This window comes from Trichosurus vulpecula, chromosome 6 (assembly GCF_011100635.1).
Source record: "Trichosurus vulpecula isolate mTriVul1 chromosome 6, mTriVul1.pri, whole genome shotgun sequence".
Taxonomy (NCBI): Eukaryota; Metazoa; Chordata; class Mammalia; order Diprotodontia; family Phalangeridae; genus Trichosurus; species Trichosurus vulpecula.
This window is the reverse complement of record NC_050578.1, coordinates 130,267,146-130,337,999: the sequence shown is the minus strand read 5'-3', so window position 1 is coordinate 130,337,999 and position 70,854 is coordinate 130,267,146. Positions and strand designations below refer to the sequence as shown.

General features: G+C 37.4%; 1 protein-coding gene across 1 annotated transcript; it reads right to left on the bottom strand.

The window, feature by feature from the left end:
• Positions 1–20,564: 20,564 nt before the first annotated feature.
• On the bottom strand, positions 20,565–63,118 carry TMPRSS11F (transmembrane serine protease 11F). Its single transcript, XM_036765018.1, has 10 exons — positions 63,040–63,118; positions 60,414–60,563; positions 51,006–51,124; positions 36,254–36,321; positions 35,033–35,196; positions 32,780–32,818; positions 30,933–31,134; positions 25,088–25,347; positions 21,201–21,343; positions 20,565–20,726 (listed from the first exon to the last, which is right to left on the bottom strand). Exons 1-10 carry the CDS (start codon positions 63,116–63,118, stop codon positions 20,565–20,567), a joined length of 1,386 nt encoding a protein of 461 aa, XP_036620913.1.
• Between the last annotated feature and the right edge of the window lie 7,736 nt (positions 63,119–70,854).

Here is a 70,854-nt window from a genome sequence, read left to right as displayed (position 1 = left end):
CACATTAATAATACTTGCAAGAACAGAAGTATGTGTGTATGTGTGTATATATACACACATACACATATATATATATACATATATACATACCCACATACATGGAAAGGAGAGGATCCCTTTGATCCTTTCTAGTTTTCTGATTCTGTGATTCTGGAATTGTATGACTTCAGTCCTTATAAAAGTTATGTCACTAACCAACTGTGTAAAACCCTAGGCAAGTCAGTTCAACTCCCTGGGACTAAATGATTTTCTTTCTTTCTCTCCTCACACCTCTTCAAATTTCAGTATTGAAGGGATCTCAATAGCCATCTTTTTCAAACCATGCCTGAAAAAGAATTCTTTCTACATCATACACAGTAAATGATTATCCAGACTTTGTTTTAAGACTTCCAATGAGAGGAAACTCCCTACTTCCTGAGGCAGCCCATTCTACTTTGAGACAGGTATAATTATTAGAAAGTCAACATTTTTCTCTTGGCAGCTCTTACCCATTGCTCTTCTTTTTCCCTCTGGCACCAAAGAGAACAAGTCTCATCCATCATCTAGGCGCCAACTCTTCCAATATTTGTCCCCTGCCCCCAATATATCATTCTTTTCAGTCTAGCAGACTTCTTTTCTCAAGGTTCCTTCAATCAGTTCTCATAAGGTATGAATTCAAAGCCGTATTCTTGTTGTTATCTTTTAGATGCTATCCAAAGTCCTTTCAACTGTAAAATTACATCATTCTGTGAAGAACATGATTGTATTATGTTTACGTTGGGATTATGATCCTTCCAAGATATTTCTGGCTCTTATTCCATCGAGGAAGAAGGCATTTAACTTCTTACCCCCTACCTCCTTATACTTTCATTCATCTTCAATTCCCCTCTCATGATATCATGATGACTGCTTAGAGTCAAATTATTTGCAGGAATTTGCAGTTCAAAGGTTATATCTGGACTTTGAACTAATTTAATTTGGCTCCAACAAATTTTCTCAAGCTAAATGTGAGCCATTGACCATATTTTTCCCTGCAGACAAAACTCATTTATGCCCGTCACTGTAAGAAATACAATATGGCTTTAACTCTTTGTAGTCAAAGATCTAAAAATCCACGAAATGAGATGTCATTTAATAGAAAGAGTGCAAAACTTGAGGTCAAGAAGAAACTGGGCTGGGGGGAGGGGCAGAGCCAAGATGGTGGAGTAAAGGCAGGGACTTGCTTGCACTTTCCCCCAAACCCCACCAAATATCCATAAAAAATGACCCTAAACAAATTCTAGAGCAGAAAAACCCACAAAATGACAGAGTGAAACAAATTTCTACCCCAAGACAACCTGGAAGGTCAACAGGAAAAGTCTGTTGCACCAGGCTGAGAGAAGAGCACAGTCCAGCATGGGTGTGCCAGTACAGACTGGGCCCCAGTGAACCCAGAGCAAGCCTCAGGGGACTGAATCACTGGCAGCTGTGGTGGTTTCCAGACTTCTCAAGACACAAATGCCAAAGACAACTTAGAAGGTCAGTAGGAAAGGTCTGTTGGACCTGAGTGAGAGAGGAGCACAGTCTAGCCCTAGCCCCAGAACCAGGATGGTGGTGGTGGCAGCGGTGGCTGCTTCCAGGACTCTCAGCCCACAGATGGTGGGGGGATAGAGTGGCTGATCAGAGGGGGGTTGTACAGATCTTTTTGCTGGCACTGAGGCAAGATTCTCTTGCTTTGCCCATGTTTTGATCTGGGTCAGAATCCCGGGTGGCAGTCCTGGGGCAAGGAGTGCTAGCACGGTTGAGATTGTGGTGGCAGTGGAGAGGGAATCCTCCTCACAGTTCCAAGGCAGAAAAGAGTGCTTGTGGTCACTCAAAGACCAGAGCACAGGCCAGAAGAGGAATAAACACCTCTCTTTTGATCATATCACCCTGGAAAAACTGAAAATTTACAGGTGCCTAGGAATATATCTGAAAGCAGCTGCACAAAGGCCCTGAAGCTTAGGACAGTACACCCTCCATGCTGGAAGCAGAGACCTACCTTAACAAAGAGCTAAAAAGTCGAGTAATTGGCAAAACAGTGGGGAAAAAAATCAGACTATAGAATCTTACTTTGATGACAAGGAAGATCAAAACATACAACCAGAAGAAGACAGCAAAGTCAAAGCTCCTACATTCAAAGCCTCCAAGAAAAATATGAATTGATCTCAAGCCATGCACAAGAACTCAAAAAAGGATTTTGAAAATCAAGTAAGAGAAGTAGAGGAAAAATTGGGAAGAGAAATAAAAATGATGCAAGAAAATAATGAAAAATGAGTCAACAGCTTGCTAAAGGAGACGCCCAAAATGCTGAAGAAAATAACACCTTAAAAAATATACTAACCTAAGTGGCAAAAGTGGTCTAAAAAGCCAATGAGGAGAAGAATGCCTTAAACAGCAGAATTGACCAAATGGCAAAGAAGCTCCAAAAGCTCACTGAAAAAAATAATTCCTCAAAAATTAGAATGGAGCAAATGAAAGCTAATGACTTTATGAAAAATTAAGAAATTATAAAACATAAACAAAAGAATGAAAAAATAGGAGACAATGTGAAATATTGTAATGTTAATGGAACAGGAAGATCTTCGCCATTCATTAATTGGCCTATGTGACCTGCTTCGAGCTCTGGCCCAGCTCACAGCTGTAGTACATCCTGAGTCACACAGAACCCATTGAAGGAGGAACTTGCTTAAAGGGGAAGCTTGCCTAAAGGGAAAGCTTGCTTAGGGGAAGTTTGCTTGCAGGAAGGCTTTCACACCTTTTGGTACTAAGCTAATTAGGCATTGAGTCACGAGGGTTGTGATGCCTTCTGGCTCTAAGCCTACTAGCCAAAAGTGTATATATATTCTGAGATTGATAGTTTGCTTTGGGGGTTCACTTTTGAGAAGGATCTTCTGATTTCCTGGTCTAGACTCTGAATAGCAGTATGTTTAGAACCCTCCAACTGCTCAGATGTAAAGGCTCTCTCAATCAGTAATGTTTGTAAAGTGTATATCAATATTTCTTTGAGTCCTGTCTGTTGGTCTTTATGCTAATTTCTCTGCTTGTATTTTGTCTGTATTTTCTCTGCTTGTATCTTCTCTGATGTACAGGGGGCTGACTTTTCCCCTAAACTAGGGCATGTAAGTAAAGAAGATTGTTGGGGCAGCTAGGTGGTGCAGTAATAGAGCATCAGCCCTGGAGTCAGGAGGACCTGAGTTGGAATCTGGCCCCAGGCACTTGGCACTTACTAGCTGTGTGACCTTGGGCAAGTCACTTAATCCTAATTGCCTTGCCTTCCCCCCTCCAAAAAAAAGACCCCTTTAAAGTTGCTTTCATTTAAAAGCAAATTAAAGAACTTATACTAGCAGGCCATCTGGGGTATGCTAGGATGCTTGCTGCTACAAATATCTCACTGGAAAAACAACTGAGCTGGAAAATAGATCCATGAGAGATAATTTAAACATTATTAGACTTCCTGAAAGCCATGATAAATAAAAAAGAGCCTAGACATCATTTTTCAAGAAATTTTCAAGGGAAACTGCCCTGATATTTTGGAACCGGAGGGTGAAATAGAAATTGAAAGAATCCACCAATCTCCTCCTGAAAGAGATCCCAAAAGGAAAACTCCTAAGAATATTGTAGCCAACTTCCAGAGTTCCCAGGTCAAGGAGAAAATATTGCAAGCAGCCAGAAAGAAGCAATTCAAGTATTGTGGAACCACAACCAGGATAACACAAGATTTAGCAGCTTCCCCATCAAGGGACTGGAGGGCTTGGAATATGATATTCCAGAGGTCAAAGGAGCCAGGAGTCATCTACCGAGGAAAAAATGGATATTTAATGAAATAGAGGATTTTCAAATATTCTTGATGAAAAGACCAGAGCTGAGTAGAAAAATTGTTTTTCAAATACAAGAATCAAGTGAGGTTCCCCCTACCCAAAAAAAATAAAGCTGATGAAAGGATGGGATTGCAGGGGGAGGACCCTGTGCAGTGGAATGATGGAGAAACCCTGAGGAGTGTAACTGGATGAGGAGACATAGTAAAGAGATGAAAGAAATGAAGAGAAGGCATGGGTTCCTCCATAAAGGGAGGCTCTAAGAGGAATTCAGATTAAGTCAGAGCAAAGATGATGACCTGGGATAGTACCCTGGGGAGGAGAAAATGGAGTTCAGAATAAGAACAAAGAATAGTTCTGGGAGAATTGAGACAGAGAGATAGAATATGGTGAGATTATGGTTGGATAAAGCAATTATAGAATTCTGGGTCACGAAAACAGAACAATGGTGGGAGAGAACACTTGTGGGTGCTGGTAAGGAAGAATACAAAAGAGGGACAAATCCTATAAAGAGAGTGTCAGGAATAATAAAGATGAGACCAGGCGAGGCTGAATGATGAAAGCTAAGGACAAGAATGTTTGGTTTTTTAAAACTATGTGGATGGCAAGTAGAAGATCAAATAAGGAAAAAAATTAGATGATTAGGGTGAATTAGAGAGTAATAGTGAAGGAGAAGACAGAGCTACTCAGCCTATTTAATTTCTCTTTTCACTAAAAAGGGGAAAAAAATCTTTGGATTAGGAATGACAGAACGAAAATAGTTAGCAAGAAGTTGAAACCCAAGATAAAGATGGGTCTGATAAGTGCCCACCCACCTACCTTCAATTAACGTGTCAACAAATTTTTATTCTGGACCTATTATGTGCCAGGCATTGTGCTACAAAAGCAGAGAATGACATAAAACAATTGCTATTCTGAAAAAAAAAAAGAATCAAGTGAGGCATGAAAAGGTAAACAGGAAAGAGAAATCATAAGGGACTCATTAAAGTTGAATTGTTTATATTCCTACGTGGAAAGATGATATCTGTAACTCATGAGACCTTTCTCAGTATTAGTGTAGTTGGAGGGTATATATATATATATATTATATATATATATATATTATATATATATATATATTATATATATATATATATATATACATACACAGAGAGCACAGGGTGAGCTGAATATGAAGGGATGATATCTAAAAATAAAGCTTTTACAATGGAGGAGAAGGTGGGAGAGATGAGAGGGAATGAGTGAACTTTTACTCTCATCAGATTAGCCTTAAAGAGGTAATAACATACACTCTTAATAGGGTATGAAAATCTATCTTACCCTATGGGAAAGTAGGGGGGAAGGGGATAAGGGAGAGGCATGATAGAAGGGAGGGCAAAAGGGAGGAGAAGATAATCAGAAGAAAACACTTTTGAGGACAGACAGGGTCAAAGGAGAGAATAGAATGAATGGGAGGTGGGATAGGATGGAGGGAAATAAAATTAGTCTTTCACAACATGACTGTTATGGAAGTGTTTTGCATGACTACATATGTATAACCTACATTGAACTGCTTGCCTTCTCAATGAGGGTGAGTGGAGAGGGAGGAAGGGAGAGAATGTGGAATGCAAAGTTTTAAAATCAAAAGTTAAAAATCATTTTTACATGCAACTGGGAAATAAGATACACAGGCAATGGGGTATAGAAATCTATCTTGCCTTATAGGAAAATAGAAGGGGAAGGGGATAAGAGAAGGGGAGGGGGGATGATAGAAGGGAAGGCAGATTAGGGGAAGGAGTAATCAGAATGCATGTCATCTTGGTATGGGGGAGGGGAGAGATAGGGAGAAAATTTGGAACTCAAAATCTTGTGGAAGTGAATACTGAAAACTAGAAATGAATTAATTAATAAAAAGAGAAAAAAAGAAGAACCTGGGTTCAAATCTTAACTCCTTTAACATTCATAACTCTATCCGGCTGGACAACTAAGACAATTTTTCTTATCTCTAAAAAATATTTGTACAACCTACCTTTTAGAAAAGTTCTAAGGAAGAGGTAAAAGGCTTTGTAAACTTCAAAGTACAATATAAATATAAACTATTATAATTGCATGAAAAAGGATACTTTTCCCTGTGAACAAGGCACAGGGAAAAGCATTATTAATCTCAACATTAATTAATCTCAATGTCTTTTCTCACAGGATGTTACCTGTAAGCAGGCTTCCAAACCATTACCTGGCCATCTCCATGCTGTGTAGCACCCTCTTTGAGCCCCCTTTTATGTCTTGTTATCCCCCATTAGAATATAAATTACATGAGAACAGAGACTATAATTGCTTGGTTGTGTTTGTATCTATAGTAATCACTTAAAAATGCTCTATCTTGGAGAAGGAATTTTTTTTTAAAAATCCATCCCATAATTATTCCACTTTGAGAAAAAAGAAAAATAGAAAGGAAAATTAAAAATAGAATTTTACAATTCCACAAAACCTTGAGACTATCTACAAGCTCCTTATTGGAAGTCAAGATAAATGTCCGAAGGATCACATATACCAGGAGCTTGAAACATTCCTTAGAATGGCTAACTAGCAAAGTGAAAGATTGATCACTGTAGGAGGGATATAGCACCTGTTAAAAATAGGAAAGTAGTTCAAGTAATAAGAGTGGAGAAGTCCCTATGAAAGATCATGTGTAAATTAAACATTAAGCAGGTCAAATATAACTTGTGTGGCATCTTAAAAATGACACAGGAAGGAGGAGCCAAGATGGTGCCTGGAAAGCAGGGACTTGCTTAAGCTCTCCCTCAAATCCCTCCAAACACCTGTAAAAAGTGGCTCTGAACAAATTTTAGAGCTGCAGAACCCAAGAAATAGCAGAGGGAAACAGGTCTTCAGCCCAAAAGAGCCTGGATGGTCACTGGGAAGGGTCTACCGCACAGTGCTGCAAGCAAACCACAGCCCAGAGTGGGCTGTGCCAGCACAGCCTGGGAATCAGCTGGGCAGAAAAGGTCTTAGAGCCATGAATCATTGAGCTGTGGCAGTTAAGAGATTTCTCAACCCACACATGCCAAAGAGCACGTTAGGGGGAAACAGCAGGATCGAGGTGAGAGTGGTCCAGTCCCATCCTTGGGGGTGGCAGAAGTGATGCAGCAGTGGTGGCGGCAGCAGCAGGAAGCTACTGAGGCTGCTTCCAGAGCTCCAGCGTCAGCTGCTGCCTGAGTCCCTGGCTCACATGGTGGGAGGAATGTAGCAGCAGATCAGAGAGAGAGTGAAAGGAGTGCTTTGTGGGCACAGAACCAGGTTCTCTTGCTGTGCCCTACTTGGATCTGGATTGCGGTCCTGGTTGGTGGTTCTTGGGGGAGGAGGAGTGCTGCTGTGACAGAGCCTGCAGTGAAGGTGGAGTAGAAATAGCTCTGAAAACAGCAGTGCTTGGACCCCAAAGCTTGGGACAACGTACTCTCTACTCTACAAGCAGTCATACCCTGACAAAAAGCTCAAAGGTCAAGTAGTTGACTGGGAACACGAACAGGGAGCAAAAACAAACTTACACTCAAATTCAAACTCTAGATTCCCTTTTTGGTGACAAAGAAGATCAAAACATACAGACAGAAGAAGTCATACAAAGTCAAAGAGCCTACATCAAAAGCCTCCAAGAAAAATATGAATTGGTCTCAGGCCATGGAAGAGCTCAAAAAAGATTTGGAAAAGCGAGTAAGAGAAGTAGGGGAAAAATTGGGAAGAGAACTGAGAGTGATGCAAGAAAACCATGAAAACCAAATCAATGACTTGCTAAAGGAGACCCAAAACATGCTGAAGAAAATAATACCTTAAAGAATAGACTAACCCAAATGGCAAAAGAGTTCCAAAAAGCCAACAAGGAGAAGAATGCCTTGAAAGGCAGAATTAGCCAAATGGTAAAGGGGGTCCAAAAGACCACTGAAGAAAATACTACCTTAAAAATTAGATTGGAGCAAGTGGAAGCTAGTGACTTTATGAGAAATCAAGATATTATAAAACAGAAACAAAGGAATAAAAAAATGGAAGACAATGTGAAATATCTCAGTTGGAAAAACCACTGACCTGGAAAATAGATCCAGGAGAGATAATTTAAAAATTAGTGGACTACCTGAAAACCATGATATAAAAAGAGCCTAGACATCATCTTTCAAGAAATTATCAAGGAGAACTGCCATGATATTCTAGAGCCACAGGGCAAAATAGAAATTGAAAGAATCCACCGATTGCCTCTTGAAAAAGATCCCAAAAAGAAAACTCCTAGGAATATTGTCACCAAATTCCAGAGTTTCCAGCTCAAGGAGAACATACTGCAAGCAGATAGAAAGAAACAATTTGAATACTGTGGAAACACAATCATGATAACACAAGATCTAGCAGCATCTACATTAAGGGATCAAAAGGGCTTGGAATATGATATTCTGAAGGTCAAAGGAGCTAGAATTAAAACCATGAATTACCTCCCCAGAAAAACTGAGTATCATGCTCCAAGGTAAAATATGGATTTTCAATAAAATAGAGGACTTTCAAGCTTTCTCAGTGAAAAGACCAGAGGACTCACTGAAGTTGAACTGTTTTATTTACACTCCTACACGGAAAGATGATGTGTGTAATTCATGAGACCTTTCTCAGTATTAGGGTAGTTGAAGGAAATATATATATATATGTATGTATGTATGTATGTATGTATGTATGTATTTATAGACAGAGGGCACAGGATGAGTTGAGTATGAAGAAATGATATCTAAAATAGTAAAATCAAATTAAGGGATGAGAGAGGAATATATCGAGAGAGGGAGAAAGGGAGAGATAGAATGGGGTAAATTATCTCACATAAAAGTGGCAAGAAAAAGCAGTTCTGTTGGAAGGGAAGAGGGGGCAGGTGAGGGGGAATGAGTCAATCTTGCTCTCATCAGATTTGACCTGAAAAGGGAATAACATACACACTCAAATGGGTATCTTGCTCCACAGGAAAGTAAGGGGAAGGGGATAAAAAGGGGGGATGATAGAAGAGAGAGAAGATAGGGGGAGGAGGTAATCAAAAGCAAATACTTTTGAAAACAGACAGGGTCAAGGGAGAAAATTCAATAAAGGGAGGCAGGATAGGATGGAAGGAAATATAGTTAGCCTTTCACAACATGAGTACTGTGGAAGTGTTTTACATAATGATACATGTGTGACCTATGTTGAGTTGCTTGCCTTCCTAGGGAGGGTGGGTGGGAGGGGAACAGGGGAGAGAATTTGGAACTCAAAGTTTTAAAAGCAGATGCTCAAAAAAAGTTGTTTTTGCATGCAGCTGGTAAACAAGATATATAGGGAATGGGGCATAGAAATCTCTCCTGCCCTACAAGAAAGTAAGGGGAAAGGAGATGGGGGGGGGGAGTGGGGTGACAGAAGGGAGGGCTGACTGGGGAACGAAACAATCAGAATATATGCCATCTTGGAATGGGTGGGAGGGTAGAAATGGGGAGAAAATATGTAACTCAAAATCTTGTGGAAATCAATGTTGAAAACTAAAATATTAAATAAAAATGATAAAATTTTTAAAATGACACAGAAGCCAATAATTAGAGAGAGTTGAGGCACCTTCATCTGAGTTAGTGTCTCAGTTGAAGGTTTTTCAAGGAGTTTGGAGCTATAGAAGGACATGTTAGGTAAGCTTTTGAATAAGTGTGTAATGAAAAAGATTGCCTTTTGTGAACTTTGGGGATGAGCTGTATGTTGGGTTGAATTATTCCTCCTAGCATGACTCAAAGTCTCCCTTGGATAAAGATGGGTGAAGGATATCTATTTATGTGTCCCTTCAAGCAAATCTAGAAAGACCCATTAATATAAACATAAGCTACAAAGGCAACACCAGACACACCCTTTACATGTATATACTCTTTTTCTTTATGAATGAACCATAGTGGGTGTACTCTTGAGGTTTGGAGTAGGAGGCCAGTAGGGGTAAGAAGGGGGAAAAGGAATGCATATTAGGCAGCGTGCCAGTAGCAAAAGAAGGAAATAAGATCATTTTGGATTGTTTGCAGCACATCTGTGAACCCGAGGAACCAAGTAAGCCCAAGGATCAAGAAAGTAAGGAGGTTCTGCCTCAAGTAAGGTAGTGAGGATAGAAATGGGTAAAGGCCTTGGGGCTTGGGGCACATTCTTATAAAATGCTAGTGGTCTAGGGAAGCTGATGTGGTTCAGTAAAGTCAAGGGCCAGATCTTTTACATCATCCTTTCCCAATGACTTCTCAAAGGATATGAAATGTAAACTCTGACATATTCAAGCTAAAACAGATATAGGCCTAGGAATAGACCTTTTTCAAAGGCCAGCCTAAATCTACAGCAGCTGGCCATCAGGTGATGTTTTTTGGAAAAAGAATATCATGAAACCATTTCTTGAGTCATGGAGATTTTTCAATAAACATCAGTAGAGGGAGTATTATTCACGCTGATGAAATAATGAATCTCTTTATGTACTGAAATGTAAATAGGAAGATAGACCAAACCAGATAGAGGGAAGCAGAGGCCTGAGTCCATAGGAGCAGAGAAGACTTAATGGGCAATAAGTGTTGGCCTTTTCCAATCCCTCAATCTCTCTTATTTCTTTCCCCATTCTATCTCAATTTCCCCCCTCCTTCTGTGACCCCAATGCTGCTCTCTTTCTGGATCCTTCTCTTTCTCTTAGATATTTTTCACATTTAATTGTTTATAATATGGAGCCAAAATATACTTTTTAAAAGTTCTTTTTTATTTAATAAAGACTGGGGTTTCCATTATAACTTGAAATGCATACAAAGCACAACTTTTTTAAAATCTCATATCTGTCTTTCAAAAAAATAATCTCACTTTTAATTTATCTTGATTAATTTTTTGTCTTTAAATAGCAAAAATAAATCCCTGAAGTTTAGTTCTGTATTCATTGTTAGTCCTGGCATGTTTAAAATCTAGATTTAGAATTTTAAGAGAAGGTAGAGAGAGCATTTGTGTCTTAATACCTAGAAGCAGAGGTACCAAGGCAGGAAAACGGTAAGGGAGAGACATTGGGTCAAACTCTAATAGGCAAAGAGACAGATTAGCAAAGTTACAAAAGGATGATTATGTGTCAGCACCTTAAAGATGCTTAAATAAGTTTCAAAAGAAAGTCACTCAGTTATTTGCCTCTCCACAGTAAATGTTAGTTAAGCAGTAAGATTGAGATGATGTGATAATTCTGTTCATTCATCATTGTCATAATGATGAATGAGAAATTCATTTTCTAAGAATGAGAATGACTAAACTGTATCAGTTTACTATGATGGAAAAAAGACAAAACAGGAAAGAATTAGAAATTAAAGAAATTTGTTGTAGAGAATTTCCAGTAAAATTATTTTTAAATCATGAAAATATAAACTTTAATGAATCAGCTATTTGCCTCCCATTTTTTCATTTTATTTAATATTGCTTATGAGAAAGAAAACTTTATAGTGGAATGCTATTTTTGATTGATAAATAAGATTAATAGTGCATGTGATTTCTTATGGCAAGAGTTTCTTGTAAGAAGTTTTGCCAAATTACTATCCAATGTATCATTTTACTATTTTTAAATCTCAAAATGAAGATTTAATTGTAACAACATTTAAAATAACTCTATGCCCTCCTCCCTCGAGTAAGCCATTCTTTCCTGGATTAAAAGAAAACTCAACCCAAAGCCTCATTTAACTTCTATTGTGTGCTTAAGAGGAATTTTTCCTTCTTGCTACAAATACACCCTCTTTTTTCATATCTCTCTGTCTTCTTCTCTGTGTCTATGCCATTTTTCTCTGCCCCCCTTTCTGTCTGTCTCTTTCTCTCCCACAAATACCACACTGCATTCAGTTTTCCAATTCTTAAATGCAATATCCTAAGCACCATTTATTTTCTTTAACCTAAAATACATACCAAGAAATTGTCAGAATTTTCTTACAAGAAAAGTAGGAAAAATGTTTCAGTTCTTAAGCTTAAAACTTTTATAGTCAGAAATCTATTAAGTGCTTGGAAACATATCTATCAAGAAAGAAAACAAATGAAACTTACTGATACATTCTTCCCTTTCGAGAATGGCCTTCGATCCTCCACCCTTGTGCTGCTTTTACATTCCCAACCAAGTGAGTGACATCCTGCGCATTATATGAGGCTTGTACACTGAGTAAAGTAAGGGTACAGAGGGATTTAACCTAAAACTAGTTTAACAAGTCAGGAATAGGCAACTTTAACCAACAGTGTGGTTTGAAACGAAGAATCGGATGATAAAACTTTTTGTAAGGAAGTAAAAATTTCCTGGTTCTGGCCAATTAAAAATGTTAGAAAACAATTGTGATTTCAATATCCCAGGAACACCTTCCTATGTTTTGGTAAGTGATGCATTTGTGAGTCAGGAAGTGATATTGTCTCTTCTGAGTCAGCAGAGAGCTAGCCTCCCAGAAGTGACATGTATCTATCTTTGAGAAAGGCAAAACTCATAACAAAATGTAGTTTATTTATAAAGAAATTTGTATCTGTCTTATGTCTTCATTTCATTTTAGCAGTGAAATTTTTCTTTTTGTCTGAAAATTCATTTGAGGTCAAGTTTAAAAGTGAACTAACATAAAGGATGGGAAACTGAAAGTACATTTATTATTACTACTTGTTGTTCAATCTTTCAGTCATGTCTGACTCCTCATCATCCCATTTGGGGTTTTTGTTGCAAAGATACTGGAGTGGTTTGCCATCTCTTTATCCAGATAATTTTACAGATGAGGAAACAAACAGGGTTAAGTGACTTGACCAGGGTCACACAGCTAATAAGTGTCTGAGGCCAGATTTTTTACCCAGGTCTTCCTGACTCCAGGGCACCCTATCTACTGTGAGCTGTCCTACAAATATTTAGACACTGATTTCAAAAGTTTTTGCCAGCAGATTGTTCACAACCCATATATTGTCACCTCTCACTTCTGTGTCTTCTCTCCTAGCCTGTTTTTCCTTTTTAAGACCTCTCCCCTCAATTTTTCCCAGCTTTCCACTATGCCTAGATTCAAGTTGCTCCACATCCTGGGGAAAAGCTTCCTTATTACAGCACATCCTTTACTGCCTTCAAATCATAGCTGTAATCCCTTGAAAATTTTGATGTTTTATGGTTGTAAGGACTTTAGAGTTCATAGCCATATCTTTTTCATTTTATTTGTTTATTCATTTGTTTGCATCCTCTCCTTCCCCCTCCCCACCCCCAACCAAATACACACAAAATGCTTTATCATTTGGACATGGTTTCAAACATGGGTCTGGGAGAGGGGTGTGTGTGTGTGTGTGTGTGTGTGTGTGTGTGTGTGTGCATGTCTGTATTGTGAGCTTCCCTCCCTTCCTTCCTCCCTCCCTCCCTCCCTCTCTTCCTTCCTCCCTTCCTTCCTCCCTTCCTTCCACCATCCTTCCCTCCCAATTCCCTCCCTTCCTTCCTCCCTTCCTTCCACCATCCTTCCCTCCCAATTCCCTCCCTTCCTTCCCCCTTCCTTCAAGATTCAAGAGAGCCCCAGATAAGGGAGGTGGAGCACCAGACACATTTCGGAAGAGCCTCTCACACTGATCCTGGCCCAGCCTTAGCTTCGGGAGGGTCAGGTTGCTGTTTTTTTAGTCTCTTGATGAGTAGCCTTTACAATCCTTCAGGAATTCACAGAGGTCGTGGTGCCCCTGACTGAAGCCTATGGCTTACAGCCCCACCAAAGCCTGGTTTTCTTCAGGGCCAGCACAACCTCACCAGACTTGCAGGCCACTTTGGCTCCACTCTTCTTGGACAGCTTCTACAGAATGTCTTCCCCCACTCCCTTGCCAGTCTGAAGTCTCTTTTCCTTCAGCTCTGGGAAGAAATGTAGCCACACCTAGGGAAGATATGCCACACCCAAGGTAGGGCCAGGTGTCACCAAAGAAGTAGAAGCCTAGGAACAGGTAGTGATTTCTAGAAGATATAGAAGACAATGCTCATGGCCCTGGAAGGAAGGGGCTAGAGGTTTGGGTTGATGGCAAGTGGACATGGAGGAAGGACCTTCGGGTGGTCAACTCTCTCCATGTAACAGCTGAAGAAACTGAAGCCCACAGAAATTAGGTGATATAACTTGCTCAAATTATTGAGGCAGCCCAATGGCTTTGGATAGAGCACTGGGTCAGGGGTCAGGAAGATGTGAGTTCAAATCCAACACTTACTAATTGTGTATCTCTGGGCAAATCACTTTACTTTTTTTGCTTTAATCCACTGGAGAAGGAAACGGCAAACCACTCCAGTACCTTTGCTAAGAAAACCCCACAGATAGTATAGTCCACAGGGTCATGAAGAGTCAGATACAACTAAGTGACTGAACAACAACAGAAACAAAAATCTGCTCAAGGACCCACTAGTTGGCAGCAGAGTTGGGCCTGGTTCTTAATGAATCGTATTTTATTTTACAATACTTTCCTTCCTTCTTAAAGGTTACAATTAGTTTAGAAGTGGACAAGGGCTTAGAACAAGATAAAATACTGCCTAAGGGTCAGAATCATGACCTTCTGCCACCCTGGTTAGTCTGGAACCAGTCCCAGCAAGAATAAAACTTCCTGCTACTCAAAGTTTCCAAAGATATATTTCTATTTGAATTTACCCCCATAAGGTGAAGACTAAATGCGTTTTTAGCAGCTAAGGGGTTAATGAATAAGAATTTGTTGTCTGACGCTTCCAGGGCCATTTGGACCGAACTTTGAGAGCTACATAACAACTCAGCCATGATTAATAGAACCAATAGATCCTACTTGGGAGAACAGTTAGTTTAGTCGAGGAGTTGTATAGATTTAAAGAGCAGGACTATGCTCCAGGAGCTTCCTTGAACTGTCTTTCAGGAGATGATTGCTAAATTTTCAAAGTGAGCATTTATACCTCTGAAATTGGTGGATGTTACAATGGTGGCTTGATTTCTTTTTTTGCTGATTTTTTAGACTTATGAAAATGAAAGAGAAAATGTTAATAATGTAGATTAAACTTAAAAGTGTATCATAAATACTTGCCACCCCCCCCCTGCCATGGCCCTGCTCCCCTGACATCCAGTTGTTAAATATTTATATATATTGCCCTGCTTTAAAGTCTCCAAGGTCCCTGGAATTTGGATGAGGACCGCAGTAGCCCTGGAAATCCAATAGTACCAAATATTGACTATAATGTGTAGAACAGAGTGCAGTTCTTTCAATGCTACTGGTGTACCTACTCATTTTAGTTATTTTTCCTAATATAATCCTTGAAGAACTGAGAGGCAATGATCAGTGAGTGGGGGATAATCACATGGATGAATCATAAATATTTCAAATGATCAAACTTTAATTCTACAAATGGCATTCCCCCCAAGGGTCTTTCAGGACCAGAGGATACTAAACTTTGATATAGCAGGTGAAGGACTGTGCATGAGGGGCAGCAGTCATTGGCTAATGGTACCAGGAGAGCACTGTAAGCCAGAGACACTATTTACATTAAATTCTATATGGTAAATTAAAATGAATGTCCAGTTAGACAAATTTGGATTATGGATTATCTAAATTATTTTCTCCTTATCAATGGAATCAAATGAGCCCCCCAACTTACCAACCCTTCAAAAGCAGTAACATGTGCCCCCACAAGGATAAGTAATAATCTGCCACCTGCCACACCCCGCACAGATGGGAACCTCATCAAAGCCTCTCAGGTGGAATAGAAAGAACATTTTGTTGTTGAGTTGTTTGTGTAATGTCCAACTCTTCATGACCCCTTTTGGGGTTTTCTTGTCAAAGATACCAGACTGGTTTGCCATTTCCTTCTCCACCTTATCTTATAGATGAGGAAATTGAGGCAAGTAGGGTTAAGTGACTTGTCTAGGGTCACACAGCTAGTAAGTGTCTGAGGCCAGATTTGCTCTCAGGAAGATGAGTCTTCCTGATGCCAGGCCAAGCTCTCTAACTAATGTACCACCTAACTGTCCCTGGAAGGGATATATGATCCCTATATTTTCATGTGTTCTACTAAATGGAACCAATGAGGTCCTTTCTAACTTTTGAGATTTTAGCTCTAAAGTCACTAAAAAGTGGTTAATTCTCCCCCTCCCAAACAAACTTTCTCTTCATTACTTTTTTGGGGTATTATTTTCACAGTATGAATCACAAAGCTGATGGGAGAGGGAATTTTTGGGCCACTTTCCCAACTTTGCGCCGCTGGCCAAGGGCAATGGCTACTTGTCCTGGGTTCCAGCATTTTTCAATTATGTCCCTGGTGAGCTTTACATATGTTAACTCATTGATTCCATCAGCAACACTGTGAGTTGGAGCTATTATTATCCCCATTTTACAGATGAGAATACTGAAGCACAGAGAGATTAAGTGACTTGCCCAGGGTCACACAGCTAGGAAGTATCTGAGGCAGGATTCAAACTCAGGTCCTTCTAACTTCAGGTCCTACATTCTAGCTACCTAATTGCCTCTTTCAGTGTATAGTAAGAACTTAAAATTTTTTCCTTCCTTCCTTCCTTCCTTCCTTCCTTCCTTCCGTCCTTCCTTCTTTCTTTCCTTCCTTCCAGAAGATGTAAGCAAAGAAAAAAAAGATTCATTTTATTTGCAAGGAAACGTGCAGTATCCATTGGTGAACCAGTAACCTAATGACAATACTCATTTTCCTTGCTTGCTTTGAGATTGGAGCTTTGTCCTAGTAAGGACTGCGACCAATGGTTAGGATCAGTCATTTATTCTAAATAAAGTTTCTAAAGAACATACTTTAAAATCTCAAGTTATCTATACTTTAAAATGATGTTTATCTTCCCAATTACCTGGAAATATTCCCTGAAGATGAAGGGAACAAAGGCACATCAGCAGGCACATATGTTTAAATTGTCAGTATATTGCCCAAAAAGAAGGTGGTGCACTGGATTGGATGACAGATTATCTTCTCTATACACATTATACCTGCAGCTCTTCTATTCTTTCCACAAAGAAAATACTTCACAGCAAAGTATAATTTACAGAAGGATTTCTATTGTTTTCTTTGAATTGGGCAGTATTCTACAGACAGAATTTTTCTTTAATAAAGCCTGTTTACCATCATAATTGCATCCCTTCAAAGGCTACTGTCCACTAGAGTCTTAGAGCTTTCACCATAATGCTTGTGACTTAACTACATGCCCTAGAGATTATAATTTTCTGGTCTTTAAGATGCTTATTTAAAATAATTTAATATTTAAAATAATGTTTACACAGGCAGAATATTGGGTTTTTGCAATGGGTACAGTGGTGCTAGAATCACAGATTTAGATCTTGAAGGGATCATAGAAGCTTTCTAATCCAACTTCATTTTACAGATGAGGAGACTAGGGCTCAGAAAAGTGAAAAGACTTGCCCAAGGTCACACTGGTAGGAAGTAGTAGAATCATTTGAACTAATCTTATTTTTAGTTCTTCACACAGTGAGCTCTTCCATTACCAAGAGAAATTCCATTGTAATTCCATAAGAATTATGTGCTTCATTACATACCCTAATCTCCACAAACAGTGAACTAGAAAAATTATAGCATGGCTTTCTAAAATTCCAGAATGTGAATATAATTCATCACACAGGACACAAAGCCCAGGCTTTTTGGTACCATAAATATATTTGTAAAATATACAAAGCAACACCCTACATAAATAAAAATATGGACAACTGTATAAAAACTACATTAAAATATTAATACATATGGTGACAGAAAGTCACCCTCTGCATTGCTAACAGTTTACAATAATAGAATTTGCATTGTCATAACAGCTTTTATCCAAACACTCAAAGACAAGCAGATGTTAATTCATGCAAGTTAAACCTCACAACAGCCCTGTGAGGTGGGCCATACATCATTTAACAGACAGAGGAATTGAGGTTAAAAGACTACAACAAATGAATTGTAAACTCATTCAACAAAGTAGAGACCAAACTAGTACCAGAGCATAGGAGGCCAGTGATGCACCTGTGATGTAGAACCAGCTGCGCAATGCTGAGACTTACAGCTTCAACTTCTGTGGTCATTTCCAAAATACAATTAAATTGAATTGAATTAAGGAATGGGCTCATAATAAATAAATAACCATGATGGGGAAAAATAAGCAGCTCATTTCACAGAGACTCATGAAATATCAATCTCACTAAAAGGAAAATCCTAAGTGAGACTCAGAACGATTGCAATAGTATGTACCCATAAGTCTAGTACAGAAACTGAGTAAACTGGAAATTTCCTAAAGCACCCTGTGCTCATTTTTTCTTAATGTCTGAGGAGCTGGGGGATAGCATAAACAGGTTTGTTCATTAATCAAAAACATGTCAAATACCACAGAGATTGCCCAGAAAATTTTAGAAGTATTTGTCTACAAAAGACAGGAGAATTTTGTTTTGTATTTGTCTTGCTTCCGCTAGTGGAATTTAGCTGTTCTATATGTCTTGATCCACAATTATGATTTCTTCTATATATGGATCTCCCAGTATAGAAACTCCCTCCACCAGTGCAGATCACTAATAGGTTTTTTTTTTAATGTGTGGTCTCAAATAATTGCTTCTGGACCTGAGAAATTAAGAGACTTGCCAATGTACACACAGCCAGCCAGGTGTGTGTCAAAGGCAGGTCTTACCGACTCCAAGGCTAGTGCTCCAGCCACTATAGCACACTGTTTCTCTGCTCTTCACATAAAATTCAGGAAATAACATCTCTATTAAATGAAAACATGTTAGGAGTATCTCCTCTTAAATCTAGTCAATACTTTCGGGGAAATAATAATTATTGTGGGATTTTGTTCAATTTTCTTCTCACTTATGGCCATTTTAAAACACAAAGAAACCTAATAAAAATTGGCAGCACCTGCAGGAATTGCTGACTGAGGCTTTATCAATAACCCTGGATATTTCAATTTGATTCAACTAATATTTTAAACTCTTTACTATGTACAGGGAACTGTGATATGTGTTTGTTTCTGAGACAAAAAAAAATTAAGTATTGTCTGCTCTCGAAAAGCTTACATTCTGCTGGGTGGGGGGAGGGTGATGTAAATGTACACAGATAAGAAATAAATAAAAGGTAATGTTAGGAAAGAGAGAGCACTGATAAATGGGATTGGAGGGAGATCAAGACAAGAAAAATGAAAAACAGAAATTAGATACTTCATCAGTAATTCACAGCTACAAGATATTTGTGCTTTGCACATTAGTCCCTGAGTTGAGCACAAATATATCTAGAGGCCCCTGCTGCTGTTGAAGGCAGTAGATCTTAGTATCCCTTACAATCTTGTTTGTGGGAAAAAAATTTTTCAAAAATATTAACAAGGCATACAAGTCATTATAAAAGTGCAGGAGTCCCCCCTTTTTTGCAAATGTAATGGAAAAAATAGAAGTCAATTATATGGTTTTAAGAAGGAACATGTTTAGACAAATTATTTCAAGTTGTATTAAGTGAAGCACATGAAGAAGAATTTGTACTACATGTGATCCCCAAATGTGAGCCTATTCATCCTAATGAGTCCTGGCTCTCATCTAAGGATTGCTGAATTTTTCCTTTAGATCTAGGCTGACTCTACGTATTAATAAAAATGAGAAAACCATCAATAAAAGATATAATAGAACACTGATCACCATCCTTTGGCACAGATTTTTCTAAATAAGGAATTAAATATGTTCCATGGGTGATCTGGAATGATAATCTTTTCTATCCTCAACCATACTTAAAAAACAACCCTCAAAAGGAACATTTGAAGCCAACCACTATTTAGCCCAAGGCACATCTTTTCTTCAGCATCTTTCTTTTGTTCATCCACACAGTGGTCTCCCAGATTCCTTAGATGTGTTCAACATCGAGCTATCTTTTCTCATTCTTTCACTTTTACCTCCAAGTAATGATATGCTTTTTATTACAGTATACAGAATGAGTATCAATGTAGCAATAAGATGCTCTGTGCCCCATATATAATATAAATTACATATTACTGTTTCAGATAATTATTAAATGGCAAATCCAATATCATGATGGTTAATACTCTGTCCTTTAGGTATTGGACTTAGATAACATTTCCAGTTTTTAATATATCAACCTCCATGCTCTGCAACTAGAAGATAGTGTAAATAAGTAATATAATTAAGTTACTGTGTTCCTAAAAGAAATGGCTCTACCTATCATCCCCAGCCATAAATAGAGTGGTTGTATTTATTATAAGAATCAGGAAGTGGGAAGAATTGCTACATAATGTTGAAATCTCCCAAGTATCCTAGAGAAAAATGCCTTCTTTCTTCATCATGGAGGAAAAAAGTTTATAAATGTAGTTAGGAAGTAAAATAATATCAGAGAGGTCTTAGCAGAGAGATATGGGGACTATGGGTGCAGAATGTTGAATGCATGGTCAGAGACATTAACTATATATGCTCATTTTCTGAATTGTTTTTCATTGTTGTAAGGGTAGGTCCAATGTGGGGGTACTAATGATATATTTGAAAATGACTCTGATTTAAAAACAAAATTCATTTGAAAAACTTATTTTAAAATCATATTAGAAAGGACTTTTCTTTGTTAGTAGCTTTGTTTTATCTGTCATTATAGCTTCCACTTTCCTCACGGTAGGAAGAATATAAGTGATATGTGAAGCAAGGTGGAGAGTAATGAGTCTTCTGTGATTTATGATGTCTTCAGGGCATTGACCCAAACCACATGCAGGTGAAAATACATATGATGTAGGAGTTTCAGATGAACATTAATTATATACAATTCATTCATTTTACCCAGCTGAAGACTTTACATTAGAGACCAATTTTTGAGTTAATCCAGTTCCGATACTGAGTCACTTGCGTGTAGACTCCAGGTCTTTTGGGAAGAGCACATGATTCTCCCCAACTCACTATTCCGATAAGGTACCAGATGTCATGGTTATCAGGATAAACCAGGGGTCCACCAGAATCACCCTGGGGAAAAAATAATTAAATAGATAAATATCCAGTCAAGTACTGCATTTTAATAGAATCAGAAGAATTTCAAGTACTTCTTTCCTACTGAAAGGAGGAATATTGAAATTGAACTAAAGCTGAACATAATGTTATAGAATACTTCCATAACTTACAAGTAAGCACACTTTATTAATCAGTTGGATAAATTAACTGTATACTTGGATATTATCTGTAATTTGTTAAAGAATGATGTTTGTTCATTAGTATGTAATTAATCTTAATTTGTGAGACTATAGGGGAAATCATTCCTCAAATTTTGTTTTCTTCAAAAGTTGACTTCATTTTATAAGTCTTTAAGATTGATCTCTGTTTAAAGGAGAAATTTTATCCTGAGACTAGTGAATATGGTTCATAGTTCTGTAGAGCAGTGTTTGAGAACTTTGGAATACTAGATATCTACCTAGATGTGCTTGATGTTAACATCAAACCTACCTTACAAGCATCAACTTTTCCTTCCATAAATCCAGCACATAGCATTCCTTTTTTTATAAGACCATTATAGACATCTGTTCCATTACACACATCAGTGCTAATGATTTCCACTCTGGCTTGGCGAAGAAGGTTTTGGGTTGGTCCTACGAACATGAAAAGACTTTAGTTAGTATATCATTGTGTATGTAGCCAAGACAAGCAAAGTCATCATCAAGTGTCTGAATCAATATATTAAGGTATTTTGAATATTGTTCAGTGTTCATTTTTTCATGCCATAAAAAATGTGGATAGAAGGAGCAACATACATGTATGAATAAATGTAATTTCATATCATCAATATCATCATCAGAATCATCAATATATCATAATAACAACTGACATTTGTGAGATAACCAGAATATTTTATTTTTTTGCAGGGGGGAAGGCAAGGCAATTGGGGTTAAGTGACTTGCTCAAGATCACACAGCTAGTAAGTGTGTCAAGTGTCTGAGGCTGGATTTGAACTCAGGTCCTCCTAACTCCAGGGCCGGTGTTCTAATCACTGCACCACCTAACCAGAACATTTTAGATGAGGACTAACCAGTATGTAGTATAATGGGGCTATTGGAAGGTGTATCTCTTTTAATATAATTCAAGATCGCATTAGCTTTCTTGGCAAAGATATCAAACTTCTTAGTAAGCCCACATACAGTCTACTAAAATCCGTACAGCTCTTTCTCTTGAACTTTCATCTCACTGTATCTCCTCCACTTATGAAGTTTATTTTTTTGAACCAAATGATGAAACTTTACATTTATCCCTAGAAAATGACAGGGTTGTTGTGAGGATAAAATAACATGAGTAAAACACTTTCCCAATTATAAACATGATATAAATGTTACTATTAATCAAAATAGCAAAACACTAGTAATAATAACGATGATGACAATTTCATCTTATTTAGTTTAGCACAATATTTTGGAATGTCAATAGGTTTTTGAAACTCGACTGCCATCAAGTGTGTTAGCCATCCCTCCCATCGCTGAAATTTTGATAGGTATACCATCTATATATTATATAAATCAGCAGTTAAAAAATGTTGAAAAGCAAAGATCTTTCACTGGAGACCAAGTTCTAATTTGAGATGGAGCCATTAGTGACTATTTATTGGATCAAACCATTCAATCAGGTCTGCCAAATTAATTTATTTGATTCTCTAGTCCCCTCACCCATTTCTCTATCATTTCTAAAAAGATAGCATGCCCTCTTCATCTCTCCTTGTTAGCCCTTGTTAACATTTTAATAACCATGCTCTTATCAAGCTAACTTCTTACCATCTTATCAACTATCTTCTCCTTGAGTCTCTTTTCTCTGCTTCCTGTCTTCAGTCTTTTTCGGGTTTGTCATTTTCTTTTAACTCCTATTTCTCCTCTTCAAGTCCTTCTGCTCTAGTCCTTTTTCTCCTCTAAATCCTTTTTCAGTTGAGTTTCTATCACTCAGAACATATCTTTCTCCTCCCTGGTCCTTCACTGCCTCCTGGTCTTCTTTCTTCTCCTTAGATCCCTCTGCTTGAATCTTTTTTTTCTTTTTCTAATCCTTCTTCAACTCAATTCCTTTTTCTTCCACTGAGGTCCTCTTCATTTAGTTCTAACCCTTCTCCTTCAATGAAAGTCCTTCTCTTTTTCCTTCTCCTTCAACTTTTCCATTGAGTCTTCCTTAATTCTCCCTCTTCAAATTCAACCTCTTGGCTTTTTCATATTTCCAAAACCCTCTAAATCACCTTTATAAGTTTTCCTCTATCATCACTTCTCTCCTTCTCCTCCCTCTCTCTTCTGCTACCACCACAACTAGCTGCAACATTTCCAATTTGTCTCCTTAACTATATGACATGAGTGAATGAAAAAGACTTGATTAAGTACATTACCATTCACCAAGCACTGTGCAAGGCAATGGAGATTCCCATACAAAAGGGGAGACGGCCCTTGTTTTCTTTCAAAGAGTTTACATTCTAACAAGGAGAGACAACAGACAAAACAGAGTGGTAGCTAGGAGGGGTATTTTAGTTTGGTAAAATTGACAAATCCTTTCCAAGAGTTGATTTTATTGTAGCTCTAAACTAGGAAAAAGAGGTGTGGACTATGGCACCTGATGAGTGAAATATTACTTGAAGGCAATTCTAAATGTAATGGATAACTGAGACAATCACTCGTCTGAACAGTGGGGGCCTCTGGCCAGGAGTATCAGACAAGAAATGTTTGAATCCTTCAAGGCTTGGTTTCTGATCTGCTTGACAATGGGTTAGTTGGTGAGAGGGAGTGAAGTGAAATGAAGTGTGATTGAAGTTGTTTCAATGTATAGACTACTTTTTGGACAGGGATGAAGTACCCTCTTTCTCTCGTGTACATCAAAGTACATACCAATATTTGTACACCAACAGTAATGGGACACAAAGGTAATCAAGAAGTGGTAGGTGATTTTAGTTGATGTATAAAATTCTTTTTCTTTTTCTGGAGAATAGAACAGATCTTGAGGTCATGGGACACAAGTTAGGCAATTTGTAATGGGAAAGACAGGCAAAAAAGGATGGGGAAAGGAAGTCATTGGGGGACACCTGTAAAGAAAGAGAAGAGAAGACCTGCATGAGATTTAGTAGTGTAGAAACCTAGGCATCCAGTAAGGGAGTTAGAAGAAGTGAGAATTAATTGCCTTGTCTTTAATGCTGAATCATCCTCAAAATATACCAAATTATCTCCTGAGCCACTAGGAGAAACACAGAATCATCAAATTTAGAGCTGGAGAAAATATTAGAGATATTCTATTAGAGTAGTTCCTAACCTGTAAGCTCTTGGGGGAACAGTTATTAGAAGAGGTCCACAAATCCATATATGTATTAAACATTGTCACTTTGATTTTTATTTGACCACAACAAAATATGTGGCATGAATACAACTACTATGATGTAAAATTCCATGAATATTTTTTAAATTAAAAGGGAGAACTCAATGTCTAAAAGTTTGAAATTGTTATACTAGGTAATTATGGACCAAAACAATTTTCCATGGAAGAGATATTCTCATTGAAATATCTATAAGGTACTATGTATAAGCTGTACTATAAGATTTGTCTCTTTTTTCATCAATACAAAGATAAAATGCATTATCTGGGATATGAGTGATTTAAAATGAGATATCATATAGTGAAAATAATGGACAATGATAGGCAACTTGGGTTAAGTTGAACCCTCTAAAATTCTAAGAGGACAAAAGGAAGACCTTCGGGTGTTAAGGAGATAATCTATAGAGAATTTTTAGAAAGACTGTCAGTGACAAAGACATTTTAGAAAGACATTTAGAAAGAATTTTATAAGATGAGAAAGGTTGGAGGAATAGGTCATAGATAAAACACAAAAGACCTAGAATTAAAAGTTGGACTGTATGCTGCCAGAAAGATATCTTGGCCATAGAAAACTGCAAAGGGCAGTCTTATGGGTCCTTGGTAGTCAGATTGCCGGAGACCTTGACACATATAGTGCAATGAATCATCATGTTATGAGTGATGTACCATGTACCATGAATCCCTGGTACTCTCAAAGTATGACTTCGATTGCTTTACTATAGTTCCTGAATAATTTTCAACAATAGCTCATTTGGATATAGTACTTAAGCTTTAACAGATGCTTTTCTTACAACAGCTCTGTGTGGTAGGTAGTATCAATGTCATCATTTTCATTTAACAGATAAGGAAATTACAACTGAGAACTAACCTAGATCTCTCCTGACTTCAAGTCCAACACACCTTCTATTTGAGTAGAGTGCATTTATTCCAAGGATGAACCTAAATGTGTTTTCTCTATGACAAATCATTAGGTCTCTGTACACAATTAAGCTACACCATTAAAAAATACTCACCATCATCTACTACAGATCCAAATCCAGTGACAAACACACTTGTTTGAGGTGGCAATTTTATATAAGATTCTGGGAGGCAAACTCGTTGGATCTCATTAGAATATTCAACATTTCCAGCTAGCTGCATCAAGGCAATATCATTTTCATGTGTAATATTATTGTATTTTTCATGAACAATAATTGTGTCAACATTTTGTTTTGCTAAAGGTGGTGTGATAGTTGTTCCAAATGTCACAATCCATTGTCTTGGATTCTTGGTTCTGCAAAAGATTTAAATGAACAAGTCATGCTTTGGATAATGTGCAAGGTTTAACCTTCAGATAATATGCTAAGTTTAACTCTTACCTTTAAAAAGCAGAGGTAAGATCAGAAGGGAAGCAGAAAATTGGGGGGGGGGATTTACAGTTTCTCATATAAATGTCTCATGTCTCAAATATAAAAAGAACTTTGTCAAATCTATAAGAACATGAATGATTCTCCAACTGATAAATGGTCAAAGGATACAGATAGGCAGTTTTCCAATGAAGAAATCAAAACAATTTATAGCCATATGAAAAAATTGCTCTAAATCATTATTGATTAGAGAAATGCAAATTAAAACAACCTTGAGATATCATTTTAAACCTATCAGATTGGCTAAAATGATTGAAGGGGAAAACAACAAATGTTGGAGAGGATGTGGAAATGGGCACACTAATTCACTGTTGGTGGAAATGTGAACTGATCCAATAATTTTGGAAAGAAATTTGGAATAATAACCAAAGAGCTATTAAACTGCCTATACCCTTTGACCAAGTAATATCACTACTAGGTCTGTTTCCAAAGATGATTAGGGAAAAAGGAAAAGAACTTATATATTCTAAAATATGAATAGCAGCTCGCTTTGTGTTGGCAAAGAACTGGAAGCTTTATGGATGTCCATCAATTGGGGAATGGCTGAACAAGCTATAGAATACTTCTGTGCCATAAGAAATGATGAACTCAGTGATCTTAGAAAAACATGGATATAATCGCATGAAATAATGAGGAGCTAAATGAGCAGAACCAAGGAAACGTTGTATACAATAATACAATATCATATTAAGAAAAATTTTGAGTGACTAACTCATTTTGACCACTATAAATACTCAAATTAACTACAAAAGACATGTGAAGGAAGAAGCTATCTGCGTCCAGAGAAAGAACTGATGAATAGAAATATGTATAGAATGATTATATATGCATATACATACATATATACATATACATATTGTATTTAGTGGTAGTCATCTCTAGGGTGGGGGCAGAGATGAAAGGGGGAAAAGAAAGTTACATGATAACTTTATCATATATTTAAATGGAATAGCAAGTTAATCATCTTTTTCATTTCTATTCTACTATGTTATGGAATGCTTGTTTTATTTCTTAGTTCAAAATAAAATAAATGAAATTTTTTAAAAAGAAGAGGTATTAGGACATATAACTTTGTGGCTTGAAAAGAGACCTTGGAGGTAATTTTCATTTACTAAAGTAAAAAGTTAAGGCATAAAAAGGAGAAGAAACTTGCCAAAGACCTTATATTTAGTTGGTGACAGAGCTGGCTCTAGAGCCTATGTGTCCATATACTTATTCCAGAGTTTTTTCACTATAGTAGGATGAGATTTTTCACTGTCCTAAAGTAGAATATAATCATCTGATACTTTTGCAGTACCTAAAAGATCAGTATGGATACTCTTTCCACCAATGGTGGATAGCATCTTCATAAGTCTAAGTCTTTCCATGGTTTTTTTCTAAAATCAATGGCAGGTAATCTTTAAGAATTGCTGTTTCCCCCCTCCCCAAAAAAATCCTGCTGCAGCTAATCTGGTGACATGTTTTTCTAAATATAGTTAGTATGATCCTTGTACACAAAACATACAGTCTGCCACCAGGACTTTACATGAATCCTTCCAGCTTGAGAAGAACTGGTAAAGTGTTCCACTGGGAAAAGATTCTAGAACAAAGAATGATTTTCTGGACCCTCTAAAATACACAAACAGGCATCAAAGTAAGAATTTTAGTACAGATTAACAACAATGGGGTAGCTAAGTGGTGCAGTGGATAGAGCACTGAGCTTGTAATCAAGAAGGCTCATTTGAATTCAGCCTAAGACAATTACTAGCTGTGTGACCCTGCGCAGGTCATTCAACCATGTTTGCCTCAGTTCATCTGTCAATTGAGGTGGAGAAGGAAATAGTAAACTATTCCAGTATCTTTGCAAAGAAAACCCCAAATGGTGTCACAAAGAGTTGGACTTGACTAAAAAGACTCAACAGTAACAAACTTTTGGAATGCTAAAATGGACCACAACAGAGCTGGAAGGAATCCTCACCAGACTCGCTACAATAATATGGAAATACGGGATCCATCACCACCAGGGAAGAAGGGAGGAGGAATGAGCATTTATATAATGTCTACTATATGCCAAGTACTAATGTAAGTGTATTTACAAATATTATTTCATGCACATCCTAGAAGAATCAACACTTCCTTACCAAAAAAGAGATGAGGATTGATAGAAATTATTAAATCATATGCAAAACCTACAGCTACAATTCTCAAACAATTTTGGTCTGAGGACAACCTTACACTCTTAAAAATAATTGAGGACTGTGTTTGGGGGGGAGGGGACAGATGGGGAGAAAATTTGGAGCTCAAAATCTTGTGGAAATGAATGTTGAAAACTAAAAATAAATTAATTAATTAAAAAATAATTGAAGACTACAAAGAATCTTTTTTAGAGACAGCTAGGTGATATGGTAGAACACTGGGCCCAGAGTCAGGAATATATGCATTCAAATCAGGCCTCAGACGCTTAATAGCTGTGAAATCCTGCATAAATCACTTAACTTCTGTCTACCTCAGTTCCCTCAACATGAGATGAAGAAAACAATAGAATCCTCCTTTCAGGGTTGTTATGAAAATCAAATGAGATAATATTTTTAAAGCATTTTAATATAATGTCTGCTGTAGGCCTGTGTTGGTAAGCAAAATGGGCTCTAAGCACTTAGTTGGCTTTTGTCTCCTTTGAGTAATTCAGGGTATTTCATTGAGCTTTGCTAGGTGCTAAGCCCTAGGCCCAAACCCCTATTAGGTGTAAAACCTATGTAGGTGTGGATTGGTAACTAAGGTGGGGCCAAGGTGGGGCTAACTCAGGGGAGGGCCTAGTTTTACCCATGAGTTTGAGTGATAGGTTTGGGACGTCAGAGGCTCTTAGACCACGTGGGTTTAAGTCACCTCTTTGTGACGATTTTAGGTCATGTGGGTAAGTCGCATGTGCGACTCACCCCTGATGCTGAAAAAGATATAAAACCAGGGGTTGACTTTCTCTTATTTGGAGCTCTTACCCACAGCAGTGGTGGCATGAGTGACTCTGGGCCAGCCCCTTCCATGAGCTCCCGGACTGAACCTAGATGTTGGTAACCTTGAATCTGTATTTGGTCTGTCTGTTGATGTTTATAATTTGTTTGTATTTGTTCTGAAGTTCAGGGTGCTGGATTTTTCCCCTGAACTAAGTGAATGATATTCATATGCTGAATTAAAGTAAGCTTGTCAACCCCTTCACATAGCTTTCCTTAGTTAAGCAGATCAAAAGAACCTGTGCTTTCACAGTGTGTCGGCAGCTTTCTGGGTGCTGGTGGTTGGTGGTTCTTATACCCCCACAGAAGCTGCTAGCCGGATTGTTGAAACAAGGCCCTTAATAAATGCTTTTTTCCTCCTTTCTTTATGTGGGTTATGTCTATCAATATTTACCTTATTAGAAATTAAAGATGGTAAATTTTGACAAATATTTATTTTAGACAATAATAATTCATTACATGTTAATGTAAACTGTATTTTGCTAAAAAAAAAAAACCTTGTATGTTCCAAAGCAAAAAATATATATAGAAGGGTGACATTGTTTTACATGTTTCTATGAATCTCTTTAATGTCTGGCTTAATAGGAGACAGCTAGATTCTCATATCTGAGTTTGCATTAAACTTGTGACAAGTTATTTTGGTTGAAGCTGAATATGAAGAAAATCTGACCTCACACATATATAGTTGGAAAAGGGGCAAGCATTTTAAAAGGCAAATAACATTAAAACACTTTTATTATAATAATTTTAACCTCCCAAACCTTTTGAAAGGGTCTTGAACATCCTAAAAGTCCATAGACCATACTTTGAGAATTTCTGACCTACAGATATACTTTGAAAAAGATACCACTTCACCAAGGAACAGTTGAGGCTTATAACAGGCACCCACCATTGGATTTGCTGAATGTAACTGAAAGTAATTTAAGTTTGGATGAAACCTATGAAATTACTAAAATCCAAGAATGGATTGAGAAGTTCTTCTGTGGGCAATATCTGCAAGAATGTACTAATATTCTATTGACAGAGATCCTTCAAACAAATTACTGAATCATATGGATTTGCTTGTGAATATTCCTTGGTTTAAGATGCCACTTCAGGACCAAGTCACTGACAAATTCTAGAAGATTATCCATCAATATTCCGGGCACTCTCCTAGGTGCTAAAAATGCAAGTACAAAGAGATAACCCCTACTTGAGTTTAGAATTTAAAAAGAGGAAAAAAAAATCAGCAAAACTAAGTAATGCATCAATCCAGTCAACCAATTCAAATAAGATACAGTATTCCACACACATAATCCTCTATTTTTGCGAAGAGATGGAAATGGATCTTTATTTCTCTTCACTGCAAATAAGCTTGGTCATTAAATATCACAGCAATTCATTTCAATTTTACCATCTTATTCTTTCTACTTACATTGTCATAAGGTATATATTGTTTTCCTAGTCTCTTTTCTTTGTTTAACATCAATTCATATAAGTAGTCAAGGTTTTTATTGATCCTGTTTCTGTAATCCAATATGTTAGCTCTCCCTCCTAGGTTTGTGTCAATCAAGTAATCTCCAAAATTATATAATAAATAAATATTTACTGAGACTCCTCTATGTGTATAATACTGTACCAGGAACTGGCTTTAATGCTTTTTCAGTCCTCGAGGACTTTGTAATTTAACAGGGGAGGCAATACCACTGTACCTGTGTCCTACCAAGTAATAAGAAATGCACAACAAAAGTGCTATAAGAGTCATTAGAAAAAGAGGAGAAAAAGGCTTTTCAGGAAGGGAGGAAAGTAGAATGGAGGAGAAAGAGTAGAACTGGAGGAGTGACCATGCTACGTGCAAGGGAAAATGAGACCAATCTGGCTGCGATGGAAGGTACCTATGAAGATGATAAGCTTTTCTGTTCTTTATCCAGCCAATGGATATCATGGTGATAAAAGACAAGTAATAGAGTCATCAATTGTTAGAACAACAGGATGTTCCTAAAGTCTGGACACATAGGCAAAAATGCGTATTTTCAAGAAATGAAATGATTTAAATATTCAACCACATTTTGTTTAATTGGAATATTAACAAATAACATCTTCAACTTCAAGTGACATCATATGATTTCATATTCATATTCCAAGAGCAAATGTGCTAAAATTGACAGCAATGTGGAGTTACTGAGTTATTGCATTGAGTTCATGTGAATCTTGCAGATCACATCAACCTTTGCTTCACAAATGATGGAAATCATATCGAAGATGTTATTTGTTAATATTCCAATTAAATAAAATGTTGAAAATTGTAGTTATTTCATTTCTTGAAAGTATGCATTTTTGCCTATGTGTCCAGACTTTAGGAACACCTTGTATTTGAGATCTGAGAGAACCCGATTCAAGTCCCTCATTTCAGAGATGGGAAAATGAAGAGAAAATCACTTATCAAAGGTCACAGAGTAGTTACTATACCTTAGTCTTTGTGAACTTACTTCTGAAAGCAGTGAGCTGCAGTCACAATCCAGGTGTTACTGATCAAGCTGCCACCACACTGATGGCCAGAATCCCTTAACTGGAGGCTGGCTTGCCATGGCCACTCTCCTGCTAGTGCAGCAGTAGTTCCCATGACTATCCTCTCAGTTGTTGACGCTGATGTCAATGGCAGGTATGATGAGGTTGTACGTATCCCGCAACCTGGTACAGTGAGATTGATCAGTTTCTTTTCATCAAAAAAGAAACATCAAACAATATGCCTTTGATTTACATTCATTGGCCTCATATCTGATCAGTCATGTGCCCTTTTCCCTTAAAATGTATTTGGAAATGGAAGGCACTTTGTCCAATCCCCTCATTTTATAGGTGAAGAATTGGAGACTCAGAGAGGTCAACCTTGGCCCTATTTTTACATCCATGGTATTTGGCCTTGGAAAGCACCTTGTAGTGTTTTCTATTGATCAATAGAAAATTTAGGAATAATCTTTTCTAATATTGGATAGGATGGGATTTTTAGAATTGGAAGGGATATTAGAGACCATTTGATCCACCCACTTCATTTTACAGATGAAGAAATTGACATTCCCACGTTCATGAAGGTAGTGAATAGCAGAACCAGGATTTGGACTCAAGGTCTCTGACATGGAATTGAATGTTCTTTCCACCATCCTATGTTATTATACTTTGAATTCATTCAATTTTAAAATAATACAGCTCTAGTTCAATATGTAATATTTTTAAGCATTGATTTCACATTGCCTGTGATAGGAGATTGAGCTAGCTCTGATAAAGCCCAACTTTAAAGTGAATCAATGAATGAAGCCTTTTTAAAATAGATTTTTGAGTTATCTCTGTTATTGTAACTTAGGGATAGAGTACTCTGATAGGGAAACAGCTAAGCTAACATCTTCCCCAGGTTGGGTTTATAAAATTGTAAAGAATTTATAATGCACTCCAGGGGTAGGGGCTTCCTTGGAGAGAATCGTATTGGAGAATAGGCTGAAGGGAGGGGTAAAGTAAACATTTAAGAGAGAGGGGAAAAAACGACACTTCACCAAAGCCAAAAAGTTTCAAATTCAAATACAAAAGATTTGAAAAATTCAATTTAAGAAAGTGTGCTCTTGGGGAAGCTTTGCCCTCTGCTGTCTCCCCACTTTTGACATGGCATGATAGACATAATTGCATATTTCCTCAACATAAGGAATATGCCCCGAATCACTGTCAGATGGAGCTGTCTAAAAGGTCTTTCTGGTTTTTACTAATTAGCTGTGGTTGTAGATTATTATTTTTTTCTTTGGGAGGAGGGGACTGGACCTGTGTTTTCCTCAGTGGAGGGGAACTTCTAGTGTAGAAGCTTCCTCCATTAATAATAGCTAGCATTGATATAGCTCCGTAAGTTTTGAAAGGTGCTTTATAAATGCTATTTCATTCTATCCTCATGACAATCCTGGGAGATAGGTGCTATTATTATCACCTTTGTACACACCAAAACTGAGGCAGACAGAACTTAAGTGACTTCCCTGGGGTCGCTCAGCAGCTAAGTGTATGGATTTAACTTAGATCTTCCTGATTCTGCATCTAGAGTTCTATCTACTGTGCCACATGGCTGCCTTATTAATTAATTAATTAATCTGCACAAGTGGCAATTTATCTGGATGTGAAAGCTTCAGAGAACTGCTTAAAATGCAAAACATGACTTTCCCAGGTTATGTCCCAGAGGCAGCACTTGACTCATGTCTTCCTGACTCCAATGTCAGCTTTTTATCTACAATGTTGCCCTGTTTCTCATCCTTGTTATCAATTATGGATCATGCTATGCACAAATTAACTATGGTTTTAGACTTACGGCTGTTGAGAAGGTCCCTTGTCTTCATGGAATCAATGGCTAAGACAAATGAAATGTGAACAGAATCAGGTTAGGTTAAGGCTACAGTCCTATGATATTTGACTTGATTTCTTTCAAATGCTCAACAATAGGAGTACTTGTTATCAGAAAGGAAAAAATCCAGTACAGAAAAGAGCCAAAGATGGGAATTTGTCATTAAGTTATCAGAGAAAAGATCAAAATAAAAGTTCTGTCTGGTACAAATTGTAGCACATTCTAATTTTAGATAGGCGTCAAACTGGCATTATGTTTTGTTTTGTATCTTGACTGAACACTAGAATTCTGAAAAAGATGACATGGCCAGAGTTTTCCATTAGTTAGGGCAACTTGGAATGCTAGTCCTTGGCCCAGATATTTGAGGGTCACATTGCTGCTAAGGCAGTGATCTAGGGGAGAAGACAACTACCGAGAATGATGCTGCTTTCCCAGCTCATACTAAAGAACCTGAGCATCTCTGTATAAAATCAATGCACAACCCCATCCCGCATCATCAAGGCAAAATAAGTGGACCTTCCTTCTTCCCTACAGATCCCTCAGGCTAATGTTTGAACATTTATAACCTCTTTCTCCACTTTAGGTTGTCCTTGAATTCAGGTTTCACCTGAATTATATATTATCTATCTATATGCGTATATAGATGAGTATATATAAATATCTATGTGTATGTATATATATATTATACATATACTATTCATATGTGTATATACATACATATATACATCCATGTGTGTATGCTAATAATAGAAAATAGGGAAACATAGTGTTATTGTCCTCATATCTCAGATCCCTTCTGAGGATAGACTAGATTCAAGCTTCCTACCTAGGCATCCTACTTCTTTGTCTTCATCTGCTTATATTAATATGAATGTGTTTGGTGATTATCAATATATATGTATATACATTATATAATATAACTTTATCTATCTATCATCTATCTATCTATACCTAACCTTTTGCACTGTAGCTAGGTATGGAGTATGGTATTTTAGTGATTCAGATATTCTGATTAATAAGTAATTAACATAGATGCAATACCTATTTTAAGCAATTCTCATAGAATTGACATAAAAAATATTCAACCCTAAAACTATAGCTGGTTAATATTATCAACACTCAGACGTCTATAGTTTTTTAAGATATAAGGTCAATTTCATGTTTCTTTGATGATTGAAAAGGGACTTCAGAGTCTTCCATTACTTTGGGTTCTCTGTTATGAACATAATTTTTCTTTGTAGGCTCTTCTAGAGCTATACCCTCTGTAAGGAGCCAAGGGGCTTTTCCCCAAAGGCCCCCTGTGATCTTTTGGACTAGATCACTGAAACATGATGACTGGCTGTAGAGTTCTAGGCTAAGCATCTTGGCCATTTGCCCCAAATTCTACTAGAAATCTGGAAACCTCGACAGAGACAGAACTTTTTTCAGTGATTGAGATAAAAACCTTTCCCCTTTACAAAGTTCCATCTTAGGTTTGGGGAAGTGATTAGAGATCAGATCAAAGGCTATATTTTTGCTAATGTTGAATATACTATTTTAATTTGACTTTAGAGACACAAAATAAAGATAGGTTAACACCAAATCAAAAAGTTATTATATGTGTATTGTGTGAAAAGCATTGTGGGGATATAAAGAAAAAAAACAAGGTGTGGTATCTGCCCTCAAAAAACTTTCAGTCTAATGGGGATGGCCTTCTGTCATTTTTCCTAGTTGTGTGATGATATCATCAGTGAGCTTCTAGAAGCTGGGAGGTCTTTAAATAACAAGCTGCTGGCTATTAATCTGGGCATTGTTATCAACCAGCTGTGTGACTTCAAGGAAAGTCAAGTCTTTAAGGATCAACATGGCAAAAACCATTTTCATCTTTGAGTTGTGAGTAATAAATGACAATAATTGAAAAGCAGTGCTAAAAGAGGAAGTAATCCAGATCCTCTCTGTAATGTTCTCCTCACATACCATGCTATTGAGTTTCCTAAAAGTAAAACATTTTATGGACCTTTATTTAGTAAACCTTAGTATTTGAGTAACACAACCTAAAAGTGGTGTGACTTAGTGCTCTATTATAGTTTCAAGGATAATACATACATAAATACACCTATGATGGCAGACTCTTGATGAAAGGTAGGTGATGACCCCAATTCTTATGACATACAAAAGGAATTACATGGAAAAACAAAAACAAAGATAAAGCCTAGGGAGTGAAAGGGGGAAGCCACTTACGTGTGATTTTAATTGAAGAATTACTTATGGCCAAAGAAAACTTTTTGGTTTTCAGGGCTTGATATAGCGTACTTCCAATTTTTTTCTTAATTCTTACTACACCAATTGAGGAAGGGTAGCGAAAAAGGAACAGCATAAGGACATTCACACCATCTTTATCAGGGCTATAGATCATGGACAAAATAAAAGAGAAAGTTAATATTGGCGTTTCATCATCATTAACTCTTTCTATCCCAGGAGTTACATTTACCACCCCAGCAGCACAGTAGATAAAGCACTGATCAGAAGTCAAAAAGACCTGAGTTCAAATATGACCTTGAATATAAAATATATGCTACTACTATTACTATCAGCTAACATTTATATAGTACTAACTTTATAATTATTGTCCCATTTGATCTTCACAACAACCCTGGCAGGTAGGTGCCATTATAATTCCTATTTTATGGATGAAGAAACTGAGGCAAACAGATAAAATGACTTGCCCAGAGTCATACTCTTACTAAGCATCTGAGACCAGATTTGAACTTAGATTCTGCTGACTTCAGGCCTGGTGATTTATCAACTGGACTATGTAGTTGCCCTATTTGTAAAGCCCTCTGCTATTATATAAATACTAGCTATCTATTATCCACCTTTAATTGACCCAAGCAATATATGACATAAATCTAAAAAGTGATCTTATAAGTAGAGAATTAATGATTTAAACATTAATAAAAGCATACTATACTTTATATAATTTCTGTGTTGCTGAAAGATTGGATGTTAATAGTGTTTATTTGAATTAAATCATTATAAATGTACTATAAGATCTTCTATTTATATGAATCATATTAAATTAGTTTAAAAGTGACATATGGTGGGGGGAGTTCTTAATTGTTAAGTACATTATCAGTCTCTTTAATGTAAGTGAATTTGTACCCAGAGGCACAGACCAATAACCAAAATTCCTTCTGGGTAGGTATATTTTAATTCATGGGATATTTCTAGTATAATAGCCAGTATTTATTTACTCTTTAATCCTATCTAAGAATAGGTAGAAACAGCTGAGTTTGAGATATGGCAAAGCCATATATATTCAAGCTAGTATTCTACCTTCCATAAAAGCAGTAGGATAGGATAGATTTCAATATGAAATCTTATTGTACTAAAAGTCACATATGATTAATTAATTTCATCATAATGGCAAATGTTCAGGGATAGAAAACCAGCTTCACATACCTCAGTCTGATAACATGGGATTTGATATATCTTCCTCTGTGAGATGACTGTCGAAATATCTTATACATCTGTTTTGTTAAGAAAAAAAGAAGAGTGTTTGAGATCAATAGAAGATAATATGGAAGAACACAAAATGTGTAACTGCAGTATAGTTTATAAATCATTTGAACTTGAGAGCTAAACAAGTGGGATTTTTTTATTCACACATACCAATTTAAGTTTTGTATTTGTAAAAAGGTAATCATGAAATTAGATGACTTCCTAGTGCATTTATAGCAGTAATAAGAGAAAATATGCATCCATGAGAACATAATGTCAACATAGGCAACATTCCTGGTTCAACATTGTTATGAGAGGCCTTATAATAAAGTAGGTTACTCAAATCCAGAATATATTGCTACGTATACGTTTACAGACTTTATTTCCCTTCCCTGTACTCTTAGGAAGTCAGTTGACCCACAAATGTCTGTCATAGAACTCCAAGGAACCCTGAGTGTTAGTCATCTCTCTGACCCACACCCTTTTGCAATGGAGATTGTACTTAAAATTGGTTTTAGTGTAGTAAGGTAAATATTTTTTATCCAACTCTTTGAATCAGTCATTGATGGGATTGCAAGTTTTCATAATTCCCTAAATGCACCTGAGTCCTTAGAGTTACTGCCACAAGTCAAAGAAGGTTCCTGAAATTATAGGTATGTGAGAGAAAACAGAGTGGATTCTTGAGGGAAATTGGGAGAAGATGGGGATCTATCCTTTTGAATGAATGAATGAAAAAGCATATATTAAGCACTGTGTTAGATGCTAGGGATACGAAGAAAAAATATCTGAGAGTCCATAATCTGGGTTTTGTGGATACATTTCAGGGGGTCTGTGAACTCGGTGAGGAAAAATTACATCCTTATTTTTACTCATTCTAAATGAAATTTAGCATTTCATTTGATTATGAATATAGGCAACCTACTAGAGTAGTATTAAAGTCCATGGGTGTTACCCAACTGCCAAAGAGATCGTGGTACAAAAAAGGTTAAGAATTCCTGAAGTGAACAGTCCTTGCTCTCAAGGAAAATTCAAATTCAAATCAAGTGGAAAGGGCCAGAAGTTCTAAGAGTGAAGTAGTGAGATAGATGACAAGACTTTGAGTGCTTTCACCAAATAGATGAAGTGTTAACATATAATTCAACGGGGTATTATCGTATAATTTACCTTCCTTTCTAAAAAAAATCAAGGAAATTAGTACATTAGATTTAAGTGGAAATGTAGAAATCATTGGAATCAACCAGGCAGAAATAAGGCATCAGGAGAGCTCAATCATGACTTAACAACAACAAAACCAAGGGAATGAGTGGGAGCCTGAGAGACAATAGTTAGAGGGGGCTCAGTCTAGGGTTATCTCTATGGTCTTCCCCAGGTCTCCGGGAACTTCTCATCTGCCAGCAAAATCAGACTCAGACAAGGGGCCAATGACTTTTAAAACATCCCTTTCCTAAACTCCGGGCTAGGGAAGGGCAGGAATTTTTTCCAACCATATATGTAGAAAGTTATCAGAAAATATTAAAATCAAAAAATTAACTGAATTTGATATTGGCCACTTAAAATATCTCCCTCAGTAAAGAGTGGGTAGAGTTTAGATATGACTGTGTAATGTTTGGGTATTTTTACAATATCCAGCTCTTCCTTTGCATAAAAGTGAAGGTGTGACAGTGTAAGTTTAGGGAGTAGAGACTGTTTCTTGAGAAACTGAGGTCTCCTTGCTCTTTATCTGAACATCATGAAGAGGGTTATCTCTTCCAAGACTGCCCCATTTGGCTTCATAAAGGCCATGATGAGGCAGGAGTTCAGGCAGGAGTTCATGTTCTTCAGTCACTTACAATTCCTGGTTCCAATTTGTGAGCTAACGTAATTAATGTTTACAACATTTTTCTTCCAGGCACGTCAATAGTTCCTTACATACTGTTCTATCCTGACTCAGATCTTGACACTATCGATATAAATCAATTGTCTCCTTTGACAGTTTCAGTTCAAAGTTATGAATTAGGTCATTTTATACTTAGGCTGTTATAGTACTTCAGGCAAGAAAATATCTCAAACTCTGGGTTCATGAACAATCATTCTCATCAAAATCAGTTCTTGCAAAAGTCCAGCCCTGGTTTGAACTAGGATAGTAACAAACCAAGGGACATCTTTAAAGCAATATTTCTTGTTGAATAGTCCTGTACACACCCAGTTACTGCCTATTGCAAGTTTGAGCTTGAAGCTTTCCCCTAGTTTGTAATTGCTTTGGGATTAAGTATTCTAGGAAGATCATTAGTCTCAGGTTAACAACTGGGGAAGTGTTCAAGGTACACTCATAAAAATATGCTTTCTAAGCCCTGCGGTCCTTGTGTCATTAGTATAAGATTTAACTCTGGTGTAAGTACACACCAGAGGGCAAAAAAGCCAGTAAAGTCAAACTCTCCTTTTCTGTGAGTCCTTTCAGGATTGTTCTAGACTGCAATGACCTTCCTTTCCTCAGAATCATAGTGTGTAACTCATTTATTTATGATTTTTCTTGTATTATTATAATGAACTACTGTTTATTCTTTTGTACTATTCACTTACTGTTTATCTCCTTTTCCCAATACAATGGTAAATTCATTTTGGGCTTGGCATTTTTCTGTGCCAAAGCATTATGCCCTGATATCACCTACCACACTTCTAGGTGGGTCTAGATGGGAAAGGACATTGGATTGCTTTAAGAACTCTAAGGAACCTGAAAGTCATCTAGTCCCAGTGGTGTCACACTCAGAAACAGGGGCCACTAAACCATATATAAAGATCTCTGCAGGCCTCAAGTTGACTTCGAAAAATCACATATTAACATTACCTGTGTTCTATTGTATTTTCATTTATTTTGTTAAATATTCCCCAGTTACATTTTAATCTGATTCATATTCATATGACATATTCAAGCCTGTTGGGTGCAGCTCACAGTGTGTTTGACACCTCTGACTAGATTCTAGTTCATTCCTCTCATTTTACACGTTAAGAAAGTAAAGCCCAGAGAATTTAAGTGACTTGTACAAGATTATACAGGTGGTAGTTTGCAGCACAGCAGGGATTAGAACCCAGGTCCTCTGATCAAGGGTTCTTTCCATTCTACCACATGGTTTGCCCTGATTTTATTTTAGATTCTTACATACAGAACTGGCCCAAATCAAAATCTTGAAATAAGCATCTTTTTTCCTCCTCACCTCCCTTTCAGCATTCCCTGAACTGTCCTTTCTACTGTTATCTCATGCTCATTGCCTGTCTAGGTTCGATCTATGGACAGTATCCAGAACTCTTGACTGTCCCTAACCCCTTTTTTTTTTATCAAAACATGGCTTGCTTTGAGTTGCATTCCCTCAGTTCCTGCCAGATATCCTTTTGCTAATTTACGTACCTATTTACTCTGAGGCCCTAATGGATGATAGTCACTCTATGTGTTTTCCTTTCTCTTGTAACATTTGTATTTTAACAGGGACTATAAATGTTCATCTTAAAGAGTGAGTAATTGATGAATTTTGAGAGGGAGTGGGGTGAGAAGAGAGAAGGAAGTCTGCACTTCTCAGAATTAACCAAGGCATAGCTGTCATGGGCATGCACATGTTCATCATTAGCAAAGTGCTAACCTCATACCTAAAAGACCCACCATACTTGATTCTAGAGAGTAAAACCATGGATAGTTCCCATGTAGATTATGATCTGTTAAGCAGGGGCGGGGAACCCAAGGCCATGTGTAGTCTTCTAGGTCCTTGGGTAAGGCCTTTTGACTGAGTCCATGTTTTATAGAACAAATCCTTTTATTAAGGGGATTTGTTCTGTGAAGTTTGGATTCAGTCATAGGATCACACTTAAGGACCACATGTGGCTGAAAGGTCACAGGTTCCCCACTCCTGCATCAGGGTTTATCCAAGACACTAGGGTTCTGCCTTATCAAGAAGTTCTAATATCTATGTTTTCATTTGCTCACTAAGCAAATAAATATATTGTTTGGAATATGAACTTTGATGAGTAGCAGATGAGGTCCTTGGGAAAGATGGCAACCATTAACCAAAAGTAGTGAATACTGTCTTTTGGTTCTATTTCATTGATTTTGTTCTTCTGAAAGATATATTTTTTTTAATTAACCCTCCCATAGCATCATATATGTCACTAAACCGATTTCCTACCCAAGTTTGGTCGATGATATGTTTTTCCTACATTGATCTAAAACCTGTCTCCTATAACTTAACTCTTTTATCTGCTTTTCACCTTTGAGGCCATACCCAAGAAGTCTTTTAACTCCCTCATGGGACAACTCTTCAAATGAGCTACCATTTTCTCCTGATGTTTTTATTTTCTGGTTTAAACATTCTTCAAAGGGCATGCACAGTTTTATAGCCCTTTGGGCATAGTTCCAAACTGTTCTCCAGAATGATTAGACCAGTTCACAACTCCATCAACAATGCATTAGTGTTCCAATTTTCCCACATCTTCTCCAACATTTATCATTTTCATATTTTGTCATGTTAGCCAATCTGATGGCTGTAATGTGGTGCCTTAGAGTTGTTTTAATTTGCATTTCTCTAATGAGTAGTGATTTAGAGTATTTTTTCATATGACTATACTTAGCTTGAATTTATCTGCAGACTGCCTATTCATATTCTTTGACCCTTATCAGCTGGGGAATGACTTGTATTCTTATAAATTTGATTCAGTTCTCTATATAGTTTAGAAATAAGGCCTTTATCAGAGACACTGGTTGTAAAAATAAATTTATTTCTTCAATTGATTCTCCTATGATATGCTTTCAAGTGTCAAGCCTACTTGTCATCTTGGCTATGCAGCTTTGAATGTGCTAAAGAATATCAATGTCCCTTCAAAAATGCAGAGCCCAGAACTGAACACATTACCTCATGGTAGAATAGAAGCAGGGCTATGAATATCTCTCTTGTTCCAGACAGCATATTTCTTTAAATGCAGCCTAGGATCACATTAATTTTTTTTGGTCGATTCATCACACCAATTAATTTTTGTCTAGCTGTATCTCTTCTAGTCTATATTTATATAGATGATTTGTTAAAGCCAAAAAGAACGCTTTTACATTTATTCTATTAAATTGTGTTATTTTAGATTCAAATCTTCAGAAAGGTATAGATAAAAGAATAGGACTGAGGGGGCAGAGCCAATATGGTGACTGGAAAGCAGGTAGTTGTGTGAGCTCCCCACCAGGTCCCTCCAAAAACCTATAAAAATGGCTCTGAACCAATTCTGGATCTGCAGAACCCACAAAATAGAAGAGGGAAGCAGGGATCCAGCCCAGAACAACCTAGATGTTAGCTGGAAGAGGTCTATCACGCGTGGAGCTGGGAGCCGAGCAGAGCAGAACCCAGCGTGGGCAGCAGCAGGACCAACCAGACCGGGAGCCGGGCAAAACAGGTCCTAGCACCCTGAATCAGTGAGCTGTGGCAGTTACCAAACTTCTCAACCCACAAACACCAAAGACAACAGAGAAGGTTACTTGGGGAAGGAGGAGTGCTGGTGTGGCAGAGCTGCCTGTATAGAAATAGCTCTGAAATCAATGGTGCATCCCCTCAAGCTTGGAACAAAGTACTCTTTACTCTACAAGCAGTCATACCCTGACAAAAAACTCAAGGGTCAAATAAGTTGGCTGGGAACATGGCCAGGCAGCAAAAACAGACTCAGATTCAGTCTCAGACTTTGGAATCTTTCTTTGGTGACAAAGAAGACCAAAACATACAGCTAGAAGAAGTCAACAAAGTCAAAGAGCCTACATCAAAAGCCTCCAAGAAAAACATGAACTGGTCTCAGGCCATAGAAGAGCTCAAAAAAGATTTGGAAAAGCAAGTTAGAGAAGTAGAGGAAAAATTGGGACGAGAAATGAAAACCATGAAAAACAAGTCAATGACTTGCTAAAGGAGACCCAAAAACATACTGAAAAAAATATTGAAGAAAACAACACCTTAAAAAATAGACTAACTCAAATGGCAAAAGAGCTGCAAAAAAGCCAATGAGGAAAAGAATGCCTTGAAAGGCAGAATTAGCCAAATGGAAAAGGAAGTCCAAAAGACTACTTACTACCTTAAAAATTAGATTGGAGCAAGTGGAAGCTAGTGACTTTATGAGAAATCAAGATATTATAAAACCCAACCAAAGGAACGAAAAAGTGGAAGACAATGTGAACTATCTCATTGGAAAAACCACTGATCTGGAAAACAGATCCAGGAGAGATGATTTAAAAATTATTGGACTACCTGAAAGCCATGATCAAAAAAAGCCTAGATATCATCTTTCAAGAAATTATCAAGGAGAACTGCCCTGATATTCTAGAGCCAGAGGGTAAAATAGAAATGGAAAGAATCCAGAGATCGCCTCCTCAAAAAGATCCCAAAAAGAAAACTCCTAGGAATATTGTCACCAAATTCCAGAGCTCCCAGATCAAGGAGAAAATACTGCAACCATCCAGAAAGAAACAATTTGAGTATTGTGGGAAAACAATCAGGATAACATGGGATCTAGCAGCTTCCACGTTAAAGGATCGAAGGGCTTGGAATACAATATTCCGGAGGTCAATGGAGCTAGGATTAAAACCTAGAATCACCTACCCAGCAAAACTAAGTATCATGCTCCAAGGCAAAATATGGGTTTTCAATAAAATAGAGGACTTTCAAGCTTTCTCAGTGAAAAGACCAGAGCTGAATAGAAAATTTGACTTTCAAACACAAGAATCAAGAGACGCATGAAAAGGTAAACAAGAAAGAGAAATCATAAGGGACTTACTAAAGTTGAACTGTTTTGTTTACATTCCTACATGGAAAGATGATGTGTATGATTCATTAGACCTCAGTATCAGAGTAGCTGAAAGGAATATGTATACATATATGTGTGTGTGTGTATGTATATATATATATATATATATGTGTGTGTGTGTGCATGTGTGTATATATCGAGGTGTATATATATATATATATGTATATACATAGACAGAGGTCACAGGGTGAGTTGAATATGAAGGGATGATATCTATAAACAAACCAAATTAAGGGATAAGAGAGGAATATATTGAGAGAGGGAGAAAGGAAGAGATAAATTATCTCACATAAAAGTGGCAAGAAGAAGCGGTTCTATAGGAAGGGAAGAGGGGGTAAGTGAGGAGGAATTAGTAAATCTTGCTTTCATCGAATGTGACCTGAGGAGGGAATACCATACACACTCAACTGGGTACCTTACCCCACAGGAAAGAAGGAGGAAGAAGATAAAAAGGGGGGACAATAGAAGGGAGGACTGATGGGGGAGGAGATAATCAAAAACAAACACTTTCGAAAAGGGCCAGGGTCAAGGGAGAAAATTCAATAAAGAGGGATAGATTAGGAAGGAGCAAAACATAGTTAGTCCTTCACAACATGAGTATTGTGGAAGGGTTTTACATAATGATACATATGTGGCCTATGTTGAATTGCCTGCCTTCTTAGGGAGGGTGGGCAGGGAGGGAAGAGGGGAGAGAATTTGGAACTCAAAGTTTTAAAAACAGACGTTCAAAAACAAACAAAAAAAAGTTTTTGCATGCAACTAGGAAATAAGATACACAGGCAAGGGGACGTAGAAATTTATCTTGCACTACAAGAGAAGAAGGGAAAGGGGGATGGGAGGGGAGTGGGGTGGCAGAAGGAAGGGCTGACTGGGGAATGGGACAACCAGAATATATGCCATCTTGGAGTGGGCGAGAGGGTAGAAATGGGGAGAAAATTTGTAATTTAAACTCTTGTGGAAATCAATGCTGCAAATTAAATATATTAAATAAATTAAATTGAAAAAAGGGAGAACAGGACTAAGATTATAGTCTTGCAGCCTATCACTAGGGATCTCCTTCCCTATTAGCCATTTATCAATTATTAGATTTTCTTTGGTTATGGTCATTCAATCAGTAGCTATTTAAACTATTTGTACTATGATCTATCTTGAATCTTTCTACCTTCTCCACAAGACATAGAAATTCCCTACTGTACCAGTTTACTAGTCCTATTAGAAAAGGAAATAAGGTGAGCTTGGAGCAGTGGGGCTTATTCTTCATGAATCAACATTGGTTTCTAGAGATCAATGCTGCTCTTCTTAAGTGTTGACAAACACACATATCCTGCTGGGAAAACATCATTCTAGAATTTCATCAGAGTTGATTTGTTAACCTTAGTCCTATAGTACCTCTCCCATATTCTCCACAATTCCTTCAAAACCAACAGTCTTAGCAATCAAGTCTTCAGATTCCTACAGTGTCCTGGGCAGATAGACATACACATACACACACACACATACATACCTATACACAAAAAACATACGTGTGTGTGTATGTCTGATATGAAAGAGATCCTCTCCAGATAGCTCAAATTAGATGACTTCTACTTATATCTGGTGATTTAGGAGGGCACAAACGATACAGGCTGAAGATAATTATAAAGAATTGTTGAAAATAGTGAAATCTTTGGTAAAAAAAAATTAGGGATTTTATGGCACAGATGGAATTTTCACCTCCGCTGCTGCTGCTGATTGAAGATAGGGGATACAGTAGAGAAAGTAAGGTAATAATGAATTATAAAGATGGTTTCTGAGAATAAGACTTGGATTTATGGAACACAGCTCAAAATATAGGAAAAACAGGCTCTGGGATAGAGATGGAATTATCTTGGGGAGTGCCAGTGAATGATTTTGACCTATCTTATGATTTGAGTTGCTGCTGATGTATGAATACTACCTGTAGAAATGAGGCTGTGATATGCCCAGCCTGTGTGATTGCTTCTCTTGTTGTTGTATTGTATACAGAAACTTCAAGAGTTACGCCCTTCCTCCTCCTTCCTGCACCCTGCCCCAGTTTGGGGACAATCCTTTACTAAACAAAAGAAATATGCTGGACTTTGAGTAGGGAAGACCTCAATTCAAATTCCACCTCAGACATGAGCTGTGTGATGGGAGACAACTCATTTAACTTCTCTCGGCCTCAGTTTTCTCATCTGTAAAATCAGAATAGTAATAGCACCTACCTCACAAGGTTGTTGTGACGTATTATGATTATTAAGAATGGTAATCTCTCTTTTTGCTTGTATTTTAAGGGTTAATACTCTTTGTTAAAGCACTTTGAATAATTTCTAACACACATTATCTCAGGTGTCTGTTCACAAATACCCCAAGTATGATTAACAGGCAATATGAATTTGAGATCCTAGCTCAAGGAGACCAAGATGGCTTCATAGTTATCACCAAGATGGGGTGAAGAAAGCCATGACTGAAACATGACCTGGGAAAGGTATTACTTTTTTCACAGGTAACATGATAGGTAAATGAGGTGGGGGAGATAGCTTTCATGTATTAAGAAGAAATACTCAGCTCTCCCCTTCTAAGGAAATATTCTTGTTAATGTATGGTTTAGAGTAGGTCTATGAGTTCCCACTCACTTCTGAGATTCTGTGGTTCTGTATTCTTTTTTTTAGCAGAGACTTCCAACAGATGTCAAGATAGATAAAGTCTCCTATAACAACTACTTTCTACTTAGCCAGTTTTGTGATCTCTAGAAATTCAGCCTATGAAAAGATTCCTAAACTGGCACTTAATTAGACTTGGTTTCACCTCAGACATTTCCTATCTGTGTGACATGGGCAAATCATTTAACTTCTCTGAGCCTCAGTTTCCTCTTCTGCAAATGGGATAATAATATCAGTAGTGCTCATATCATGGTGTCATTGGTAGGCTCATGTGAAATAATGCATATAACATACTTTGCAAGTTTTAAAGTACTATATAAATGTCAGTTATTATCTACCAAGAACTCATCATACTATTTTTCCCCATCCAGGGAGAATGTGTTTTGTGTATTTTATAACATTATTTCATTTTCTCCCTCCTTTTAACCTTATCACCATACTCTGTCCACGGGTTCTTGAATTTCCACATAGTTGCCTACTTTCTTGATCAAGTATTCTATTCCCTTATCTCCTCTATCTAATCAAGCTCTTTCACATAAGACATTTACCTTTTCTTTAAAAATCAAGTTGAATTTGTTAATGATTCATACTGTCCACATTAATGCAGAGACATTTGAATCATGAGTATATTTTCTGACTCTAAAGTCAAATGTTTTTTACTCTAAATTACTGGTTACTTCCATTGATATTCATTTTGTTGCATGTATTTATCCTCTTCAATGTCTGAATTAACAGTTTGTGGTCAAAGCATTTTTGGTCAGATTAGGAAGTATCTGGGACAATTCTGTAAAATCAATACTCATTAAACATAATTCATCCTTAGTCAGTAGCCCATCCTTACTATATCTTGAGCCACAGTCCAAAAAGCTAAATTGCATTCTCCAGCCTCATTCTCCGCCAGCTGTTTACTTCTCATATAAGCCTTTTCCATAGGCTCTGTCTTTAATCACCTACTTCCACACCCTTCCTTCCCAGAATTTGATAATCCCTAGAATGTTACCTGATGTATCATAGCTGTATCACTGGCTGTCATATGAATCACTAGAAATGGTTAGAAGTTAAGAAATCCGTTGCTTATCACAGATCCCATCAGATTATGAGACTCTTGCTCCAACAAGATAGCACATCACTCGACTGACCGTATCAGATTGACATGCCCCTCAGCCTTGGTCACCCCAAAAAGGAACCAATGGCCATCACAACTAATCTCTTCTGGGAGCCAGTGACAAATTTCCTTGTACCTGCTGATACCCATAGGTCCTCCTTCTTCCAGCGAATTTTGTTACATTTTTAGAAGGTTCATATTGCCTCGTATTTATTAAGTAGCTTCACCAAAGTTTCTTCTCTGTATTATATTTCTTTACACCCTCAATGCTTGGCACATCCACAATGACTGTTTTTTTTTTAATCCTATTTCTTAATGGCTTTGGGGTAAACTGCTTCATTTCTCACTTCCCTCATCTATAAAACGAAGATAATACTTACACTATCTGCTTTCCTCCTGGACGCCCTATCTGGTCAAAGATAATAATAGCTATAATTCAGATGATGCTTTAAGATTTACAAAGTGCCTTGCAGATATTATTTTATTTGATCTTCACAAGAACCCAGGAACTTAGCTGCCATTATTACTCCCATTTTACAGATGACGAAACCAAGCAGAGATTAGGTTTCTTGCCCAAGGTCACACAGCTAATAAGTATCTGGATCTGGATTTGAACTCAGGTCTTGTTGACTCCAGGTGCAGTGCACGCTCTGCTGTGTCCCCCAGGTGGCTTATTATACATTTTTGATCCAATACAGGTCTCTGGAGAAGGGCTGCTCATTGGCTGGTATTCATATGTTCCATTAGCTCTGATGTGTTTTTTAATGGGAAATAAGCTTTTTTCTCTATTGAATTTTGTGAATTGTACACTTTCAAGGGCAATTGATGATAACACACTGAATGTTGTTATCCAACAAAGTTGCCAGATTTTCTGGGCCAGGAAAATGGCTTAGCAAGGGGAAATTTTCCAAAATGTACCAAATTCCTTTATGTCAAATGAGATCCTCCAATAAAAGGGTACAGTTCGTAAAGGTCAGGTAACCCTGGGCAACTTCATGAAATATGTAAAATTTGTCTTTGGTCCCATTTCACTTCTATTTTATCCCTTTTAATTTTTATGGCATTTTCTTAATCTTGGTATCCCCCTTTCCCTTTTCCCAGATGGCCTCACTATAGCATCTTGTACATGGCTGCTTTTTATGGAAAGGCTCAGACTTTAGAACTCTCTACCCACCCCTCTCAAATGAAAATTTATCAGTTATGTGTTTCATTCTGCACATACCTATTAGCAGCTGAGTGTCAGGGAGGAGAAGATCCTGAAAAACTGATTCATGCTAAAGTATTAACAGATGATAAATTTTAATGTGTTAGTAAGGGCATTTGCATTTTACTAAGGGAGAATTCCTTAAGGACCTAAAGAAATGAATTTCTCAGGGTAGAATTTCAGCCATTAGCCATAGTATGATATCTTCTCAGTAGAGAGCCCTTAGGGGTTCTTTCTTAAATGCTATCGTGTCTGCTACTTTTTCTCATGGCTGAAGTCAGCTGTGAAATAAATGTAGTTTCAAGCTTACTTGAATTAAGAGAGAAAGAATTACTTGGTTTAGTCATTAACTCTTTCTTAATGGCATAAAAAAATCAAAACTGGACCTGAGCAGCTACTAATTTCTAGACTGAGCCACCTCAGATTGATTTGTAGCTTAATGGGTGGGAATATAAGAAAAGAGTAAGACGTAGCCTACACCTGAAAATCGTACCTAGTGATGTAAATAATTGCAAATATATTGATCACAGTTGGGCTACACCAATGCAATAAAAAAAGGATGACACATCTAAATTATAGTTTTAGTGCTCTTCCAAGAGGCAACATGATATATTGGATAAAGAACTAGCTTTGGAGTAAGGACCCACCTCTCACACAAACTGGAATGACCTGGGGCAAATCACTTAACTTCTCAGTGCCCAGGCAACTCCCTAAGACTTGCCAAACATTGGCATTGGCATAGGGAGTTTCCCTAGGAGGAGTTTCTTATACTGATGAGATCACAAATCTGGCCCCGAACCAAAGTGTGACACCAGTAGAAGTGCCAAGGGGGTTCTTAAGAGGTATACAAAGGGATAACAAAATTCAACTAGAGAAAAGAGAGGCTGAATTTAAAAAAAAGAATGAAGAAAGAGTTAGTACTTATAGACACCAAATGATGTTTAAAGTCATAATCATCAGTTTATTAGTGATAGTTAAAAAAAAGAAAACTAGAACAAGTGCAGATAGGATTGCTGTTGGATAAGGACTAGCTAAAAAGATTAGGATACCTCATTCTGAAAAGACAATGTCTGACAAGGAATACAGTTGAAATGTACAAATAAATTGATCATAGATTTGTCCACCAAAGCACAATCAATTAGAAATAGAAAATACTTCTCTAAAGTTTGAGAGAAGTCATTCTGGGACAAATAAATATTTCTTCGATATTTCAAGAATCTGTGATTTTGTAGCAATGGGTGCTGCTTCCAATAAAGTCCGCAAGACCTTAAGCTGCAAAAGCATATGGCCTTTGATAATCTAAGACACTTTCACTCCAAAATGAAGCTTCCATAAAGAACTTCAATAGAAAAGAATATATATTTTTCCTACAATTCATTACGAATGTTATTGCCCTAGTAGATATAGGCTAAAATTATAAAAACAAAAATAAGACACTCATGGATGACAGATCCCTATCGAGATGTTAAAGAGAATGAGGATGTTTGGGGAGCATAACTAATCTCTAAGATTAATGTCAAGGAGAATAATTATGCCTCTTGGTGAGACCATCAGAGAGAAGCAGCATAGCATATGGAAAAGTATTGAAGTGGTAGATAGGAGACCTGGCTCTGCCACTAATTCTCAGTAAGACTTTAATCAATTTTACCTCTCTCTTCCTGCATCTGTAGTGTGTGTGTGTGTGTGTGTGTGTGTGTGTGTGTGTGTGTGTGTGTGTGTGTGTGTATGTGGTGTATTCATTTGCATTTTGGGGATTGAGATTGGGAAGTCAAGATGCTCTTCAGGCTGAACATTTCTTCAAATTCAATCAATTACAATTCAATCAATTACAGTGCTGGCTGGAAAGGATCTAGGAATATCCCAACGAGAAAAATTAATGTTTTCTTATTTTCAAAAAGGAAAATAAAGAGAAAAATAAGTATAATTAGAAAGGGTTGATCAGCTTTCATAACAACTGCCCTATCTTCCACTAAATGGTAATATTTTTGTTGTTCAGTTATTCAGTTGTGTCCAACTCTTTGTGACACTGTGGAACAAGGCACCATGCTAGGTGCTAAGGTTATGAAGACAAAAGCAAAATAGTCCCTGTCCAAGGAGCTTACAATTTTCCTGAGGAAGTGTTGAGTTCAGATCTGTGTATAAGCAAGGCAATTTCTCAGCTGTGTGGAGGATGGATTGGAGAAGGGATCACATAGCTAGTCATGGTTGAGCTCAGCCACCCTTCCAGTCTCAGCTCAGCTCCTACCTCCCTTCAGGAAGCCCTCTCTGACCACCCTCACCACCCCCCAGCCCACAACCACTGATCTTTCTCTAAAGCTCTGACTCTCTAGTTGAACCATTTGACACAGAATAATATACAGTATTTTTAATTTAACTTTGCATCCCATTTCATCTCTAGGTTTATGAGCTTCTTAATAGTAAAGAGCCATGTCTTATATTTTTCTATGTCCCCTTTAGTGTGAATATGGTGGGGTCTTGTATACATTAAGTACTTCATAAATAAATATCTATGGAATGAATGGCCCTGGCAAAGAGATACACAAGAAAGCTACCCCATGAGGCAGCTGCTGTTTCCTTCTCCAATCTAGCTTCTACACAGCTGAAAAATTAACTTGCTTATACACAGATCTGATCCTGACTCTTCCTCAGAAAAATTGTAACCTCCTTGAGCACAGGGACTACTTTGCTTTTGTCTTCATAACGCTAGCACCTAATGTGGCACCTTACACATAAAAGACATTTAGCAAAATTTGCCAGAATGGATCAGATTGCTTTATTTCATTATTTAACATGACAGAAATAAGGATGTAGGAACCAATAAACAGAGCTGATGTGGCATTTATAAGTCCTGTGTTGTGTGTGGTGCTATGCTAAGTCTCATTGAAAGTGAGACAAACAGCAGGCACTGTCCTGAGGCTAATATAAACATTTCACAAAGGCAATTAACCTTACCATTCTTTCAATCTGATGACTCCGTTCTACAAATTCTCTTGAAGTTTTTCTTCCATATTTCTCTTTATATTTGATGTTGGTAATCTTAAAGGTGACAATATAATAGAAGGTCCTTTCATCTGTAAGATAAAGTAAATGAAACACTAATACATATGTATATGTACATATATTATGTGTATATTTATAAATATAAACATGTTCACATATATGAAATATGCATGTGATACGCCAAAGTGAAAAATATTTAAAAATTATTTCTTATCTTGATTGTTGAAGAAGGTCACCACCATCACCACCACCACCACCAAAAAATAATATACTTGGCAGATTTCACATTTCCTGGCTATATCCACTTATCAAATTAATCAGAGAGCTGAGGCTCTGACATCTCATTTAGTATAGTTGTAGTTATAGGCACATGTATATATACAATTGGTCATGAAATTATGACTTATGTAAACATTAAAAGTAACATTGTGAAATTGTTACCACCCTTATTGAAATGCTAACTCTGCTACATCATAGCTAAGACAGATTTTTGAGGATAAATTTAACAGTCTAGTTGTTTGTGCAATGACAGAGAAATTTTTCATTTCCCGAAACTTGATTTGTTGCCAACTATTTTGAAGTAACATGATATAATGGAAAATGATAAAGACTGGGAGCAAACAGCTATGTGCCTAAGTCAAAAAAGTCTCAGAGCTTGTCATAATTATTAATTATGGTCCTAAAGGATCACTCAGCAGATTCTATTGATGCTCTGTTCAGTCATGTCTGACTCTTTGTGACTCCATTTGCAATTTTCTTGGCAAAGACACCGGAATGGTTTGCCATTTCCTTCTCCAATTCATTTTATGAATGAGGAAACTGCAGCAAACAGGATCAAGTCACTCTCCCACAGTCACACAGTTAGGAAGTATCTAAGGCTGGATTTGAACTCAGGTCAAGAAAACCTCAAATGGGGTCAGCATGACTGAACAAGTTCCTGACTCCCAGCCCAGTGCTCTATCCACTGCATCAGCTAGTTGCTCCTCTCCTGATGCTGGTAACCAATGAATCAAAGCTAGGTAGGAATCCGGCTAGTGGCAATTGAGTATATATAAAGCATGAAAATAGAATACTTGTGTGGGAAACGAGAAACTGCTTTGAGGGAATACTAGAATGCTACTGAGAGAGGGGGAGAAATAAATTGTCAGTGAATATAAATGAGGGTGTAGTTGGGTATAGATTCCAAGAAATTTGCACATGAGTTTGAATATTGATTCTTGGAGAATTGGGTTTGTTCTAGTTTGAACCTTGATTTAGGTAATGAAAAGAGAGGAGAGGATTTAGGTGAAGCACAAAAGTAAGCAGCCTGTGAGTTAGCTGGAAAAGGTGTATGCACACTGAGTCCTAGCATTCTCTCCATGGAGTCATTCCAATATTCTGGGGAGCAAGGACATAATATCCCTGCCATATATGGTATATCTGAACATCCAGTAGTTTCCACATGGGAAAAGGCAGTACCTTGAATTAAACATGAGGCGAGGGGTCAGGGAAGAGGAAGATGCAAACATATACAGAGCCTAGGGCATCAGTATGTGTGTCTATGACAGAAAAACATTGCCTTTGTTGACAGGAGACCTGGGTGGGTTCAAAATCAGATTCTGATATTCACTAGCTATATGACTATGGATGAGTCACTAGTCAGTTTCCTTCTCTGCAAAATACTCATATTTAATAATATTTCCATGCGTTCTCTACCTAAAAGCACTATATAGTAGGGACTTTATAGATATGAGTTAGCAGCAGCAGCAGCATTATTGCTTATCTCATTTTTCTTTTATTTTTTGATGGCATCCCAATAGAAACATTAATGAAGATAAGTCACTTTTCTGCTTCTATCTGTGTGTCATTAGTGTTCTACAGACTTTTGTCCAAGTGGATGAAGTGGCTGCCTTTTGTAACTCAGTAAGAGTTGTTATTATTATGTTAATTGAAAAAAGATTTTAATTCTTTAATGTAATTTTAATTAAAATTTGACTACTCTTGCAATTTAATTGATAATTGGCAATGTCAGTCACGAGTCAGCAAGTAGGTGTTATTGATCATTACGTCTCTGCCCAGCTAGTGCTAGGAGTTATGGGGATAAAGATAAGATCCGATCCCTGCTCTCTAGCTGGAGAGATTAAGCATATACATGAAACAACTAAATAGCAATGCAAGGTAATATGTAATTAAATGTTAAATTATATGGAATAGACTAAAAGAACTATACTTTAGAGAATAGGAAGTGATGATAGAAATGGTCCTTTTTGAGAAAAGATGGAAGAATATTGCATAAGCAGAATCCTAGTCTGTACAAAACAGTGTCTTTTTTCAGTAATTCTCTTTAAGGATAAAAAAATAATTATTTGGGGTTTTCAAATCATTTCTTTAATCTGTTTCAGTTATTTTAAATTGTGCTTTCCCAATAGCACAGGTGAACTTGGACCTTGACATTGCAGTAATGAGATTTCATAATATAAATAATGTTGCATGAATTAAATTAACACTTCCTAAATGTAAAAGAACCACTCCTAATCATTGTGTATTAAATACACATTCCAATTCATCATCCTGATTTCCCGTGGTAAAACAATGTATTCCCTGGAGTCATATAGAGGTGAAAATAAAATAACATAGGAAAATGTGATTTGTGCCTTGCAGATTCATGGCACATAATTAGTACATTAGTTATAATACACATTATAGTATTCAAAGTGCCAATAAAGTTGTCATCTGCTACTCTTTAAAAGGGGAATATACATGTTGTCACTCTTAATAGACATCACTTCTTCAGGGTTACAGCAACACCACGGGTGGATTAGAGATGGAATAAATGGAGGTGGAAAGACTTCTTAGGAGATTATGGGATGGTAGCAGTGGGGCTATAGAGAAGGGAAAAGAAATAAGAGACAGAAGGAGACACTGTGAAGGTAGAGTCAATCAGACATAATAACAAATTGGATAGGAGAGGTGAACAAAAAATCAGATAACTCAAAAATGGATGAATGCTGGTGTCAAAGGCAGAAATAGCAAAGTCAGAATCAGGTACCAGTTGTGTTTGAGATGTCAGCGAGTCATCCAGGTGGAGAGATGGAGAGGAAGAGAATCAGAGGTATGGGTGAATAGATGTTTGAAGTCACCTAAATAGAGGTGATAGTTAAAGAGTTAAAGCCCTGTGACCAATGAGATTACCAAGAGATTTGAAGAGGAACAACCCAAGAATAGAAATTTAGGGACTCTCCATATTACAGATCAGGAAGAAAACGGTAGAGTCTCTCCTCTTTCACATCCCTGCTAGATTATAAACTCCTTTAGAGCAGGATCTGTGTTTATATATCAACTTTGAGCACATAGGGAGTATGGACAGGGACTGGACGGGAAAGAGAACAAGCATATTAAGGGCTTACCATGATCCAGGCATGGTGCTAAACACTTTACAAATATAATTTATCTGATCTTCACAACAACTTTGTAAGACAGATGCTATTATTATCCACATTTTACATGACATCCACATTTAAATGATTTGTCTAAGGCCATCAGCTAGTGTCCGAGGCAGGATAAGAACTCAGGTCTTCCTGACTAGAGGCCCAGCACCCTATCCACGCTGTACCTCCTAGCTGCCTAGCTGGCTTCCCCCAGGTGAAGAAACTCCCTCAATCATTGCATATCCAAAACCTTCTCCACTTGCAGTCTTGGAGAGTTACCTAATAACAATTATCATCATAATAACAATAACTAACATCTGTACAGCATTCACTGTGTGGCAGGTACTGTGCTAAGCGCTTTACAAACATCTCATTTATCCTCACAACAACCCTGCAAAGGAGGTGGTATTATAATCCCTGCTTTACATATGAGGAAACCGAAGCAGACAGAGGTCAAGAGATTTGCCCAGAGTCACACAGCAGTGTCTGAGGCAAGACTAGCTTGTGTCTTTCTGACTTCATGCCTAGCAGCCTATTCACTGTGCCTTCTAGCTGCCTATTGATAAGCATTCCCCATGTGAAGAAACTCCCTCTACCAGTGCATATCCAACACCTTCTCTGCAATTTATATAGTCCCTCCTACAGCACTATGGGGTTGAGTGACTTCCCCAAAGTCACATAGCCAGTGTGTGTCAGAGGCAGAGCTTCGAATTAGGTCTTCTTATCTCTGAGGCCAGTCTTCTGTTTACTAAGAGAAGCTATGTTTAAACATGGAGCCTATGGTTGCTATTAAATAAATACTTGTTAAATTGATTTGAATGGAATAAATTGAAGCAGAACTTCCCGAAATCGGAGTGAGGAGTAGTTTCAGAGACGGTGTATTTGCTGAATTGTTACCAACACTTTCATAATCACATTTTCATGTGCTAGTGAAGGGAACACCTGCACTTTATAGATAATTACTTTATTTCAATGTGGGAAGCTATGAAGTTCCAAACAAGCCTGATAACACCTGTCACCCATTGGTAAGTTTCCACACATCATTCAAGATCTATTTTGTCCAAGATAGGATGAGGGACTGGTTTCACCAGGAAGGTTCTAAACAGTCTTTTGTGTCTTGGCAAAACTTGTTCTCTTGATGAATTTATTTTGTTTGTGTTTGTAGAGGTAGCAACCCCTTAAAGAAAACAACAAGCCGCTTTCTGGTTTGAGTTGAATCTTGTAATGGTTTTAGATTGTAACATATTCATTAGTGGCTGTCATATATGGTATTGTCAGGTGTTCAGTTACTTCAGTCATGCTCGACTCTTTGTGACCCCATTTGGGATTTTCTTGGTAAAGGTGTTAGAGTTGTTTGCCATTTCCTTTGCCACCTCATTTTACAGATGAGGAAACTGAGGCAAACAAGGCTAAGTGATATTAGAATGGCTTGCCATTTCCTTCTCCAGCTCATTTTACAGATGAGGAACTGAGGCCAACAGAGGTTAAGACTTGCCGGGAGTCCTATAACTAGTGTCTGAGGCTGGATTTGAACTCAGGTCTTCCTGACTCTAGGCACAGCTCTTTATCTACTTAACTGTATTAGTTATCAGTCTGGATAAGAGACTTCAGGAAATAAACTAGATCCAGCATGACATCGGAATGTAAGGAGACAGTAAAGGCTGGACTACTTGAATGTTTTAACATAACTAATCTACAGATGGGAATGATATAAGGAAAAACTGTGATGCTATATAATAAGACCAAATAGTAGGCCCTTTATAAATGTTTGTTGGTAAGGGCTAGACCTATGATTTCTTTGTTGTGGGGAATTCTCTGATTAAGAAATTCCCTCTATCAATGCAGGCTGGCACCTTCTTTACCATTTACAGCCTTAGAGATTTGCCAAGGGCACAGGGAGGTTAAGTGACTTGCCTGGCATCAAACAACTAATATTTGTTAAAAGTAGAACTTGAACACAAGGTCAACTCTCTAGCCACTAAACCAACCTGACCCTCAAATGTTTGTCAAGGTTAGCTAAATGTTGAGGAAGATCTAGAGAAAGAATTGCTTAGAATATAAAGATGAATATAGAATTTAGAATATAAATGATGACTAATTCTTGAGATTAAAACAATAGTTCCCTACTGCCTTCCCCTGCCCCCCATCTTCAACATATGTAAATAGTGTAGACCTACTTTTGATGTGGGCCATCTAGGTGGCCCCATAGATAGAGTGCCAGGCCTCAAGTCTGGAAGATTCCTTTTTCTGAGTTCAAATATAGCCTCAGACACTATCTGTGTGACCCCGGACAAGTCTTAATCTTGTTGGCCTCAGTTCCTCAACTGTAAAAGAGCTGGAGAAGGAAATGGCAAGCCATTCTAATATCTATGCCAAGAAAACCCCAAATGGGGTCATAAAAAGTCAGACATGACTGAACTGAACAAACCTTTGACCTTTAGGAGTTGTCTTTTTTAATGTGAAAACTCCCAAGTAATTTTTGCACTGTTTGCAGTTATTATTGCCTTCCTACTTCTCAGCTCTGTTCAGAATAATGCTGCTGACATATTATTTGTATATTACTGATAACAGTGACAGCTGTTGAAAGTCTCTTACATGATTCACTTTGTTTTTATTCTTCCTTTTCTTTTCCTCTCCTTCCTTTCCCTTTCTCTTGCCTTTTTTTCTTTTTTCCTTTTCCTTATCTTTCTTTCTTTTTTTGAGAGTAGATCTCAATCTCCCCCAGGCTGGAAGTACAGGAGCTACTCACTAGCTAGTCCTGCTCTTATAGGTCTGGGATTTCACATGCTCCATTTTCTGGCCTGAATGAGTTCACCCTTTCTTAGGCAGCCACCTGTCCCAGGGGCTCACCATTATTACTGCTGCACTTAGTACAGACGCCTGATTGGTTTAGCCCACTGAAGTTCAGAATTCATGAACTCAAGATTTAAAATAAATTTTAATCCATGTGAGGTTAATTTTCTATTATCTGTGGGTAACATCTTTCTAATTCTTAAAGTTGCCATTTACCTTGAAAACTTAAAAAGTTTAGTGCTACTATTTACTATCTCTTCTTTTGCTTATATTCTTTCTTGAAGCCTATAACTCAGAAGACAAATTTTAAATACTTAATTACTTCCCCCAACCTAAGAAAGGTATGAACAAGAAAGGTGAAAAATTCCAGGAAGTGTCAACTTGGTTTAGATGAGTGCTATGTGGCATCTTGGAGCAGACTGACTCTTTCTATGTCCAGGATGCAGTGGGCAGTAGGGAGGACGGAGCCAAGCAGTGAGGTAAGCTGGAGACAATGAATACATTTTCAGCTCCTCCCTAGTTAGGTCTTCACAAGACAACATTTTAATCTTGTTTGACATGATTTCCCCAAGCATCAGACACACCCACATTCAGATGTCAGGGCAAAAACATGTTGCAAAGACGAAAATAAGTGACTTCAAGTTATCTATCATTTTGAATAGTATTTCTTGCCTATCCTACTAGGTATAACTAAGATTCTCCATTCATTTATTCTTTAGTCATGAAGCATCTATTTCCCTAATTCTATAATTTATATATTTTTATTAGGAATTAGAAAATCAGCAGACATAAACATTTCCACATATAAATGCCAGAAAAAGAGGATTGGGTAGTGGGTAGAATACAGGATCTAGAATCAGGAAGACCTGAGTTCACATCCAGCCTCAGATATTTATTAGCTATGTGACCCCAAGCAAGTCACTCAACCATGTTTGCCTCAGTTTCTCATCTGTAAAATAAACTGGAGAACTCCAGTATCTTTGCAAGAAAACCGCAAATGGGGTCATGAAGCATTGGACATAACTGTAACAACTGAACAACATATAAAGCTATGAATCTGTCAAGTATAGCTTGGGATTTTTTAAAAAGTGTATATTAGATTTAACACTGATCTGCTTGTCAATGTCCCCTTCTCAACTTCCTTCTGCTCTTTTTTTGTATAGTTTTAAATGTTTCATTAATGCTCTTTTCTTCTTCTTTATCACTGCCCTCCCTTGGCTGTTCTGAAGTTGACTGAGTGTCCACACTGAATCAAGCAGCAATGTGTTGGCCCCTAGAGGTAGCTAGGTGGCACAATGGATAGGTCCTGGTGTTAGGAAAATCTGAGTTCAAATCCAGCCTCAGAACTTGTTTGACCCTGGAAAGTCCCTGAACCTGTGTTTGCCTTAGTTTTCTCAACTATAAAGTGGGGATGAAAACAGCAATTATCTCTTAGAACTGTTATGAGGATCAAATGGGAAAATATTTGTAAAGTACTTAGTACAGTGACTGGAACATAGTAGGCTTAAGGAGGGGAAAAATGGCCCACGCTGGAAACAGAGCAAATGCTTCTGTGCCAGTTAGCTGGGCTCAATGGAAAAAAAGAATATTAACTGTGCTTCCAACCTGGGCCAGATAAGGAGACCCAGTTCCAAAAACAAACAAACAAAAAAACAAAACACTACTTGTTTGTGAAGAAACAGATCTAGATACTAAGTCTGTGAAATGTGCACTGACTTGCGCTGTGATTTTTGTAAAGTCACTTCACCTTTCTAGGACTTAGTTTAGCCATTAGGACATTGTTTCTCTGTAAGTTCCCTTCCAGCTTTAAAATTCTACAAATTGTGCATGAAGTCTTTCCTATACCACCCTAAGTTTACCTCAAGGTAATTTTGATTCTGATAAGAATTCATTAACTTTCCTATCTGCTGTGACATCTGTGTTGTGACATCATCATAAGATTAGACATGGATAGAACCTTAGACCAGGGCTGTCCAACCTTAGGGTTTTTTTTTGTTTGTTTGTTTGTTTTTGCAGGGGGGGAAGGCAGGGCAATTGGGGTTAAGGGACTTGCCCAAGGTCACACAGCTAGTAAGTGTGTCAAGTGTCTGAGGCCGGATTTGAACTCAGGTCCTCCTGACTTCAGGGCTGGTGCTCTACTCACTGCAACCTTAGGTTTTTATTGAAACAATAGACAATATATTTTGATTTGACATTTTAAAGAGAGGTCTGCAGTAGCTTGGCTTCCTTTACTAAAACATTTATGTAAATTTCTATGCTGGAAGGTGGGCCACATAAATCAAACTGAAGGCTGCCGTTTTGGACAGCCCTGCCTTCAACTACATCTAATTCAATCCTTACATTTTACAGTGGGGGAAATTAAAGCTCCAGCAGATTAATGACTTGTCCAAGGTCTTACAACTGGCAAGTAGCATAGCCAGCATTCAGACTCAGACCTCTGGCTCTGAACATAGTGCTCTTCTATTTCATCAGTCCTCCATTACTGTTTCCTCTTTTGTTGGTCTTTTCCATGTGAGTTTATCTCCTCTTCTAGGTTCTAAACCAATATCTCAGCATTGTGTGGAGGCTGTCCTGGTTTCTTGGAGGTTATTCCAGTAGAGCAAAAATTCTGAAGGTTTCCACCATCATGCAAAAACATTGAATATGGTTTTGGCAACAACTTGAGTTGTCTTTCTAAGGTCTAGCCTAGCTAAGTAGAGAGAGTATCACCATGTAGGTGGGATGCTTGATGATGAAGTGTTTGGCCATGGCAATAAGACAAATTTTAAAAATACATATAAAATGGCCCTTACCATGTGGCACCCTTCTGCTTGTATAGAGGGGCAGAAAAGGGGCCAGAAAGGACAAAGAATCATAGTTATTGTATGTACTAATGAACTTGAACATAACTATTGGTGCCCTGAGAGATTCTTGTCCCACAACCAATGAGTAAATACACTACTGAAGGAGGCATTTATCTATCCAGTTTAGATCATACTCTGCTGGTCTGGGATCATGGCTACCTCTGTTATCAAGCCTGAACAACAGATTATTTTCAAAAGTCAACCAATCGGACTTGTTTTTTACATCACTCAAATACTATTCTTAAATGTAGGAAAGTGTCAAGGTATTGAATCATAATGAATTTTGGCCACAAAACAGAGACTAGATTGCTACTTACCTGCAATGACAACACGGGCAACAATACCGATGGCGATCACTATGATTATCACAATTACCACTGTGAAAATAGCTAGCATGAGAGGGCTCCAAAATTGGTTTTGTCTTCTTGGATAGTTAACTTGTGGATACTTGGCTTGCTGGTATGCAACTGGTCTGTGGTGATAGAAAAAAATATTAAACTTAGTACTCATCGGGGATTGTAATTCTATCTATATTTTTTAAACCATGTTTTATTGGGAAAAACGTCATATATGCTTGACATCATTTGAATTCCTAGACTTTGAATATGCCACTAGACTTTCATTCATAGATATCTATTACCTTATCTTTCAGTCTAAGATTTATTGAGATGGTAAATAACTAAAAAAAATGACTAGTTATAAGTAGGTTCATCTTGTTTTCCTTTCACAGAGTAATTTAACAAAGAAGTCATATTTGAGCTCATGGCAAATATGACATTTTCAGGGCTATTTTTCTGTTTTACACTATAGAAAAAGGAAAAAAAATATTTTGAACTATGCAGCATTCTATCTTAGGAAGATTTTCTGTATTGGGGTGAATCAGAGTCTTTCTAATTCTGTATAGTAGCATTAGATTGGGAGGATAGGAAGAATAAATTTTTATTGTTAAATTGTCAACACATGCAAGACTATATTACCACTAAAATTCTGGCATGTTGTCATTTTTGGCAGATTCAAACCCCCAAATATCATTAGGGAAACTATTAAAGGAAATTTTAAAATATTAATATTATGTTTGAGAGGAGGATTTCTGATTTCTCTGTTATTGAGAAGGGAACTCCTAGTGTAGTAACTCCCCCTGCTGATACAGATTGGTACCTCATCTATAACTTACAGTCTTAAAGAGTTGCATAGGAAGCTGGGAGGTTAAGTGACTTCAATGATTAGGCAGGTAATATGTGTCAGAGGCAGGATTTAAACTTAGGCTTTCCTGATCCCAAAGCCAGTTTTCTATCCACTTACCATGCTGCCTCTCAAAACTTGACCTTAGAACAAACATTTCCATTACATTAAAACAATTTTACCAATGAAGCACTCATTTTTAATTCAGTTCATTTCTTTTATTGCCTCATTTTTTTTCCACATAATGAAAGTATTTCTTTTTATTTGTTTTTCAATTCCATTGTTTTTGATACTCAGAATTAAGACATCTCTATACTCAGGAAGGTTCAATTGGCCATACCAAAGTGAAGCCATCTGGTTTTCAATTGAGCAAATGGTCTCACCAGTATAGAAACATATATTCCAAGTCTCCATGAGATTTCTCCACTTCTCCATCTAAAGTCTCTCATCTCATTTTGTTGATCCCTTTATTTTCCCATTATGTGTAATGCTTTCAGCTTTAATGTACATTTTAAGGTCAATATTACCTGCAAGCTTTGTTAGATATCCACTTTCCTGATGACATGGATTGGTCCATCAAAGGTATGTCATTTTATATCATTTCATTTTACTTATCTATTTACATTTACAGTCTTTCTCAGCAGAATTTAAGCTCCTGGAAGCCAAGGACTATTTTTTTTCTTGTCTACACAGTGCCACACAGTAATAGGTAGACACTTAGTAAAAGTTTGTAAAAGCAAATTGAGTTGATGTGCTGCCAGAAGATACCCCTGGGCACTTTTCTTCTCTGGTAATTTACTGTTTGATTTTATCCTTAGGTATGAATAAAAAGGAAAACATTTTGAGACACTATCCTTTTTACTGTCTCTGTATTATTCCAATTTGAGTTTGAACCTAAAATTCCAAAGCAAAGGAAAAAAAAAGACGTGCCACATTCTAAGTTAAATGTACTATTGTTTTTGTTTTATTTTTTCAGTCATGCCCAACTCTTCACGAAATCATTTGGGTTTTCTAGACAAAGATACTTGGAATGGTATGCCATTTCCTTCTACAGCTCATTTTACATATGAGGAAACTGAGGCAAACAGGATTAAATGACTCACCCAGGGTCACACAGCTACTAACTGTCTGAGGCCAGATTTAAACTCAGAAGTCTTGCTGACTTCAAGCCCAGTACTCTATCCATTGCTCCACCTAGCTGCCTTGATGGATCTATGGATGATTGCCCTGAGGCATGGGCCAGCCTTATAGGGTTATCCAGGTTGTGCTTTATCTGGATGCTTTTTTTTCTTTTTTCTTCTGCTTTTCTACCCTCTTTGCCTTTCACTATTGACCCTTGTGGGGAGAATGGATGTACAGAGAATTCTAGTTTGCCAGTATATCATGTTCACTAAACTACCAGGACACCTCTCTCTCCTCCTCCTCTGTGTGTGTATCTACACACACACACACACACCTGATTCAGAGTTATCACCTTTGTCTACAGGCTACATTTCTTTTGAATGGAACTGAAGGATTTATAGCTTTTTTATTTTTATTTTTTTGCTGTTCAGGCATTGTCTTGTCTAGCCTTTCATGATCCCGTGAACCCTACTGTCCATGGGGTTTTGTCGGCAAAGATACTGGAGTGCTTCGTCATTTCTTTCTCCAGTGGATTAAGACCAACGGAGGTTAGATGATTTGCTCAGGGTCACATGGCTAGTATCTGATGTCAGATTTGAACTTTGGGCTTTCTGACTCCAGGCCCAGCACTCTATTCACTGAGCCATCTAGCTGCCTCGCTATGTTTTATAATGTTTGAAATAATGTGCACTGAGGATTGGTTTCTAGATTTATTCATGCCTGTGACTATGAAGTATGTGGAAATATAATGAGAGCTTACCAAGAGGTGGGGTTTGCCCCACTTGGGGAAAACATTAAAGGTCATTAACCTGCTGAAATGTCAACACATTTTGAGCTAGATCTATTAGGCAAATATAAAGTTACTTCTGATATACACATTAAACAACGCAGGATAAGCCAGTGACTTATAAGAATTCAATTTAGAGAGCATCTTGACTGAACTAGATAGGCAGAGAAAGGACGCTAAACCAGTTCTCACTTGGCCCAATATTGGTTTACCCTGTTTATCTGAGGACAGAATAAATTATCCCAGTGAGTTTGAATGACCTTAAAAGTTTCTTCCAAATGGATTAAGGCCAATTCGTCCATTTGCAGGTACATGTCATATATGAGCCTATAATTTATGCAGATTAGTTTACAGATAGATGCAAAGTTTTATCTCTTCTACAGAATTGTGGCTGCTATATTAGAATCATATTCTGCTAGTTATTTGTGACTTGGAATAATTGAACACACAGCTTAAATAATTAAAAATTTACTTAAATAAGTACAGCAATAATACTATTATTTGTCACTTTCTATTTTACAAAGTAATCTTTTCCAAATAACCTTTTAAGATAGGTAGTGCAAATACTAACAATACCCAGTTTATGAGAGAGGAAGATGAAGCCTGACAAGTTTAAGTATTTGAGATGGAAACGAAAATCCAGGCATCCAGTCTATAAGGTACTAGTGTTCCTGCCACTACAAATTAAAGAACTAACCTTGACTTAGGCTGAATTAGGTAGACAAGGGAAAGGAGCTGAACCTGTTACCACTTGGTCCAAGATATATTTATCTTGTTTAGCTAAGTTAGAGTCAATGACGTTAATGGTAATGAATGATGTTGAATTTTTTCCTGTTTGGATCAACATAGGACCAAATTTAAATCTAAAATAGACCTTAGAAAGCTTTTAGCTCAACCCTCTCTCTTTAGGCGTAAAAGCTAAGTTCCAGAAAGGTTAAGTGATTTGTACAAGATTGCATTAATAAGGAGAGCCAGGAGTGGTTCTTCTGATTTCAAATACACTGCTCTTTTCACACCATATTGAAACATCAGTTCAATTCATTTTTATTTATATTCAATTCAGCTAAAATTTATTAAGCACTAATATGTACAACACTATGTCTTTTTTAATGTCTCTTCCATCAAAGAACTTACATTTTAATAAGAATAGGGAGTGGATGGAATAACAAGCATACACAGAAAGTATGTTACAAGGTAGAAATAGTGCATGATAGTGGTCTGACCAAAGCTTTATGAGAAATTTGAATAGCATGAGATCACTGAAGCAGAGGATATCTCAGAAAGCTTCATGTAGGAGGACATATGTACTGAACCTTGAAGAAGAATTTTAACAAGTGGAAAAATGGAAGGCATCAATTTCAATCATGTGTTATGTGCTATGAAAGCTCATGGAAGCAGGAGAATGCTGGACGAGATTGGGAAATGGTTTGAAGTCCAGTCTAGATGGAATACATCATGTATAAAGCAGAATAGTTTGGAATACTCTCAAATACTCAAATGTACATGTAAGCCCATCTATTCAGACCTTCTCTCTGACAATATAATTTGCAATCTATCTATGCCTGTTTATTCTCTGTAACTCTTTTTTGTGTCTTCCCAATGTTCTGGAATCTTTGCTTTCTCCCAACATCAGAATGGTAGCAATGGAGCGTTCTGGCTCTCTGTCTCTAATTGCCTTGCCCTTGCCACATGATCAGCCTATCCTTTCTTCTAATCATACAATTCCTCAGTAACATCTTTTACCACTGTTCTTTGGACCATCATTGGTTATATGTCACTACCTAATCACAGTCACATGCCTTACCATTGTCCTCTGCGTAGAATTCATTTTTTTAATTTTTTAGAGACTACGAGTTGTTCATATATTCTAGAAGATAATTCCGAATAATGCTAAGAAAATGATTAAAATGTCCATACCACGTTGACCCAGAGATCCCACTGTTATATATATTCCTCAAGGAAGTCAAACACAGTAATATATGTTCTGTATACATCAAAATGTTTGTAGTAACATTCTTAGCAAAGAACTGGAAACAAATGTAGATGCCACAAATCGTGATACATTAATATAGCGGTTAATTATTATTCCTTAAGATAGAACGAGGCTGAAGTTTCAGAGAAGCATGGGAAAGACTTGAATCCACTGATTTACAATAAAGTAAATGGAACCCAGAAAACAATGTGCAGAATCTCTTAACAGTATGAATGAAGAGGACAACAACAAAAGAAACCAAGTGCTGTATGATTATCATCCAATCTTGTCCTAAAGAAGAGATGAAAAATTGTACCTACCTTACTTCTATGCAAGGTGGAGGAATGAATGTGGAATATCATATATATATATATATATATATATATATTATCACACAGTTGATGTATTGGTTAGTTTTGCTAAACCTCTTTTATTTATTTATTTTCATTTTTAATCACAAGGATGACTCTCTAGATATGGAATTAGATACGGTTATATTAGAAAAAAATAATTTTTAATTTAAAGAAATGAAAATCTGCTGATGTCACTACAACCAGTGGAGGAAAGAACCACCATAGAAGACTTTAGGTTTGAGGAAAGGAACAGATTTCAACAAATGGAGTTAGAGAAGAGCTATTCCAAATTGATGAACAAGTCACAGAGATGGGAAAGTATTGCATCAGAATGGGAGACACAGAGTAATACAGTTTGTTTGGAATGTATGGTTCATGAATGGATATAGTATGAGATGAAGCTTGAAAGCTAAATTTGGCACTATACTGTGGAGGGTCCTGAAAGCCAGGATATAGTTTGTACTTTATTCAGTAGGTGATGAAATGTCCCTGAAGATTTTGGTTAAATGCGTGATATGACCAGAGATGTGCATTAGAATTCTTTGAAGTTATGTGAATGATCAAGTGGAAAGGAGAGATGGAGACAGAGACAGACAGAGACAGAGACAGAGAGACAGAGACAGAGACAGACACACAAAGACAGAGTTGAGGCAGGACAGAATAGCTAGGAGCTATTCTCTGTTGCCATAGAGAAAGATGAAGGTCTGAACTAGGGTGGTTGTAGTGGGAATAGAAGGGACAAGGTCAGATATGAAAGATACCTTGGTGTCTTTTGACATTTGGATTTGAATTGATTTGAATGATTGGATGAAGAGGATCAAGATCAGGGAAGAATTCAAACTGACTTTGAGGTTATAGACTTGGGTGCCTGAGAAAATGGTGCTACCAACAATGAAAGGAGATGCTGTAGAGAGGAGCAGGTTTTCTGGGGAAGATGGTAAGGGCAATTTTGCATGCTTACAGATAACATAATTAATTACTACATGTACAGCATCAGCTTCTGAATGAGAATGGCAGCATTTGTGTACATTCTGTACACTTAGGCAACTCAGTAAACACTAACAGTAAAACATACTACGTATGTCATGTGGCTGAGATGTCAACTTTCTGTGAAGTTTCTGACATATTAAGGAACAACATCTCTGGAATACTCTGACTGTCATTGAAACCGTTGCTGCCGGAGATGGAACTGCAAAGCGAATATGGTTTCCTTCCAGATTTTAAGCATTAGTGACAAAGAGAAGCAAATTTCAATTTCCTTTGAATTTTTGCAAATATCCTTCCCACTATATTCCTGTTTGATGTTTAGTGCTAATTGCCAGAAGCTAGCTAAGCAGCTGATACTTTCCAACCCAGCCAAGTCCGACACCAGGAGACCCCAGTAAATGCTACTGTCTGTCAGATCAGAAAGCTGTGTCCTAAAATCTCTTTTTATATCTTTAAGCCTTACTCATATCTGAGAGCCCATGTTAACCATGTCACCAATACCCTCCACAAATGACCATGTCAAACCATGTTAACAATACCCTCCAAAAATAACCCATCTGGGTGGATGAGCAATTAAGTCTTTGAGCTATGTCTTCTTTAAGAGGCAGGTCCTTTGATGAGAGGGCCTGCAATCATGCTTAAATAGATAGGTGTGAAAGCCCACCACCTCCCACTAATTATTTTTAATAAGCTGTATGGTTTGTGATTTCAAAGGTAGCTAACACCCAGACATTGGACTATCACTTACTGCTCAGTGATTAGTACAGTCTCATTCAAAATTCTTAGGCAGCTCAGTTGAAATAATTGTCAAATGATGGAATTAAATCTACTTTTTTCCTATGGTCTTTTTACTTAACTTTCCTGAAAATAATAATTGTTAGTCTTTATGTAGCACTTTAAATTTTGAAAAGAGCTTTACATATGCTATCTCATTTTATCTTCACATCAATCTTGTGAGACAAGTGTTATATAACCTCTATTTTACAGATGAAGAAACTGAAGCAAACAGAAGAAATGATTTGCCCTGGGCCACAGTTTGCCTGGGCCTCAGCTTAGCGTCCAAGGGAAGATTTGAACTCTAGTTTTCCTGACTTCAAGTCTAAAGCTCTAACTGCTTTGCCACTTAGCAGACTCTCCAACAAATGTGCCAACACCAGAGTAGTTGTGTTTCTAACCATTTTTTTCCCAAAGGGAAGCCTACAAATGGTAAATGAAAGACCTCAGTTTTAGAATCCAAGGCATGGTGAGCGACCTTAGAAGTCATCTATTCTAGCTCTTTTGTTTAACAGATAAGGAACGTGAAGCTAGACTAGTGTAATGACTTGCATAAAGGATGTGCAGATGGTTAGTGGCAGACCCTCCACTAGAATCTATGTCTTCTGATCTCCCAGCTAGTGTTCTTTCTACTGCAGCATGGCTATTGCCACCTTATTATCCATAAGTGCCTACTGTGTGAAATACGCTCTACTCAGTTCTATGACAGATACAAAGACAGGATTCCTTTCCTCAAAGGCACCAGACATAACAGAGATTATAAGCTCCCAGAGGGCAGCTATTTTTTGGTGTTATATTTCCTTCTATCTCCAGTGCTTAGTACAATGCCTGGAATAGAGTAGACATTTAAAAGGATTATTTACCTGACTGACTCTCTAGTAGAGTTAAAAAGTATAATAGCCCTCTCATAGGTGACATGCATTTGTAAATTAATCTTTGGGAGAAAAAGTGTTGGATATAAAAAAACAGCTAGATGATGTGATGAATAGAGCCCCAGATTTGAATCAAGAAGAAAAAGTCACAACTTGTCTCAGTCTCAGTTTTCCTATCTGTAAAATAGAGATAATAATAGTGCTCACCTCACAGAGTTGTTGTGAAGATCAAATAAGGTGAGAGAGAGAGAGAGAGAGAGAGAGATGTAATCTCTCTATCTAACCACTTTTGTTCATCCATGATTAATTTAGTAACTCACAAGGGAAAACTGAAATCACCTACTAGCAGAAAGTGTTATGAAGGGGTAGGCAGCCCCGGTATAGAGTAGTTTGTGAGTAGTCTAGTGACAGTTTTTTAATCACCACCAAATCACAGAATGACTAGAACCAGTGGCAATTGATGTCTTCCTTGAATTCCAGAGTTAAGTAGGAAAAACATAATTTGATTATTACCTGTTTGGCCTTGGATAAACCACTTAATCTTTCAATACCTCAGTTTATTTCTCTAAAAACATGAAAGGTTTGGAATAAGTGATCTCTAACATCAGTTTCAGTTCTAAATTCTATAATCCTAGATAGCTTCAAGCTGGCATTTAGAAAATTCATTTCTTCTCTATCTGATATGATATGACTCAACTAACTGATTCCTGAAACACCAAAATTGATTCTTTATCCTTCTCCCCATATAGGCATGCCAAATCTCTTCTTTCACCACCCTCCCAGCTAAGGACCCCTATTCACACTTCCTGCAAAATAGAAGCCGTTTGTCATGAGCTATCACTCCCTTCTCTAGATCTCAAGGAAGCTTGGCCTTACCCACTATCCTCTCCCCCTCCATCAGTCTCTTATAAAGAGGTGGCCCTTCAACTAACAAAGAATAATTTTTCTTAATCCCATCCTGTTGTGTCTTTTCCAACAAATTGTGTCCACGATCATCCCCTAGTTTTCCATCTCTATCTATCTCTCCCTTCTCCACTGCCTATACGACCTTTCCCCCCAATCTGAAAGGGGAAAAATCCTCAGTGGATGCTATCGTCAATCTATCTACCTATTTATCTATCCATCTATCTATCTGTATTATATATATATGTATTATATGTATGTATATGTTATATATACATGTATGTATGCATACATAAACAAATCCTCTCTAACAAACACTTAGAAAAAGCTGATCTTTCTGCCTCTACTTCCTCTCTTCTCACTAGATTCTCAATCCTCTGCCTTCTAGTTTCCAAAGTCATCACTGTTCCAGATCTATTTCTCCTCTTCCCCAACTTAAACTACTCTCTCAAAACTTACCAATGATCTCTCAATTTCCAATCCAACTTTTTTTTTCCATCTCTCTGCAGCATTTGACACTGCTGACTGTCCTCAACTCCTGGATAATTTTCTTTTCCTGATTTTTGTGACTTTCTTAACTCTTTCTACTATCTGAATGCTTCTTCACTGTCTTCTTTTCTGGTTCATCATCTATATCCTGCTCCTTAAGTGTTGCTGTGCCTCAAAGCTGTGCCCTGGCTCTAATGAGGGTGACCTCATTAGCTTCCATGTATTGAATTATTGTCTCTGTGCAGATGACTCTAAGATGTGTATGTCCCATCTTAATGTCTCCAAATCTCCAGTCTCTCATCTCTAAATTACTCTTGAACATTTCAATTTGGATTTCCCATAGGCATCTCAAACTCAACCTTACCAAAACAGAATTTAGCTTTGCCCTAAACCCATGCCTCTTCTGAATTTCTCTATACTGTTGAGAATACCACTATCCTTATAATGACCTAGATTTTTAAACTTGACTATCCACTTTCCCTCAGCCTTCATATCCAAACAATTGTTAAGTCTTGTTGAATCTGCATAGGTAACATTACCCAACTCCATCTCTTTTTCTTGCTACCACCCTCATCAGCCCGTCATCACCCTTGGTTAGAGTGTTACAATAGATTTCTAATTAGTCTCCTTGTTTCAGGTCTTGTCCCACTCCAATTCATATTCCACATGGCTGCTGAAGTGATGTTTCTGAAGTACTTCCATCTTTAATGAGTTCAATGGTTCCCTATTTTCTCTAATTATCAAATATAACGCCTCTTGTTGGGTTTTTGAAGCCCTTCCCAACTTGGTTGCTACATATTAATTTGACCTTGTTATATATCACTCCTCTTCCCACTATCCTCTGTGGTCCAATTCCCCTCTATTGTCTGCACTAGCTTAGATTGTTTGTTGTTCCTCACACACAACATTCCATGTCCCATGTTCATCTATACCACACAGTCCCATGTACTGATGATCCTACCCCACTTCATCCTCTGCATAGAATATACTCCTTCCTCACCTTTACCTCTTAGAATTTCAGTTTCCTTCAAAATTCAGCTCGAATGTCAGCTTCTACTTGAAGCTGTTCCTGATGCACTTTACAATTCACTCACATTGCCTTCTGTCAATGTTGTATATTTGGCACAGTGGAGAAAGATCGGGCTTTGAAGGCAGAGACCTGATTTTAAGTCTTGCCTATGACACATACCACTCACACGTGCCTTTGGGCAAATTCACTTAACCTATGTTTTGGGAACCCTTTAAAGACTGTGAATTGCATACAAAGTGTCAACCTAAGTTAGCAGGAAGATTTTGCTCACTTGGGAGTTTCCTACA

What these genes read in the sequence shown, in the direction of transcription:
- TMPRSS11F (XM_036765018.1), bottom strand. Translation starts at nt 63,118, where the DNA reads ATGAATAAATCTAGAAACCAATCCTCAGTGCACATTATTTCAAACATT. An exon ending in TTCTTCAATTAAAATCACAC is followed by an intron (nt 32,819 to 35,032) that starts GTAAGTGGCTTC and finishes CATTTGTCTTAG; the next exon opens with CCATTGATTCCATGAAGACA. An exon ending in GAAAAGTTGATGCTTGTAAG is followed by an intron (nt 20,727 to 21,200) that starts GTAGGTTTGATG and finishes TTTTTTCCCCAG; the next exon opens with GGTGATTCTGGTGGACCCCT.